General features: G+C 39.6%; 2 protein-coding genes across 2 annotated transcripts in view; both read right to left on the bottom strand.

The window, feature by feature from the left end:
* Positions 1-28,270, bottom strand: part of MS4A13 (membrane spanning 4-domains A13) — a gene marked incomplete at both ends in the record, with an annotated part of 30,439 nt that extends 2,169 nt beyond the window's left edge. The window contains 4 exons of the mRNA XM_080691821.1: positions 778-873; positions 23,120-23,176; positions 25,532-25,672; positions 28,220-28,270. Of these exons, the coding sequence (XP_080547947.1) occupies positions 778-873; positions 23,120-23,176; positions 25,532-25,672; positions 28,220-28,270 (345 nt within the window). The remainder of the gene's footprint in view (positions 1-777; positions 874-23,119; positions 23,177-25,531; positions 25,673-28,219) is intronic.
* A 9,446-nt stretch (positions 28,271-37,716) lies between these two features.
* On the bottom strand, positions 37,717-63,517 carry LOC308260465 (membrane-spanning 4-domains subfamily A member 12-like; the record flags this gene model as incomplete). The annotated part of the gene is made up of 6 exons (XM_080691809.1): positions 37,717-37,869; positions 45,623-45,733; positions 57,269-57,385; positions 59,553-59,609; positions 60,193-60,330; positions 63,254-63,517. The coding sequence occupies 6 exons, from the start codon at positions 63,515-63,517 to the stop codon at positions 37,717-37,719; spliced, it is 840 nt and encodes a 279-aa protein (XP_080547935.1).
* Between the last annotated feature and the right edge of the window lie 8,572 nt (positions 63,518-72,089).

Raw genomic sequence — 72,089 nt, 5'->3', positions numbered from 1 at the left:
TTTTTAAACTTTTATTGGTGCATTGTAGTCATACATCTTAATGGGATAAAAGATGATGGAGACATACATGCACACATCACCCAGTTAGACCTTACCCAATTCCTACCCTATTCCCTCCCCCTCCCTCCTTCCCAGGCTTGGCTTAGTGTTTGACTTTGATTTGTTTAAGTACATCATGTGTTTTAGAGAGATTCCCTCTCCCCCTCCCATCCCCTCAGTTAGGTCGCCTTATTTGCTCCTCTATAGGATCTCCTTCATCTCGAGTTCCTCCCGTTATCCATTTTCCCCCTAGCTTTCACGTGTTAGGGAAAGCATCAGATTTCTTGAAACAAAGCTAAATATGCAGTCTTTGGGAAATGCTAAATATTAAGAAAAATAAATTAATAAAAGGCCTTGTTTAGATATAGTGTTTTGTAATGGAAAGATATTTATGATAATTGCCTAACCCACATGTGACAAAGTGTGAATTTGGTTATGCAATTAATTACTAAAAAGAGAAAACTGTGTCTGTTTTTTGTGTGGGTTGGAATCTGTAGGTATGATGAGGACTGCATTGAGAGGATAATCACTTTTTAACCTATGCATTTTAATTTTCTTTTAGTTTCATGTATTACTTTTGTAATTTTATGTTTTCTATTTATAAAGTAAAGGAAAAATAAAGTGATTATTATCACATACTCCATTTTTGTCAAAGCATATTAGTAGTGCAGTTCATTTCCTCACAGAGTGTGCTTAATAGAAATTAGCATCTTTTAATTTGACACATAAAATACTTACCAAGTGTGCACAGCTGCAGATTGAGTATGTAAGGCTAACAGAAAATTCCACGGAGTAGGAGGCCAGCAAAATACGTGAAACTTCTCTCCCTAATTTCTGTAACCAGGAAATGGGGAGAAAGTTTACATTATTATGTTTAGTAAGTGCAGACAGTCTCATGGAAGGATTCTTAGTATAGGAGCCAAGGGAAAGAAGGAAAATAAGAAGAGAGGAGCTTATTTTCTATTTAATTTCTATAGGCATTTTGATTTCCTTTGCTTTTGGCTTCACTTTCAATGCTTTAATTCCACCCAATTCATTGTCTGTGGCTTCCATCCTTGATCTTTATCACTCAGTATTCTTGTCACATTCCTTACAATTTTTGTTCTCATTAATGTCTTCATTAGACTGCCTGCACAGCTCACTATCTAAAATCTTCACTTATGTGTGAACTTTCCATTTCTAATGATAATATGGCCACCAAGAAGTTTTATACACGATATGCTTGTCTTTAAAACAGCTATTATTAATATAAAGTTATTTAAATTTACATTTTTTACAATAAAATTTTTACATACAAATTGCTATAATATCACATGGAATGACGAGTAAATTAAAAAGTTCAAAGAACATTTCATTTGGAAATATCACGTGATTGTGATTGCTGGGATAAAGCAAATCCCTCCAATTGCTATTAGAAAAATAGTTTTGCCAGGAGTGGTGGCGCACACTTGTAATCCCCACGCTTGGGAGGCGGAGACAGGAGGATCACGCAGGTTCGAAGCCAGCCGCAGTGGCTTAAGAGACCCTGTTTCCAAATAAAAATATAAAATAGGTCTGGGAGTGTAGCCCGGAGGTAGAAGGGTTTCCAGGAACCCCAGTACCACACACACAAAAAAAAATAGTTTCAACTCCAGGTATAATGGGTGAGTTATATGTATTATATTGCAGCTTATCCTAAAAATATAGTGTTTGTGGCTACCATGTAAAGACATTAAATGATATTCAGACCTATAAGGAATAATGTCATAATTCCCTTTCCTTCAATCCATTCTCCTCCTTTACTTCTTCTTTTTTGTTGGTTCTATTAATATCTTTTATATGCATGAAACTATTTTAGGTGGTAGGAATTAGATAATAGAAATGCAATGATATATAAATACATCCTATTTTCTCAGAGTTTATAATAGTAAAGATGGAAAGGTAACATAAAGTCACATATGATAAGGTTAGTACGTCAAAGTGAATAAAAGCTTGCGCATAATTAGGGAACAGAAAGTTCACTAAAATACATTAATATCTAGGGAGGCTTCAAAAAGAAGTAGGAGCTTTGAAATAGGGGTAGGAATGAGAAAATATGAAGAAAGAAACAGTATTCTAGGCATCTTTAAGGTAATATTGACTCATTTTATTGTAACCTATCTTATTTCAGAAAGAATTAAACAGTATATGTTAAAGTATGACAAAATAAGAAATGGAGACATAAAATGAAACCAATATTAAAGATAATCACAAGTCAGGCGTGGTGGCGCATGCTTGTAATCCCTGCGCTTGGGAGGCAGAGACAGGAGGATCACGCAGGTTCGAAGCCAGCCACGTGCGCTGGCTTAGGAGACCCTGTTTCCAAATAAAAAAAATGTAAAAATAGGTCTGGGAGTGTAGCCCAGAGGTAGAAGGGCTTCCAGGAACCCCAGTACCACCAAAAAAAAAAAAAAAAGATAATCACAACAACTACAGTTTGTAAATGTAAAGAAACAAACGAACACAAGAAACAACATGTTTTGAGAAGAATGACAAAACAAGTTTTAACTGAAGCATAGTGCTTGTTATATATGATATAAACAGGAAGATAAGGAAAATCCTAGTGCACCTAAAATTTCCAGGTAAAAATTCTAATTTAAGTTTGTTGGCTGCAACACATAATTATATCATTTTAGCTAGAAACTACTTATAGCAGCCTTCCAGGAAGATGGTAACCTTTGGAAGCAGTATATATCTGTCCTGCTTACACTTGCTCTCTATCACGGTGGAAACAGGGTTCTGACCAAAGAAAGAAACCTGCATAAATTTGAACAGAGCACTGACAATTGAAAGGCAGCAGAAAAAAAAAAACTAGAAAGAAGTTTAGAGAGTAAAAAAGTACCCTGCCCACCTACCGCAGTGGCACCGTCTTGCCTCATTGTGCCAGGACTACCAGAGACACCAGGCAAAAAAGCCAGCCAATGACTTGAAATGAGTAAACAGCTGCAGCTCACTGGAATTGTAAGCAGCTGGATCCTCCTGTGCAGACCTAGGCTATGACTTGCAGCACTGACAGTAGAGCTCACTGTGCCCTCCAGAGCTCCAGAGGGGTGCTCAACAATACTATAAGTGAACCAATTATCCCTGCAGGAGACTGCCCAGATTGGCAGCAGGGACTCACACAGCCAGCATTAGATTCACAGGGCCTGAGACTTTTTGGTACACCCCCTTGAGACAAGATCAGAGAAAAGGCTCACCACATCACATAAAAGTTAAGCTGACCAAACTAGAAGTCAAAGAGAGCATCTTTAAGACAATAAAAGCAAAATACCAAGTGACATTTAGAGGCAAACCAATTAGAATCATCCCCGACTTTTCAAACCAAGTCATAAAAGCCAGGAGGGTCTGGAGTAACACATTTCAAACTATGAAATAAAACAACTTGCAGCCCCAAATGTCCTATTCAGTAAAGCTATCTCTAAAATTCGACAGGGAAATTAAAATCTTCTACGACAAACAGAAACTAAAAGAATTTATGTTTTCCAAACCAGCACTAAAGAAAATACTCAAAGAGATTAACTGCAGATAAGAAATAAGAAATACACGCCATAACCAGAAAAACAAGAATTTTCAGTAAGCAAACAACTAAACAAAGAAGAACAAACACTACCTCAAACAGAAGTTAAAACTCCAAATATTAGAAATTAAAAATCATCTCTCGCCGGGCATGGTGGTGCATGCTTGTAATCCCTGTACTTGAGAGGTGAAGACAGGAGGATCGCATAGGTTCGAAGCCAGCCTTGCTGGCTTGAGAGACCCTGTTTCCAAATAAAAAATATAAAATAGGTCTGGGAGTTTAGTCCGGAGGTAGAACGGTTTCCAGGGACCCCAGTACCACCAAAAAGAAAAAAATCATCTCTCAATAAGTATACTGAATATAAATGGCCTCAACTCCCAAATAAAAAGATATAAGGTGACAAAATGGATTAAAAGCCAAAATCCATCTATCTGCTGCCTACAAGAAACACATCTGATAAGTAAAGACAGTCACAAATTAAAGGTGATGGGCTGGAGCAAGGTAATCCATGCCAATGGAACTCGAAAACAAGCAGGATTACAACTATGATATCAGAAAAGTTAGACTACAAGGCCAAGCTTATCAGAAGAGACAAAACAGGTAATTTTTTTTACTGGTAAAGGAACAACCCAGCAGCATAAAATAACAGTAGTCAACATTTATTCCCCAAACATAGGTGCAGCTACTTTCATAAAACAAACTCTTTGTGACATTAAGTTGCACACAAATCCCAATACACTAATACTGAAAGACTTCAATACTCCTCTCACATTACTATACTGATCTTCTAGACAAAAGATCAGTAAAGATGCCTCAGACCTAAAGGACACAAAAACACCAAATGGACCTATTTGACACATATAGAGTACTCCACCCAAAAGTTTACATTTTTCTAGGCAGCTCACAGATCTTCTCCAAAATAGATCACAATCTGAGCCACATATTGAGCACTAGAAAATTTAAAAAATGACATACTACTCTGTGTCTTTTCCAACCACAAAGGAATGAAACTAGAAATCAATTATAAGAAGACCCAGAGTATCCACATAAACATGTGTAGACTATACCCCACACTGCTGAATGAGAAATGGGTCATAGAAGAAGGAAGAAGTTAAATATTCCTAGAAATAAACAAAAATAGAAAAACAACATATTGAAACCTCTGGGACACCTTAAAGGCACTATTAAGAGGAAAATTCATAGCAGTGAATACCTACATGAGAAGAACAGAAAATCACCAAATAAATAACCCAATGATACACCTCAAAGCCCTTGAGAAATATAGTCTAACCCCAAAGTCAGTAAAATATGAAAAATTATTAAAATCAGAGCAGAAAGAGAATAAAAGAACAAGAAAGTCATCAAAACCAAAAGCTGGTTTCTGAAAAAATAAACCAGATAGATAAACTACTAGCCAGCCTAACTGAAAGAATTAATCCAAATTACAAAAATAAAAGGTGATGAAGGAGATATCACCACCAACATTTTAGAAATCCAGAAGATTATCAGAACTATTGTTTGAAAAACTAGACTCCAACAAAATGGAATATCTGGAAGAAATTGACAAATTTCTATTAAATACAACCTTTCTAAACTGAGTCAAGAAGATATAGAAAATTTAAACCAACTGATAGCAATAAAAGAGACTGAAGCAACAATAAGAGCCTACCATCAAACAAAACCTCAAGACCAGATGGTTTCCCAAATGAATTTTATAAAATTTTTATAGAAGAGCTAATCTCAATACTCAGTTTATTTCATGAAACAGAAACAAATGGCACTCTCCCAAAAAGATTCGATGAAGTCAACATCACGTTAATATCAAAATCAAATAAAGATAGCTCAAGAAATGAAAACTAGAGGTCTATATCATTGATAAAATTAGACACAAAAAGCTAAACAAAATACTAGCACCATGCAATCAAAAACACATCAAGAAGACTTCTGGGAAGATGGCGACTGAGAAAAGCAGTGTTTACGAGTCCTGCTAACACTCAATCTCTATTGCCACAAAATCAGCACTTTTCATAGCCAGAAAACACTATCAGGAGAGAAATAAAAAATGTAAACACAAGGGACAGAGAAAAAGAAGTCTGAGACTTTATAATACAACCCAGTAAAGGAGTAGTGGCAGCTGAGATTTCCACAAACTTTAGATTCAGAGCACCCTAAGTGAAGTCGTGGTGACCCGGGGAAGAACCCAGAGAAGGCACAAACTTCTGAAATCATGGGAAAGAGGAACAACAATAGAGCAATGAATGTCCACAACCCCATAATATCGGAACCTGATAACACAGAAATTCAGAGATCTCCAGAAGATCAAATCAGGAATATAACTGTAGAAACAATACAGGACCTTCAAAAAGAATTTAGAGAGAGTCTAAAAGAAATAAAGGATGCAATCATTGAAGTAAAGGCATCAATTCAAACTATAAATCGCTTAGACCACATGGAGCGCTCCTAGAAGATCACTCCAAAAATGAATGCATAATTTCTAACTTAGAAAAAAAATCAGACAGCAGGAATCTGACATTGAAGAAATATGGGCCCATTTTAAGAGAGCTAACCTAAGAATAATTGGAATAGAAGAGGGAAAAGAAGGTGAAACCAAAGGGATCAATAATCTCTTCAAAGAAATAACAGAAAAATTTCCAAACATAGAGCAAGAGGTCAATACACAGGTCCAGAAACTTATAGAACTCCCTTTAGACAGGATCAGAGAAAAGGTTCCTCATGCCACATAACTGTCAAAATGACCAATGTGGAAGCCAAGCAGAGAATCTTAAAGGCAACAAAAACAAAAGGCCAAGTGACATTCAGAGGCAAACCAATTAGAATCACTCCAGACTTCCCAAACCAAGTCATGAGAGCCAGAAGGGCTTGGAGTAACATATTCCAAACTCTGAAAGAAAACAACTTCCAGACAAAAATTTCCTATCCAGCAAAACTATGGGGATAAGAAGCTTCCATGACAAACAGAAACTGAAGGAATTTATGTCTTCAAAACCAGCACTAGAGAAAATACTCAAAGAGATTAACTATGAAGAAGAAATAGGTAATACACACCAGAACCAGAGAAACAAGATTTCCTATCTAGCAGACAACTAAGCAAAGAAGAATAAACAGTATTTCAAACAGAAATAAAATCTTAATGTTAGGAATTAAAAGTTATCTCTCAATAATCACACTGAATGTAAATGGCCTCAATTCCCCAATAAGAAGACATAAAGTGGCAAAATGGATTAAAAACCAGAATACATCCATTTGCTGCTTACAAGAAACACACATTACCAGTAAAGATAGTAACAAATTCAAGGTAAAGGGCTGGAGCAAGGTAATTCATGTTAAGTAGCCATCCTAACAAATGTGAAGTAATATTTCACTAAAGATTTTATTTGTATTTCCTTAGTGGTTAGTTATATTTTTGATAATGATGAGTGATATTCATGTGTTTATTGGATATATAAAAATCTTTGGAGATTCATTACCTATTTTAGTCATTTACCTATTTCTAAATTGTATTGTTTGCTTTTATGGTTGCTAATATTTAGGATTTCTATTTAGAATATTAATATACCTTAAGATATAGCATTTGGAAATATTTTGTCCCATTCTATCAGTAACTTTTAATTCTGTTTGCATTGTCTTTGGATGTACAATATTTTTTATTTTTTATGAAGTTTGTTTGTTTATTCTTTTGTTGCCTGTGCCTTTGGAATCATATCTAAGAAATCACTGCTAATTTCAATGTTGTGAAGTTTTATGACCCAGGTTTTCTTCTAAAAGTTTATAGTTAAGATTTACATTTAGGTCTTTTATTTATTTTGAGTTAATATTTGTATCTGGTATTAGGTAAGGGTCCAATTTTATGCCTTTTCATGTGATTGTTATTTTTCAACAATATTTAGAGAAAAGATAATTATTTCCTTTACCTAATGTTCTTGGAAACCTTGTCAAAAATAACTTGACCATATATGGAAGAATTTATTTCTCGGCTTTTTATTTTACTCCACTGGTTTATATATCTGCCTTTAAAGCAGTACTATACTGTTTCGATTATTGTTGCTTTATAAGGTTTGAAATCAGAAATTGTACATCTTCTAGATGTGTTCTTTTTTGAAATTGTTTTGGGTGGTTAGAGTTTCAATAGGATAGATTTTTTTCTGAAAATAAATAAGTAAATGTATAAAAAATAAAATAAAATAAAGTAAAAAAAAGAAAGTTGGAATTGAATACCAAAAAAAAAAATTAATGCAATCACTTTGGAAAACAGTATGGAAGATCCTCAGAAGAAGGAAAACAAACTTACCATATGACCCAGCAATACCACCTATGGGTATCTACCAAAAAGAATGAAAACCAAAATACCAAACTAATGCATGAGCAACCATGTTCATAGATGCACAATTCATCATTGCCAAACTGTGGAACCAGCCAAGATGAGTGGATTACAAATGAGTGGATATGTACACAATGAAATTTGCCCAGCCATAAAGGAGAACAAAATTATGGCATTTGCAGTGAAATGTCACAAAAAATAATAAATCAGATGCTTTCCCTAATGTGCAAAAACTAGGGAGAAATGGGTAACAGGAGGAAATCTAGATGAAGAAGAGATCCTATAGAGGAGCGATTAAAGTGACCTATCTGAGGGGATGGGAGGGGGGAAGAGGGAAATTCTTTAAAGCAAATGATGCACTTAAACAAACATATCAAAGTAAATCAGGAAACCAAGTATGGGAAGGAGGGAGGGAGAGGGTAGGGGTTAGGGATTGGGTAAGGGTTGATTGGGTGATGTGTGCATGTCTCAAGTTTTTATATTCTATTAAGAAGTATGACTACAATGCACCAATAAAAATTTATTAAAAAATTTGTACTCCAATAAACTGGGAAACAGAAGAAAATGACCGATTTTTAGACACATACCACCTATCTAAATTGAACTAAGAGGCTACAGAAAAACCTAACCGAAAAATAGCAAGCAAAAAGACAGAAATAGCAATAAAAAAGCCTTCCATCAAAGAAAGTCCAGAAGCTGGGCGTGGTGGTATGCACTGTAATCCCAGTACTTGAAGAGCTGAGACAGAAGGATTGCGATTCATAGTCAGCCTCAGCAACTTAGTGAAACCCCATTTCAAAAAATTAAAAAAAGTAAAATAAGGCTAGAGAAATGACTTGGAGGTAGAATGTCCCTGAGTTCAATCTCAGTAACACACACACACACACACACACACACACAGTAAAGAAGGAAAGAAAAAAGAAAGAAAGAAAGAAAAAAGAGCAGGTCCAGACAGATTCCTAGCTGAATTTTACAAAACCTTTATAGAAAATCTAAACACGATATTCTACAAATTATTCCGCAAAATAGAAAGAGATGAAGTTGTTCCAAACCCCTTCTATAAGGCCAGTATAACCTTAATACCAAACTGAATTAAGATACCTCAAGAAAAGAGAATTACTGGCCAATACCCTTGATGAACACAGGACGCAAAATTCCTAAATTCCTAAAATACTAGTGACACACTTTCAAAGCTATCTCAAGAAAACTGTACACCTTGACCAAGTTGGTTTCATTCCAGGGATGCCGCATATGCAAATCAGTACACATAATTCAACTCATAAGTAGAACAAAGGACAAAAGCCATGTGGCCATCTTGATAGATGTCGAAGAAACGTGACAAATCCAACACTCATTCATGTTAAAAACACTATAGAAAATCAGAATAGAAGATATCTAATTTAACATCATAAAGGCAATATACAATAAATCCAAAGCCAACATCATATTAAATGGGGAAGAACTATGAGAATTCCCTTTAAAGTCAGGAACAAGCTGGGCATGGTGGTGAATGCTTGTAATCCCGGCATTTGGGAGACTGAGACAGGAGGACCGTGGTTCATAGACAGCTTCAGCTACTTAGTGAGGCCCTTTGCAACTCAGTGAGACCCTGTTTTAAAATAAAGAATAAAAACTTAGGTTGGGGGTGTAGCTCAGAGGTAGAATATCTCTGGGTTCCATCCCCAGGACCACACATACATACAAAAAGGTCAGAAACAAGACAAGGATGCCCACTATCACCACTACTTTTCAATATAGTAATCAAGACTGTAGCCAGGGAAATAAGGCAAGAGAAGGAAATCAAAGAAACACAAATAGGAAAAGAAAATCAAATTATCTCTCTTTGCAGATGCTATGATTGTATACTAAGAAGACCCAAGGAAACTCAACCAAAAGTAACGTGTAGCTTATAAGCATATCCAGAAAAATATCAGAATACAAAATCAAACTAAAAAATTCAGTAGTTTTCTTATATGCTAATCATGAATTCACTGGAAAAGAAATCCAGAATGTAATTTCATTTGAAAGAACCTCATAAACAATACAATACCTAGAAAAATTTAACCAACTAAGTAAAAGACCTCTACAATGAAAATTATAAACCATTTAAGGAAGAAATTTGACCAGGCATGGTGGCATATGACTGTAATCTCAGTACTTTGGAGGCTGAGACAGTTAGATGGCAAGTTTGAGGACAGCTTCAGGAACCTAGTGAGACCCTGTTTTAAAACAAAAAATAAAATAGGGCTGGGAGGCCGGGCGTGGTGGCGCACGCTTGTAACCCCGCGCTTGGGAGGCAGAGACAGGAGGATCGCGCAGGTTCAAAACCAGCCGTGTGCGCTGGCTTAGGAGACCCTGTTTCCAAATATAAATGTAAAAATAGGTCTGGGAGTGTAGACCGGAGGTAGAAGGGCTTCCAGGAACCCCAGTACCACCAAAAAAAAAAAAAAATGGGCTGGGGATGCATATCGGAGGTAGAATGTCCTTGAGTTCAACTGCTAGTACAAAACAATGGTGATTTTATTGAGTGGGGAGAGAACGTGGGGAAAGCTTGCCAAGTGCTGTGTGCACGTATGTCACTATCGTTATGAACTATATTATGTTGTGAGACTATAATGTACCAATAAAAACAACTTGTGCAAAAAAAAGAAAAAGAAATTTAAGAAGACCTTAGAAAAGAGAAATATTTCTTGAGCTCTTGAATAGCCAGAATTAATATTATCAAAATGGCCATTCTACTACAAGTGATTTATAAATTCAGTGCAATCCATATCGGGATACTGATGTCATTCTTTAAGAACTAGAGATACTGATGTCATTCTTTAAGAACTAGAAAAAACAGTCCTAAATTTCATATGGAAAAACAAAAGACCCAGAATAACCAACACAATTTTCAAAGCCACTATAGAGCCATAGTAATAAACACAACATGCTACTGTCACACAAAAAAGACACCTAGAACAACAGAACAGAAGAGAAGACACAAATACTAATCCACACACTTAGAGCCAACTGATTTTCAACAAAGGTGCCAAAAACATATGCTGGAGAAAAGATAATCTTTTTCAAACTAATGGTGTTGAGAAAACTGACTATCCATTTGTAGAAAAATGGCACTAAATCCCAACCTCTCACCCTGCATAGGAGTCAATTCAAGATGGATTAACTACCTGGAAGTTAGACTAGAGATAAAATTACTACAGGAGAGCAGAGGTCCAACACTCCCAACACAGAGGAACAGGTAGAAACCTCCTCAATAAAACCCCTAGAGCTCAGGAGATTGAAGAAATAACTAATAAATGGGATGACATTAAACTAAAAAGTTTCTCTTCAGCAAAGGAAATCAAGAGTCTAAAAAGACAGCTTACAGAATGGGATAAAAACTTTGCCAGCTACTTCTCTGATAGAGGACTAATATCTAAATTATACAAAGTACTTTAGAGACTTAACACTGAAAAAACAACCCAATCAAGAAACAGGCTAACTAGATACTTCACAAAAGAACAAATACAAATGGCCAATAAATACACGAAAAAAAATGTTCAAAATCGTTAGCAACCAGGGAGATGAAAATCAAAACTACAATGAATTTCCATCTAACCTTAGTTAGAAAGGAAGTAATCAAGAAGTCAAACAATAACTGCTGGTGAGGGTGTGGTGAAGTAGGAACTCTTCTATACTTGGTGCTGTTGCTATGGAGATCAGTGTGGAGATTACTCAGAAAACTGGGAATGGATACACCATATGATCCATTTATACCACTGTTGGGTATCTTCCCAAAGGGATTGCAATCAGGATATTATTGCAATACATGCATATCCATGTTTATAGTAGCACAGCTTGCAAAAGCCAAATTATGGAACACAACTAGCTGTCCATCAACAGATGAATGAATTACAAAATTATGGAATATGTACACAATGAAGTTATACTCAGCAATAAAGAACAACAAAATTATGTCATTTGCAGAAAAATGGATGGACCTTTGAATAGTATGTTACGTAAAATTTAAGTAAAATTAGCCAGTCACAGAAAGTGGAAGGTCAGTCATATTTTCTGTCATATGGGGAAGCTAAGGATACAAGAGTGATTTCAGACAGTGGAGAATAAATTCCAGTGGAGCCAAGAAGGTGTGGTCCACTGACATTCTGTACATATGTGAGAATACTAACACCAATCTCAATATTCTTTATGGGTTGGGGGGGAACAGAGAGGGAGCCGGAGAAAGTCCACCAAGTACTGTGTGTATGAATGTCACCATTACTATGAACTACATTATGATATGAGACTGTAACGCACCAATAAAAGTATTTAAAATGTATAGGAAAAAAGAGAAATTTAGTATGTATCTAATGAATTGATCACTTACCGCTTGTCCATAATTCCTGTATGACACAGTCTTAAAAGAGGACAACTCCACTATTGTTAGAACCAGTGCAACAATCGTAGCAATGACAGACAGTATGTTGAAGGCCAAAGCAATTAAAACCTGAAGAGACATAAGGTCAATTTATTATATTCAAAATAAATACTTTGGTGTAATAGTTTATTTTGTCAAATAAGTAATCTAGTTAAAATGCTGATTTAGTTCATAAGCATTTAGAACTGTTCATATGCTAGCCATTCATGCAAAACATTTTTTTTTCTGGGTTTCGTGAAACGTAGTTAATCTTGAAGAAATATTAAAATCTCATCAGACTAGCAAGATAAATCTTTTAATTCCACTAAAGATCAAACCTATTGTATTGTACAACTCGTGAGCCAGTTGTAAGAATGTTTATAAGATATGATTAAAAAAAAGGGGTTGTATTGAAAATACAAACTAAAAGAATAAAGCCAATGGAAAATGATGACTACTTGTAGAAATAGAACCAAACAGGAGTTATTAAGTTTTAATCCTGCGTTTTATTATCTGGGAAAATTTATCAATAAGGTAGAAATCTGTTTTTTAAATCTGTAAAATTATAAGATCAGACCAATTCCTAAGATATCTTTCAGCTCTAAGATTCTAAAAGTGTTCTATCTACGCCACAGACAAATATATTTTTTGGACAAATGCCTTCCTCTCTTGCCTTTTTTAAAATAAATTGCTTTCTCTTTATTTACATTTCATTTGCTTTATTTTATTTTATTGTTGTTTAGTTACTTGTTTATTTAGTTATTTAGTTATTGTGGTACTGGGATTGGGACCCAGGGGCATTCTACCTCTGAATTATGCCCTCAGCCCTATTTTCAATTCTTTATTATTTTTTTTTCTTTTAACAATTTTTTATTGAACATAAATAGTATACATTTAAACTATATTTGATGCCCTCTCCCCCCGCCCCCATTTTCCCTCCCCCCCTCCCACCAATGGTTGTCCAGGTTAACCATGTCATATTCTTAATTTTACACATATTCAGATGTAGACCCTCATTAATCAAGATAAGCCTTCCTCCTCTCCTATCTTTCCATTCAAACTTTGCTGATATTTCCCCTCCATTATCTGGAGTCCCACTGGTATCCTCTGTGTTTCCTAGTTTTATTTTAAACTTGAAGTTTTTCATAAGCTTTTAAAATTTTTTGGTGCATAACAGTCTCCCATCATAATGTAGTAGATAGTGCTGATGAAATACATGCACACAGCTCTTGTAGGGTTCTCTTTGTTTTTTTTTTAATTTTTTATTGGTGCACTGTATTCATACATCATAGTGGGATACAAAAAACTTTTGTAGACATACATGCACACATCGCCCAGTCAGCCCCCACAAGATCCTCACCCCATTCCCTCCCCATCCCTCCTTCCCATGCTTGGCTTAGTGGTTGACATCTAGTATTATAGCAATTTATCCAAAATTAAAAATGATAATCTCACATAACAGTTTCATTTGTCTGATACCAAGCTTTTGATAACTTAAAGATAACATTTCAATATTTTTTTTTTGCTTTCTTTCTTACCAGAGAATATTTCTTTTCTTTTCTTTTTTTTAGGTGAAGCTATCATATATTTATATATTTATTTTTCAGGAAAAAATCTATCCTAATATGTAATATGGACTCTAGATACCCAAAACGATCTCAAAAAAGAACAAAGCTAGAAGATATATATTTTCTAATTTCAAACCATATAAAGCTACAATAACTGAAACAGTGTAGTACTGTTCTAAAGGCAGATATATAAATCATTGGAGTTAAATAAAATCCTAGAGATACATTCTTCCATATATTGTCAAGTTATTTTTGACAAGGTTTCCACGAACATTTGGTGGAGGAAATAATAATCTTTTAACTAAATATTGTTGAAAAATAATAATTACATGAAAAAGAATAAAATTGGACCCTTACCTAATCCCATATACAAATATTAACTCAAAATAGATAAAAGACCTAAATATAAATCTTAATACTATAAACTTTTAGAAGAAAATCTGGGTCATAGAACCTCACAACATTGAAATTGGCAGTGATTTCTTGGATATGATTTCAATGGCACAGGCAACAAAAGGGTATACAAACTCCCTAACAAATAAAATATTGTATATCCAAAGACAATGTAAACAGAGTTAAAAGTTACTGATAGAATGGGATAAAATATTTCCAAGTGCTATATCTGAAGGTATATTAATATTCTAACTAGAAATCCTAAAAATTAACAATAAAAGCAAACAATACAATTTAGAGATAGGTATAAGACTAACATAAATAATGAATCTCCACAGATAACTAATCTTATTTGTCTGTTGGATGGAAAATCTTGTTTCTCTGGTTCTGGTGTGTGTTACCTATTTCTTCTTTGTAGTTAATCTCTTTGAGTATTTTCTCTAGTGCTGGTTTTGAAGACATAAATTCCTTCAGTTTCTGTTTGTCATGGAAGCTTCTTATTTCTCCACCTAATTTGACAGAAAGTTTTGCTGGGTAGGAAATTTTTGGCTGGAAGTTGTTTTCTTTCAGAGTTTGGAATATGTTACTCCAAGCCCTTCTGGCTCTCATGACTTGGTTTGGGAAGTCTGGAGTGATTCTAATTGGTTTGCCTCTGAATGTCACTTGGCCCTTTGTTTTTGTTGCCTTTAAAATTCTCTGCTTGGCTTCCACATTGGTCATTTTGACAATTATGTGGTGTGGGGATCCTCTTCTCCGATCCTGTCTAAAGGGAGTTCTATAAGTTTCCTGGACCTGTGTATCGACTTCTTGCTCTATGTTTGGAAAATTTTCTGCTATTACTTCCTTGAAGAGATTGTTGATCCCTTTGGTTTCACCTTCTTTTCCCTCCTCTATTCCAATTATTCTTAGGTTAGCTCTCTTGAAATGGGCCCATATTTCTTCAATGTCAGATTCCTGCTGTCGGGTTTTTTTTTCTAAATTAGAAACTATGCGTTCATTTTTGGATTGCTCATCTTCTAGGAGCGAGATTCTATTCTCCATGTGGTCTAATCAGTTGTTTGTATTTTGAATTGAGGCCTTTACTTAATTAATTGCATCCTTTATCTCTTTTTGGCTCTCTCTGAATTCTTTTCGAAACACCTCTATTATTTCTACAGTTATTTTCCTGATTTGATCTTCTAGAAATCTCTGAATTTCTGTTTTATTGGGTTCTGATGTTGTGGGATTGTGGGCATTCATTGCTCCATTGTTATTCCTCTTTCCCATGATTTCGGGAGTTTGTACCTTCTCTGGGTTCCACCTGGGTCACTACGACTTCACTTAAGGTGCTGTGGATCTCGAGTCTGTGGTATCTCAGTCACCACTACTCCTTTACTGGGTTGTATCGCAAAGTCTCAGACCCAGGGAGTCAATAGAGGCTGCTTTAGACTGTGGGGGGTGCCAGGTTGCACATTCTCCTATGGTGTGATATCTCTGCCACCGCCACTCCCCCACTGGGTCAAGTCCCTGGGAGTCAGTTCTGGGATTTCTCCTCTGGGGCCCGCAATTTGACTCACTGTTGTTGAATACACAGATGGAGCTGTAGTGGACTCGGTGAATTCGCTGCTGCTGCCGCTGCCGCTGGTGGCAATATGGTGCCGCTGCCACACCCTCGGCCGTGAGGCTGGCGTATTTCTTCTCTGTTTTTGAACTCCGCTCTGAGTCCCTGCAGCGTGTGCTGATCCCAGCCACTGGGAGCTTTAGATGCTCCCTGCGCCGAAAAGTCTGCCGAATCCTGCCGGGCTCTTCTGCAGCGGCTCACCTCGGCTCGCTGTCCGGGCTCTTCTGCAGCGGCTCACCTCGGCTCACTGTCCACCGCTCCTCTCTGGAGTCTGGTGGGCTGTTGAGTATGTTGGTCTGGAGCCGTAGCCGTCCGGTGAGCTCGCCGGTGCCGCTGGCAGTAAGGCGCCGCTGCCGCGTCCTTAGCCCTGAGGCTGGCATATCTCCTCTGTGGCTCTGGGCTCTGTTATGAGACCCCCTCTTCTCTGGGGCTGGTGATTTTTTTGTTTCTCTGGTGATGGTGTTTTCTGGCTATGAAAGGCGCTGATTTTGTGGTAATAGAGATTGGTTGTTAGCGGGGCTCTTAAGCCCCGCTTTTCTCGGTCGCCATCTTTCCGGAAGTAAGTTTTAGCTCATTGCTCCATTGTTATTCCTCTTTCCCATGATTTCGGAAGTTTGTGCCTTCTCTGGGTTCCTCCCTGGGTCACTACGACTTCACTTAAGGTGCTCTGGATCTCGAGTCTGTGGTATCTCAGTTAGCACTACTCCTTTACTGGGTTGTATCGCAAAGTCTCAGACCCAGGGAGTCAATAGAGGCTGCTTTAGACTATGGGGGGTGCCAGGTTGCGCGTTCTCTTATGGTGTGATATCTCTGCCACCGCCACTCCCCCACTGGTCAAGTCCCTGGGAGTCAGTTCTGGGATTTCTCCTCTGGGGCCTGCAATTTGACTCACTGTTGAATACGCAGATGGAGCTGTAGTGGACTCGGTGAATTTGCTGCTGCTGCCGCTGCTGCTGGTGGCAATATGGCGCTGCTGCCATGCCCTCGGCCATGAGGCTGGCGTATTTCTTCTCTGTTTTTGAACTCCGCTCTGAGTCCCTGCAGCGTGTGCTGATCCCAGCCACTAGGAGCTTTAGATGCTCCCTGCGCCGAAAAGTCTGCCGAATCCCGCCGGGCTCTTCCGCAGCGGCTCACCTCGGCTCGCTGTCCAGGCTCTTCGGCAGCGGCTCACCTCGGCTCGCTGTCCGCCGCTCCTCTCTGGAGCCTGGTGGGCTGTTGAGTGCGTTGGTCTGTAGCCGTAGCTGTCCAGTGAGCTCGCTGCTGCCGCTGGCAGTAAGGCACTGCTGCCGTGTTGTGTCCTCAGCCGTGAGGCTGGCGTATCTCCTCTGTGGCTCTGAGCTCTGTTATGAGACCCCCCTCCTCTCTGGGGCTGGTGATTATTTTTGTTTCTCTGGTGATGGTGTTTTCTGGCTATGAAAGGCGCTGATTTTGTGGTAATAGAGATTGGTTGTTAGCGGGGCTCTTAAGCCCTGCTTTTCTCGGTCGCCATCTTCCCAGCATAGGGTTCTCTTTGGCTCTCTCCTCACTCCATCCTTCCCCACACATGATATTGAGATTGGCACTGATATTCTCACATATGCACATGATGTCAATGGAAATGTTCCCTTTTTAATCCCCTCCCCCACACTCCTCTTGACCACTTCCCTCACTCCACTGGGGTTTCTCCCCCATTATCTAAAGTCCTTCTTGTATCCGGATTACTCCCTAGCTTTCACATATGAGAGAAAACATATTGACCCACGTTTTTTGCACCTTTGTTGAAAATGAGTTGGCTGTAAGTGTGTGGATTAGTTTCTGTATCTTCTATTCTGTTCCATTGTTGTATGTGTCTATTTTTATGACAGATACCCTTCTTTGTTACAAGATACAATCTTGTCCCCAAAACGAATAGTCCAAAAATAAAGTTTTACAACATTATAATGTCTGTATATAAAATTAAGCTTTATAGTACTATTATATATGTATACATAAAATATAAAGGGAAGTTTTATAGTACTATAGTGTTATTTATAAAGGGGTTAGGTCCTATTAAAATTTTTCTGATATAGTTGATGGGGATTAAGCCTGTATTGATTGCTAATAGGAAGAAGCTTTCATATTTAGGCAGAACAATGAAATCCTTTTCTGTCTCTAAAGCGTCAGCCAAGAACTGCAGCCAATGTTGACCTCAGTCAGCTATAAGTTGGCTTGTTAGCCCAGCTGAAAACTGAATGTTAAAACACAGACATCTACACTTAGAAAAAGAATTGTATAGACTCTCACAACAATTTAGACTAAAGTTAAAAGACAAAAAGCAAGCTATATTAATCCATTATTAATTACTAATAACACAAAAGTTATAGTTCCCAAAACTTCCATTCCTTAAAATACTATATTTCTGTGTCTTTTCTTTATTTTTTTTATTTTTTTATTTTTTTTTAAAAATTAATTTATTTTTTAAATTGGTGCATTGTAGTCATATATCAATCACATTGGAGTACAAGACTTGAGAGGATATACAAGCACACATCATCCAATTAGCCCTCCTCCAGCCCCCATCCCATTCCCTCCCCCTCCCTCCATCCCACACTTCTTTGGTGATTTACTTTGATACATTTGTTTATGTACCTCCTGCATTTTAAAGAGGCTCCGTCCTCCAGTATTACATACCCTCTGATTGGTCACATTAGTTGCTCACTATAGGGCCCTTTCTATAGCTCAACCTCTTCCTGTTGCCCTTTTCCTCCTAGTTATTGCTGATTAAGAGAAGCGTATGATTTATATTTTCTGCGATATTTCTCTGTGCATGCTGCGTTGCAAGTACCAATCCCACTCTTGATGGTCCCAGTAGTGGCCTGGCTACTCAGTGGACTGATCCAGACCTTGCTGGCTCAAGCAGTGGCCTTGCCTCATGGGAGGCCCAGTTCTGGTCTTGCTGGCCCTTGAACCGGTCTAACCCCTAAGCTGGCTTTGGTCCCGGCCTTGGAGGCCGCAGGAGTGAACTTGCCTCACGCCAGGCTCCGATGCTGGCCATTGGCCCCTGCACCGGTCTAACCCCTTGGCAGGATTCCAATCCCGGCCTCAGAGGCCCCAGCACCCCCTAGCCTCATGGCAGGCTCCAATGCCAGCCTCGTTGGCCCCAGCACCAGCCTAACCCCTCGGCAGGCTCCGATCCCGGCCTCGGAGGCCCCAGCATTGGTCATGCCTCAAGGCAGGCTCCGATGCCGGCCTCGCTGGCCCCAGCACCAGCCTAACCCCTCGGCAGGCTCTTATCCTGGCCTCGGAGGCCCCAGTACCGGCCTTGCCTCACGGCAGGCTCCAATGCCGGCCTCGCTGGCCCCAGCACCGGCCTAACCCCTCCGCAGGCTCTTATCCCGGCCTTGGAGGCCCTAGTACTGGCCTTGCCTCAAGGCAGGCTCCGATGCCGGCCTCACTGGCCCCAGCACCGGCCTAACCCCTCGGCAGGCTCTGATCCCGGCCTCGGAGGCCCCAGCACTGGTCATGCCTCAAGGCAGGCTCCGATGCCGGCCTCACCGGCCCCAGCACCGGCCTAACCCCTTGCAGGCTCTTATCCTGGCCTCGGAGGCCCCAGTACCGGCCTTGCCTCATGGCAGGCTCTGATGCCAGCCTCGCTGGCCCCAGCACCGGCCTAACCCCTCGGCAGGCTCCGATCCCAGCCTCGGAGGCCCCAGCACTGATCATGCCTCACGGCAGGCTCCGATGCCGGCCTCACTGGCCCCAGCACCGGCCTAACCCCTCGGCAGGCTCCGATCCCGGTCTCGGAGACCCCAGCACTGGTCATGCCTCATGGCAGGCTCCAATGCCGGCCTCGCTGGCCCCAGCACCGGCCTAACCCCTTGGCAGGCTCCGATCCCGGATTTGGAGGCCCCAGCACTGGTCATGCATCAAGGCAGGCTCCGATGCCGGCCTCGCTGGCCCCAGCACCTGCCTAACCCCTCGGCAGGCTCTTATCCTGGCCTCGGAGGCCCCAGTACCGGCCTTGCCTCCCGGCAGGCTCTGATGCCGGCCTCGCTGGCCCCAGCACCAGCCTAACCCCTCGGAGGCTCTTATCCTGGCCTCGGAGGCCCCAGTACCGGCCTTGCCTCAAGGCAGGCTCCGATGCCGGCCTCACTGGCCCCAGCACCGGCCTAACCCCTCGGCAGGCTCTGATCCCGGCCTCGGAGGCCCCAGCACTGGTCATGCCTCACGGCAGGCTCCGATGCCAGCCTCACTGGCCCCAGCACTGGCCTAACCCCTTGGCAGGCTCTGATCCTGGCCTCAGAGGCCCCAGCACTGGTCATGCCTCACGGCAGGCTCCTATGCCGGCCTCACTGGCCCCAGCAGCGGCCTAACCCCTCGGCAGGCTCCGATCCCGGCCTCGGAGGCCCCAGCACTGGTCATGCCTCACGGCAGGCTCCGATGCCGGCCTCGCTGGCCCCAGCACCAGCCTAACCCCTCGGCAGTCTCTTATCCTGGCCTCAGAGGTCCCAGTACCGGCCTTGCCTCAAGGCAGGCTCCGATGCCGGCCTTGCTGGCCCAGCACCGGCCTAACCCCTTGGCAGGCTCCGATCCCGGATTTGGAGGCCCCAGCACTGGTCATGCATCAAGGCAGGCTCCGATGCCGGCCTCGCTGGCCCCAGCACCTGCCTAACCCCTCGGCAGGCTCTTATCCTGGCCTCGGAGGCCCCAGTACCGGCCTTGCCTCACGGCAGGCTCCAATGCCGGCCTCGCTGGCCCCAGCACCGGCCTAACCCCTCGGCAGGCTCTGATCCCGGCCTCGGAGGCCCCAGTACCGGCCTTGCCTCAAGGCAGGCTCCGATGCCGGCCTCACTGGCCCCAGCACCGGCCTAACCCCTCGGCAGGCTCTGATCCCGGCCTCGGAGGCCCCAGCACTGGTCATGCCTCACGGCAGGCTCCGATGCCAGCCTCGCTGGCCCCAGCACCGGCCTAACCCCTCGGCAGGCTCTGATCCTGGCCTCGGAGGCCCCAGCACTGGTCATGCCTCACGGCAGGCTCCTATGCCGGCCTCACTGGCCCCAGCACTGGCTTAACCCCTCGGCAGGCTCCGATCCCGGCCTCGGGAGACCCCAGCACTGGTCATGCCTCATGGCAGGCTCCGATGCCGGCCTCGCTGGCCCCAGCACCGGCCTAACCCCTCAGCAGGCTCCGGTCCCGTCCTCGGGGGCCCCAACACTGGCCTTGCCTCACGGCAGGCTCCGATGCCGGCCTCGCTGACCCCAGCACCGGCCTAACCCCTCAGCAAGTTCCGGACCCAACCTCGGAGGCCCTAGCACAAGCCTTGCCTCATGGCAGGCTCCAGTGCCGGCCTCGCTGGCCCCAGCATCGGTCTAACCCCTCTGCAGGTTCCAATCCCGGCCACGGAGGCCTCAGTAGTGGCCTTGCCTCACAGCAAGCTCCGATGTCGGCCACTGGCCCCGGCGCCCGCCTAACCCCTCAGCAGGTTCCGATCACTGTCTCTGTGGTTATTATTTCAAAGGTTCCAGTTGTAATGTATCAGATCTCTGCCTCCCCCGAATATTGGCCACTGGCATTGCCACTGCTTCCACCGTTTCAAATCCTTCCCAGGCTCTTTTTCCACTCTGAACGTTGTCCAGTGTTCCTAAGCATGCGTGATGGTAGCATTCGACATTTGGTGTAATTTCTCCAAAAAAAATAAAGTTGGTAAGATCCGGTTTCTGCTTCTCCTGAATACAAGTCTCCACCACCATCGCGGAGAACTCTTTCAACACCGCATTTCTCCTTGGTCTCCGCTAAACTCTCTCCTTATATGTGATGTCTGAGATTCTTAACAATATAGAGAAATAGCAGTCCTCTTTCACGGCGAATTTTTCCATAAGTTCCAGTGCATTTAGATAAGTTTTGTCTGCATCCCCAGTGTCCTGGCATCCATAACGGCTTTCTTACCTCCTCTCCGATATTTTTCTTTATCTTTTTCTGTTCTGGGCCTGGTTTCTCCAGGGGTCTGGCGTGCTATGCGCAGTTCGGCCGGGACCCAGAGTCCCGCGACCCGGGCCCCATCTGGCGTGCCCTGCGCTCGACCCCCGCCCAGAACCCAGCGTCTTACTGGGCCTGGTTTCTCCAGGGGTCTGGCGTGCTACTCGCAGTTCGGCCTGGGGCCCAGAGTCCCGTGACCCGGGCCCCATCTGGCGTGCCCCGCCCGCGACCCCCGCCCAGAACCCAGCGTCTTACTGGGCCCGGTTTCTCCAGGGGTCTGGCGTGCTACGCGCAGTTCGGCCCGGGGCCCAGGGTCCCGTGAACTGGGCCCCAGCTTTTGTGCGCCGCGCCCGACCCCCGCCCAGAACCCAGCGTCTTACTGGGCCTGGTTTCTCCAGGGGCCTGGCGTGCTACGCGCAGTTTGGCCCGGGGCCCAGGGTCCCGCGACCAGGGCCCCAGCTGGCGTGCCCTGAGCTCGACCCCCGCCCAGAACCCAGCGTCTTACTGGGCCTGGTTTCTCCAGGGGTCTGGCGTGCTACTCGCAGTTCGGCCTGGGGCCCAGCTCTTTTCTTTATTATAAACAAGTTTTTCAGCATACTATGTAACTTCTAGCAGATAAAGATATAAGAAGCTGAGAACTCACCAAGGACACGGGTGGATAATACATGTTTAAAGGAAAAAAAATAAAACAAAAACAAACCAGGCTTCTACCATGCGGCCCCTGACCTTGCCTACCAAGTAAAACATTTTGACCAGTGAAGTCAGATCTGTCTGTCCCTGTGGGGATGAACAAAGGGTCACAGAAAAGGCTTACATAGCAGAGATAACTGGTGGGCCTGCACCTGCTTTTGGTGGGGAAAGGGAACTATTGGCTAAGCAGGATGAGAGAAAGGAGATAATAAATTCTTATAAAAATTTTTATAAACATTCTGACACAGTGCTTTAATTGTTCTGTACCTCCTTTCTACCTTGTAATAATAAAACTTTGCTTAAGCTTGTAGCAGTGCAGTTCTGGCTGTTTTTTCAAACTAGCTAAGAAAACAACCCAGAGACATCTTAAACTGTTACAACACTATTCATAAAAGGTTAAAAGACAGAACATCAAACAAAACAGAAACTATTTAAATTTGGAAGCTTTTGCATAGAATAATCATGGTTTCACTACAGCAGTTTATTCACATTAACTTATATGATTCTAAGTTTTCACTTATTTATTTTACAGGTAATTAGATACTATCCTTTTATTAAAAACCTACTTTTTAAAAATAATTGTGAAGTGATTTTTAGAGATACTCCAAACATTTCAACTTACCAGGAATCGAGTTGGATACTTTGTTGATCTTATTGTGAAGGCTCCTGACAGAACAAACTGAATATAAAAACAGATATTTATAAGTACTAATTGATAATGCAGGTCAATTTAAAATGTATTTTTCAAAACTCTCTCTTCTAATTCAACTATTTTTAGAACACTAAAAGTCACAAAATGTAAAGAAGTTTTGGTATAAGGAATCAGAAGTTTCCATCATGAAGTGATATTATCAAAAGGTAATGTTATTACTATTACTGAAAGTAACAGTAGAGACAATAGTAATAAAAATATATAAGTGACAGTGGGAAAATGCAGGTTGTGATATATGTCAAAGATTGCCTAAACATCCCTGAATTAGGAAACAAGTTTGCTTATATGTATATCATGTATAATTCATTTGGTTATTACTTGAAATGCTTCTACTCCTAAAGAGATGATGCCATCAATTATAATAATCGTGTATATATTCAGATGTGGAAATAGTGGCCCATGAGTCTACTCCCCATTGTGATTGAATATAGAAAGGTGTACTGTCCGTATCTATATTCTGAGACACTTATTTCCCTTTTAAAACCTCTCTCTGACCAGCCTATATTCCATGGTTGATCATTACAAATGCTCCCTTGTATCCATTCTCAACTCCTTTGCATCTTGCATGTTTATCACACATACACAGTTAACCCAACGTGTTGATTACATGTAGTTTCCCTTTGCCTTCAGGCCTGTTCTCATGCAGCTGAACAAGGCCTGAGAAACACACACACACACACACACACACACACACACACACACACACACACCACATCTTACTACACAATCATGCTCCCAAGCCCAATGTGAATCCTTAATGCTATGTGAAAATCAAACGACGACTCTACTACAGGCACTGCCTCGCAGATGACTACTTCATAGTCTCTCTTTCCCCTAAAACAGCCAGTCCGTTTGCCTATCCTTGCTCAGGCTCAAGACCTGGCTTCACAGGGGTATGTGAGGCTACTGGAAGAAAACTTCCATAAACCCTCAAATTTTCATCAAAATATGTCTTTTCTTTTTTTCCTTCCTGCCACCCTACCTTGAAACTATTTTAGGTGTAAAATTTTTGTTGTGAGAGGCTGCCTTACCTTGAAACTATTTTAGGTGTATAATTTTTGTTGTGAGAGGCTGTCCTATGCATTACAGGATGCTTGGTAGCATTCTTGGCCTCTGCCCACTAGATGTTCACTGTAAAAAAAAAACCCCCAAAAACCCAGAGCCCAGTGTGGCAGCACACGCTTGTAATCCCTGCGCTTGGGAAGCTGAGACAGGAGGATCGCACAGGTTCAAAGCCAGCCTCAGCTACTTAGTGAGGCTCTCAGCAACTTAGTGAGACCCTGTTTCCAATAAAACATAAAGTAGGGCTGGGAGTATAGCCTGGAGGTAGAAAACCCCTGGGTTCCACCCCTAGTACCACACACACACACACACACACACACACACACACACACACACACTCCCAATGCCCATCCCCAATAATCTCATATCAATTTTCTTTTTTCTGGCTCAATGCCCTCAACAAGAGACATGATAGTATCTCAACTCACAGAAACAAAAATTAAACCCTTCAGTTGGCCTGATTTCCCCAGTTGTCACTCCATTTCTCTAGGCCGCATTACAGTAAAGTCCTTTAAAGGAGTTGTCTGTATTTACCACCTCCAATTCCTCACTTTCCACATTCCTCAAGCTAACTCCAATCAGGCTTTTGCCTCCCAATTCCACTAAACCTACTTGTAATTTTATTGATGGTTAACCACATTGCTAAACACAGTCACCAATGCTAGTCCTCATCTCATTTGACAAATCCTGAATATTATACAGTTATCTTCTTCTATTTCTTCAGCTACTTTCTCCACTTGGCTTAGAAGATACCACACTCTCCAGGTTTTCCTCCTAACCTCATGGCTGTTTAAAAACCACACTAGAATGCAGGTAATGACAGATGTAGAAAATGAGTACTGACTTGTGCAAGGAGGCTAAGGTGAAGATTATAAATAAGAAAGTTAACCATGGTAATGGATATTATGTTTAGGATTCTTTGAATTTGATAAATCTAGAGAAAATCCGCTCTAAGGCTGTCATTGTGTCTTCACTCCTGTATCCACATCTTTTGGAATAGCACTTGAAAATTAGAAGTAGTCAATACGGATTTGTTGAAAGAAGGAATTGAGTAAATTACCAACATGACATTTAGTTACATAATTCTCCTGCAAACAGAAGTTAGGGACCTCTACTAAGCACTCAGGTAGGAGCCTTACATAATATCTAAATTCGGAGGAAAGGCTTCTTCTTTTCTTTTCCATAGAAATCTTCTCTACCTCTTACTATGGCCATATTACTTAATGAATGATTAAGCCAATATAAATATGTTCTACTCACAAAAACTCCCCATAAAGTACTTCCTGCTTGGTAAGTTAAAGGATCATATGTCCCAAACACTCCTTTAATTTGTCCCATATACAAAACCAATAGGAAATACCACATGAAAACATGAAAGATGCCAATCATAATCTGGATAGCCTGTGAGAAGAGAATATTATTAGTTCTGAATCTATGTAATTTAAATCACAATTCCAATGAGTGTTAACTATACAAAACACTTAATACCTTTACAAAAGATGAAAGTAAAATAACAATATACTTAATCATGTATTCCTGAACTGGTTAGCCCAGAAAGAAGGAAGGGCTGAAGTTTCTTCAATAGGAATCAAGCCTACTTGGAGCAATGAATTAATTATTAGTAGCTCTGGTTGATTCTCCCTTAAGAAAGTTAAGAAGTTGATTATACTACTGCCTATACTCCCTACATCTCAAGTTGTGGTGTGAAGGGAGAGTACTGAAGATACTTGAGAGAAATGTGGTTTCTAATCTACTCAGATGCAGGAAGCCTTATGTGTAACACTTTCTTGAATGTTGGTAACTTTGAATTATATGGGTTTATTTTTTCCTTCAAGGAATATTTAGTATGATTTTTTCACAAGCATGGTAGAGTGAGGCACAGTCTAATACAACAAGATAAAGGATATCCAAAGTAGGTCAGAGTAGAGGATAATTATTATTCAAAGTTAATTTGTAAGAAAGTTATTATTCCAGTAACTAGGCCTCAATAAATTTATTTTGGAATTTATATGTGAACCAATAATTCATGTATGCATCATATTTTAATTATTCTTTAAAAATGACAGGAGGTATGTTATTTCATTTTCATATAAACTTTAAGAGGAAGCTATTTAATGTTTTAAGAGTTCTAGCTCTTTATGAAGCAAGTAGTCTATGAAATACGTTAGTGCAATTGACTAGTTTTAAGGAAACATTTTAGAGAAGTTTTTTATTTTTTTTTAAAAGAAATGCCTCTTTTATAAATAATCTTATGTACTTGGAATTTAAAGTTTTCCAGCCACGTTAAATTTGTGAGGGTGGTATTATTTCCAGAGTTTCTTTAGATTTGATTGTGAGAAACATTCCCCACTAGATTTAAAAATTCTTGATGGTCTGGACTTCAGTTTTATCAATATTATATCACTTTCCTCCAATATGGTGCCTGGCATGAAACAGGCACACAGTGAAAACCTCCTTTATAGGCATATTGGGGCCAAGAATATGATAAATTCCACATCTCTTTTTATATAATTGGATATTTACATAGATAGGAAGTATCTATGTAGTAAAAGTCTACAAAGAACTTTAACAGTGTCTGATAAATAAGACAAATCTTTTGAAAATACTTTAATTGGTGCACCATAGTCTCTCATAATGCAGTGGGCAGTGGCACACATGCACACAGCTCTTGGTGAGCTCCCCCGCTCCTCCCCACGCCCTCCACTTCCACATACATGACGCTAAGACTGGCACCGGCATTCTCACGTATGAACATAATGTCAATGCAAGTGTTTCCTTCATTAATTATCCATAACCTCCCTTCCTTAGACCACCTCCCTTGCTCCTTGGGCGTTTCTTTTCCATACCTAAAGTCCATCTTGTACAAGGTAAGTTTTTAAATTTGAAAATGGATCTTAGGTCTGGGGCTATAGCTCAGTGGTAGGTCTTGGATTTGATCCCCAGGAATGAAACAAAAAAAGGTCTTAATTCGGAGCAGATGAATTGGCTGTAGAAGGTTCAAATTTCCTTCTTATCACCCCAAAAAGTATAAAAAATTTATATACATATTATAATTCTTGGGGAAAAGTCTCAAGACTTTTCTTTCATTCTATGCTCAAAGTGGTCTGTGATGAAAAAGGCAAAAGGCTTCTGCTATCAGGTAGGAAACTTAGACCACTGGTCTACACAGTATCCAAACTCAGAGGGAAAGTTAGTCAGTGGGAAAGCTTTCTCCTTTTTTGATGTAAAAGTGCATGATCCTTATATATATATATATATATATATATATATATATATATATATATATATATATATGAGTTTATAAAGGAAACTAGATAAATTGCCTATAACCTCACAGATTTATAACTTAGTAGAACAGACAAATTTATATTTATCCTACTGCAGAGACATTAGTATAATAATTAAAAGAGACCAATAAGTCTCTTTCAAAGTTATATAAAACTCTCTCTTTTCAAAATTTCATTCCTTATTTTGATTTCTCCATTACCCTGTGTGTGTTGGTTTAGTTAGTAGTACACTTACATCTAAGCACATATTTGCTTATGAAGGGACATGGAATGAGTCAAAATTTGTAAAGGACAATCAACATTTAAAAAACTAAGCTTCTGCCTGGCGTGGTGGCGCACGCTTGTAATCCCCGCACTTGGGAGGTGGAGACAGGAGAATCATGCAGGTTCGAAGCCAGCCGCGCCTATTTAAGAGACCCTGTTTCCAAATAAAATAGTATAAAAATAGGTCTAGGAGTGTAGCCCGGAGGTAGAAGGGTTTCCAGGAACCCCAGTACCACAAAAACAAAACAAAAACAAAAACAAAAAAACAAAAAAAACCCCAAAAACAAAACTAAGCTTCTACCCTTTGATTTAACTAAGCCAGTCTCTTTCCAAATACCCTTCTTAAAACTGAAATAGTTTATGACCTTGAATTTAATCAAAGTGAGATGTTACTTACCCCTAAAACAAGACTGTCTGCTCTAGAGATTTTTGCATTACAGCATGCCATACTACCAGCATTTCCTTTAACTGATTTTGTTTCTAACCTTTGGTGATATCTTTATTAGCAAACTCCTACAAAACAATACAAAACACATACACATGATTTCTTAGATGAAAACACATAAATTTGATTTTTTTATAGTTCAGCAGTCTTCTCTCCAAGCTGAGAAGTGCTATCTTTGTTCTTTCTCTGCTTTAATTCTTAGAGTATCAATTCATAGCCACCTGTTCTGAATAACATCATAACTGAAAAGCTTCTCTCTATGACTAAAATATATTGGTGTTCTCTCTTGGTAAACTGAGTCTCTGGATGATGAAATATAAGGGACATCTAGGAAATAGTGTTAGATTAGTTTCAGTAATGCTTTCGACAATTCATTTGCCATTCAGAATCAACAAAATTCATAACTCCAAGTTTGCATTTCCCAAACCAAGTCTGTGTACTTGAATTGGCCAACTGTGATTTTTTTTCTTGACATGTATCTGCTACCTGCTTCTTCTCTCTGTATGAAAAGAACCTTTTCTTCTACCAGAGAACTTACTAAAGTTGCTTCTGAAATCCTAAAGGTGGATCTTGTTCTTTTTCCCCCTCATTATTTCTGCATTTCTTCCTGGTGTTCAAATTATCTTCATAGTTACATTATGATAAATGGCTAGAATTCTATTCGCTAGTGGGTTTGTATCCCTTTGCAGAGCTGAAGTTCTACACCTACTAGTATATCACAAGTCAATACGAGGAATCATGTCTCCTCATATGGTGATGATTTAAAAGCTGTAGCCCCGATCTTTTCAGAAAGGAAGGAATTTTGACTAAATGACCTCACACCCTTGAAGTCTAATGACTCGATTATTTTCATAGGCCTTGGTTTCTGAAATTCATTTTATCAATGCGTTTTAATGTTATAAGAGCTAGTGACATCAAAAGAAAGAAAGCAATGTTAGAAACTGAAGAAAGCTTTATACATTCAGACATGGTATTCGGAAAGTAACAAAAGAAAGGCTTAGACCTCTGCCATGATTAAATAAAACCCACAATTATGGAATTAATGTAGAGTAATAATTAAGTCTTATCTATATTGATATTATTTATCACATTTTAGAAAGCAGGAATATAAAAATAAAGTCTTTTTGTTATAGATATATTCTTTTCACATTTGTAGCTTAACAGTATAAGTACCATGAATTGACTTGGGGAGTAAAATATTTAGCATCACTATAATCAGGCCCTCACTAAAGCCGCCTCAAGTGAAGTATTTATAGAAATACTAATAAAAAAAAGTGTGTGTGTGTGTGTGTGTGTGTGTGTGTGTGTGTGTGTGTTACTATTTATGGAACAATTGGATGGAATGCCCTCAAATAACATTCTAAATTTGGTTATTTTACAACCCAGTTATACATTCTATTTTTGTACAACTAACTAATTAAATAAATGAATAAATAAGGAAATATTTTCTGGTGATTCCACGACTAACCCCCAAATGGCCTAAGAACGAGTAGCTTAGTCCTATTTGCAGTCCTTTTTCACCTCCGAACTTTCTTTACGTAGAAATTCTAGAACAGTTATAAAGAGCTCATGTTTAAAGTCCACTTGTCCACCTTTAGCATCTTCAGTAGACATGCAACCCCTCACTGTCTTTAGATAAAATTAAAATAAGTAAAAATAATAAAAATAAGTTGAAAACAAAATGTTCAGAGGACACATAAAACTCGTCATGAGCTGCTCTCCACCCATCTTTCTAGCCTCATGCTGGCCAGCTGGCCATTACAGGGCCCAACAGCTCCAGCACTAAGCTTTAGAAAACCTGCTCCAACTAAAAAATCTGTTAGATACGCTTCTTGTTTCTCTACTACAATGTGTTCTAGCTTTTGATTTTCAGGACTGGATCCCAAGTCAGTGCATGCTTTCAAAAGGCAAGGAATTCAGGCCGGGCGTGGTGGTGCACGCTTGTAATCCCTGCTCTTGGGAGGATCACGCAGGTTCGAAGCCAGCCGCGCGCGCTGGCTTAGGAGACCCTGTTTCCAAATAAAAATGTAAAAATAGGTCTGGGAGTGTAGCCCGGAGGTAGAAGGGCTTCCAGGAACCTCAGTACCACCAAAAAAAAAAAAAAAAGCCAAGGAATTCATTCTGTGGTGGGAGAGAGGAAGGCATTAAGCGATGGGGAAGGTTTGTAGGGTGTGGTGGTGTCATACATCTGTAATCTCAGTACTTGGGAGATTGAGAGAGGAGGATCCCAGGTTTGAGGGCAGCCTCAGTAACATAGGAAGAATCTCAGCAACCTAGGGAGACCATATTTCCAAACAAAAAGTAAATTAGGGTGGGAGTGTTACTTGGAGGTAGAATGCCCCTTGGGTTCAATTCCCAGAACAACAATAAATAGGAGATGAGGAATGTAGAGGAGGGCACAGTATTCAGTCTCCTGTATGGCTTGTGGACTTAAGACACAAAGAGCTGCTCCGTTGTGTCCAGCCGGGCTGCAAGGGCCAAACACTGTTCCAGTTCCCCACATAGTTTACCGCCCATGCTGACGCCAGTCCCCAGGTGGGGCAGGGCTGCTCCTCCAGTACGGCTTCTTTTGAGCTCTTCAGAAATCTGGATGATGGCTGGCCACAAGTAAGGACTCATTAATTGATCAAACAAATATATCCCTGAGGGTTAGTTTACCTGAATCATGAGATGGACATTATGAAACCCTCTGTTAATTTGGTTTGACTTTTCATGACATGGCTAGTCTAGGTTTATGTGTGTCTCTCCCCCACCCCTCTCTATGTATATTCATATATATATATATATATGTGAAACTGTTTTGCATTAAGTAAAATTTAATGTTTTTGGTTTATATCCTCTTACAGTGGTTACATGTTGAACACTGTGGACAGTGAAGAACTTTTCTTAATGTTTTCATAAAGATGTGAATTTTTTCTTCAGTTCCGCATATGCTGATCTGTGCTTATGTGCGCATTGTCACCAGCGTCACCTTTTTTGCATTCAGTTTTTTTTATGATTGATTTATATTTCTTTAGCATTAAGACAAAACGAAAGACAAAATTAAGTCTGGAAATTAGTAGAATTTCATGATATTTTCACAAGAGGTAAAATCTGAAAGCATGGTCACACTTTTTTTTTTTTTTTTTTTTTGCTTTCAATAATCAAAGAATTGCCTTCCGACCTCTTTGAACAGAAATCCAGTAAAAATGTAGTGTCCAAATAATGTGTTTATCAGAATAAACTAGTCTCTATTTGGACAATAAGCATGCATAACAGAGAAAAGTTCAAGAGACAGCATTACCTTTCATTTTACTTGTTCAAAGTCCCTTAGATTGAGTTTCACCTGTGGTCCAGGTTCGGGCTCAGGGCTCTCTGGTGCTGGATGGTCCTCACGCCAGCACCCAGGTCCGCTGAAGCGGCAGATCTCGGCCGATGGCCCCTCAGCGCCAGGTCCCCAGATGCCACTGCCTGACCATCAAGAGGAGCCCGAGTCCAGCGCCCAGCCCGCCTCAGCTCTGCAGGGGCGAAGGTCTCCAACGGCAACGGCGCATCCTAGTGCGCATGCGCGAGCGGGCGGAGCCGAGGGCGTAGGTGGGCGGGACCAAGCAGCATCAATGAGTGGGATAGACGGAGCGTCAGTGGGCGGGGCATAGGGAGAGTCAGTGGGCCTAGGCCAGGAGCATCAGTGGGCGGGTGGAGGGAGAGCCAATGGGCGGGCACAAGGGAGAGCCAGTGGGCGGGGCTGAGGGAGCATGAGTTGTCCAACAACTGCCACCTTTGCTTCCAAGCCTTGGTCCCTACCTGCTTCAGAGTGATCAGGAACCTGGGCAAAAGTCAGTACTTCACCTCTTCTGTTCCCGATGAAAAATCCTGAACACGAATGAGCATTAGAATGTGTAAAAGTTGCCAAGGGCAAGTAGTTGAATTCAGGGATCGCCTCTCTGTGAGTATCAGTAACAGGACAGAAATGAATGAAGAGAATATTTAGCAAGAGGTCAGAATAACGTTTCGACCCACCTGCTTAGTGTGGAGCGTTACTGTTGCAGAAAGCTTTGGTGTGTGGAGAACAAGAAACAGAGGCCGGGTTAGGATAGAGGAGGTTTTTATTCTTCGGTGAGACTCACAGAGCAAAGCCCCAGGTCTGAGCCCCCGAGCTCAGAACATGCACGTTCTTTTATACAGTTGCTGACTTAATTTTCAGAAGGGAGGAGTGAGAGAATTGTTTTGCTTGGCTTAAGCATTGTTCCTCTTTTCTCTAGCAATTTCATGCCTTATCTTGAGGTCTTAGTTGCCCGAAGAGGCCCTGCTTTGTTCACCGATGGGGCCTGTGAAGAAGCCTTTATTTTTCTCTTTTGTCTCTTGATTTCTGCCAGAAGTTTTCTTTAAGAACATAGCTGGGCTCATGCCTCATTACCTTTCAGTTTTTTTTTTTTTAACACAAGGTGCCAATTTTCTATTTGATGAAGAAAGTAGTTAAGACAGTGCTTGTGAAGAGAGGCGTAAAGAAGTAGAGTATATATCTTGTTACTCAAGTACCAAGATATAAAAGGATCAGATCTGGGAAGGTGGATGGGAAAGGCCGTTGGGTGGGGGAGCACTCAAACAAAAGATAATATCTGACCAGTATGGATTATCTTGTTAAGCAATTATGATGACTCACCAAGGAATAAAAATACCCGGAGGGCAAACATTCCCTCATCTACGGAAGCTTACGGGATTTTATTTATTGCTGGAATTTTTAAAATGGTGCATGGGAAACTTAAAATTCTGGCTTTTTTTTCTTTTAAAATTTTTTATTGGTGCATTATATTCAAACATCATATTGGGGTAAAAAACTTGTGTGTACAAACATGTACTCATCGCTGATTTAACCTCTACCCAATTCCCACCCCATTCTCTCCCCGTCCCTTCCTCTCTTGCTTGGTTTGGTGATTGACTTCGATATGTTTAAGTACATTGTGTGTTTTAGAGATTTTCTTCTTCCCCCCTCGTTTCTCCTCCTTTAGGTTGTCTTGTTTGCTCCTCTATAGGATTTCCTCTTTCAAGAGTTCCTCCTATGACCCATTTCTCCCTAGCTCTCACATATTAGGGAAAGCATCTGATTTCTAATTTTTTGTGACTGACTAATCTCACTTAGCATAATGTCCTCCAGTTCCATCCATTTCCCTGAAAATGATGTAATTGAGTTTTTTTGATGGCTGAGTAAAATTCCATTGTGTACATATCCCACAGTTTTGTAATCCATTCATCTGTTGATGGACATCTTGGCTGGTCCCATAGTTTGGCTATGGTGAATTGTGCAGCTATGAACATAGATACACATGCATTAGTTTGGTAGTTTGGTTTCATTTCTTTTGGGTAGATACCCAGAAGTGGTATTGCTGGATCAAATGGTAGATTTGTTCCCATTCTTCTGAGGATTCTCCATACTGTTTTCCAAAGTGGTTGCACTAATTTGCAATCCCACCAACAATGTCTTAGAGTTCCCACTTCTCCACATCCTCCCCAGCACCTGTTGTTGTTTGTGTTTTAAATGATTGCCATTCTAGATGGAGTTACGTGAAATCTCAGGGTAGTTTTGATTTGCATCTCTCTGACTGCCAAGGATGTTGAAAATTTTTCATGCATTTATTGGCCATTTAAATTTCTTCCTTCGTGAAGGAAGATTGGTTTTGTATCCAGATACTTTGCTGAATTTGTTGATCAGTTCTATGAGCCTTTTGGTTGAGTTTGTTGGGTTTTCTAAATATAGTATCATGTTATCTGCAAACAGTAAAAGCTTGAGTTCTTCTTTTACTATTTGTACTCCTTTGATTTCCTTTTCTTGCCTTATTGCTCTGCCTAGAGTCTCTAGTACTATATTGAAGAGAAGTGGTGATAGTGGACATCCTTGTCTCGTTCCAGTTTTTAGGGGGAATTCTTGAAGTTTTTCCCCATTTAATATAATGTTGGCAGTGGGCTTATTGTAGATTGCCTTAATAATGTTGAGATATGTTCCTTTTATTCCAATTCTCTGCAGTGTTTTTATCATAAATGGATGTTGAATTTTATCAAATGCTTTTCCAGCATCTATTGAGATGATCATGTGATTTTTGTCTTTGCTTCTGTTTATATGATGAATTACGTGGATTGATTTTTGTATGTTGAACCAGCCTTGCATCCCTGGGATGAACCCTACCTGGTCATGGGGAATGATTTTCTTGATGTGGTTTTGAATGCATGTTGCTAGTATTTTGTTTAATAGTTTTGCATCCAAGTTCATCAGAGATAAAGGCCTATAGTTTTCCTTCTTTGAACTGTCTTTATTTGGTTTGGGTATTAGTGTGATGTTGGCTTCATAGATGTATTTGGGAGAGTCCCGTTTTTTTCTATTTCCCGGAATTGTTTGAATAGTATTGGGGTTAGCTCTTATATAATGGTTTTATAGAATTCATTTGGGAAACCATCTGGTCCTGGACTTTTCTTTGATGGTAAGCTCTTTATTGCTGTTTCAATCTCTTTGATTGTTATTGCTTGGTTTAAGTGTTCTATATCTTCTTGACTCAGTTTAGGAAGGTTGTATTTATCTAGGAAGTTGTCGATTTCCTCCAGATTTTCCATTTTGTTGGAGTATAGTTTTTCAAAGTAGTTTCTGATAATCCTCTGGATTTCTACGCGGTCAGTAGTTATGTCTCCTTTTTCATCCCTTATCTTCATAATTTGGGTTGATTCTCTCTTTTTTTTAAGTTAGGTTGGCTAGTGGTTTATCAATCTTGTTAATTTTTTCAAGAAACCAGCTTTTGGTTTTGTTGATTTTCTGTATTTTTTTTATTCTCTATTTCGTTAATTTCTGCTCTAATTTTAATAATTTCCTGTCTTCCGCTGGCTTTGGGGTTCAATTGTTTCTGCTTTTCAAGGGCTTTGAGGTGTGTTATTAGGCTATTTATCTGAAGATTTTCAGATAAAATCTGAAAATTTATAGCACTGAGCACTCAGTGCTATAAAGTTTCCTCTTAATACTGCCTTCAAAGTGTCCAAGAGGTTTTGATATGTTGTATCTTTATTTTCATTTGTTTCTAGAAATTTCTTGATTTCACCTCTTACATCTTCTATGACCCATTCTTCATTCAGAAGTGTGGTGTTCAGTCTTCACATGTTTATGTTGTTTCTCTGGGTCTTCTTATAGTTGATTTCTAGTTTCATGCCATTATGGTCTGAAATGACACAGGGAAGTATGTAACATTTTTTAAATTTGCTAGTGCTCATTTTGTGTCCCAGGATGTGATCTATTTTGGAGAAGGTTCTGAGAGCAGCTGAGAAAAATGTAAACTCCGCTGTAGTTGGGTGAAATATTCTATATGTGTCCAACAGGTCCATTTGGTTAATGGTGTTCTTTAGTTCTGAGACATCTTTACTGACCCTTTGTCTGGAAGATCGGTCTAGTATTGTGAGAGGTGTGTTGAAGTCTCCCAGTATTATTGTGTTGGGATTTATGTGTGACTTCATGTCACACAGAGTTTGATTTATGAAAGTAGCTGCCCCTATGTTTTGGGCATAGATGTTGATTATTGTTATTTCCTCTTGCTGGACTATTCCTTTTAACAGTAAACGGCGACCTTCTTTGTCTCTTCTAATAAGTTTGGGTTTGAAGTCTAACTTGTCTGATATCATAGTTGCTACTCCTGCTTGTCTTCGAGTACCATTAGCATGGATTACCTTGCTACAGCCCTTTACCTTGAGTTTGTTCCTCTCTTTACTTGTAAGGTGTGTTTCTTGTAAGCAGCAGATGGATGGATTCTGGCTTTTAATCCATTTTTTTACTTTATGTCTTTTTATTGGGGAGTTGAGGCCATTTACATTCAGTGTGATTATAGAGAGATAATAATTAATTCCCAACATATTAAGATCTTATTTCTGTTTGAGATACGGTTTATTCTTCTTTGCCTAGTGGTCTGCTGGATAGGAATTCTTGTTTCTTTGGTTCTTATGTGTATTACCCATTTCCTCTTTGCAGTTAATCTCCTTGAGTATTTTCTCTAGTGCTGGTTTTGCAGACATAAATTCCTTCAGTTCCTGTTTGTCATGGAAGCTTATTTCCCCATCTAATTTGATGGATAGTTTTGCTGGGTAGGAAATTTTTGTCTGGAAGTTGTTTTCTTTCAGAGTTTGGAATATGTTACTCCATGCCATTCTGGCTTTCATGACTTGGTTTGGGAAGTCTGGAGTGATTCTAATTGGTTTTCCTTTGAATGTCACTTGGCCTTTTGTTTTTGTTGCCTTTAAGATTCTCTCCTTGGCTTCCACATTAGTCATTTTGACAATTATGTGGCATGGGGATCCTCTTCTCTGATCCTGTCTAAAGGGAGTTCTATAAGTTTCCTGGACCTGTGTGTTGACCTCTTGCTCTATGTTTGGAAAATTTTCTGCTATTACTTCCTTGAAGAGATTATTGATCCCTTTGGTTTCACCTTCTTTTCCCTCCTATATTCCAATTATTCTTAAAATGGGCCCATATTTCTTCAATGTCAGATTCCTGCTGTCAGATATTTTTTTTTCTAAATTAGAAACTATGCGTTCATTTTTCGAATGATCATCTTTAAAAAGCGAGATTCTATTCTCCATTTGGTCTAATTTGTTGTTTATACTTTGAATTGAGGCCTTTATTTCAATGATTGCATCCTTTATCTCTTTTTGACTCTCTCTGAATTCTTTTCAAAAGTCCTCTATTATTTCTACAGTTATTTTCCTGATTTGATCTTCTAGAGATCTCTGGATTACTGTGTTATCAGATTCTGATGTTGTGGGGTTGTGGGCATTCACTGCTCCATTGTTATTCCTCTTTCCCATGATTTTGGAAGTTTGTGCCTTCTCTGGGTTCTTCCATGGGTCCCTACGAGTTCACTTAAGGTGCTCTGGATCTTGAGTCTGTGGTATCTCAGTCACCACTACTCCTTTACTGGGTTGTATCGCAGAGTCTCAGACCCAGGGAGTCAATCGAGGCTTCTTAGACCATGGGGGGTGCCAAGTTGGGCGTTCTCCAGCGGGGAGTTGTGACTATGGTGTGATATCTCTGCCACCGCCACTCCCCCGTGGGTTGCACTGCTAAAATCTCCAACCCAGGGAGACTATCTGCGCAAGTCCTTCGGAGTGCAGTACTGGGATTTCTCCCCTACGGGGCGCAATTTGACTCACGGTTATTGAGTGCGCTGATGGAGTTGTAGTGGACTCGGTGGATTCGCAGCTACGGCTGCTGGCAGTATGGCACCATTACCATGCCCTTGGCTGTGAGGCTTGCGTATTTCTTCTCTGGTTTTGAGCTCCGCTCTGAGTCCCTGCCAGGTGTGCTGTGCCTGGCCTTTGGGAGCTTTAGATGTTCCCTGCTCCAAAAAAACTGCTGACTGCTGCCTGGCTGTTCAGCAACTGCTCACCTTGGCTCACTGTCCACCCCTCCTCTCTGGAGCCTGGTGGCTGGTTGAGTGCATTGGTCTTCAGCCGTCCAGTGAATTTGCCACTGCAGCCGGCAGTAAGGCATTGTTGTCACGTCCTCGGTCATGAGGTAGGCGTAGTTCTTCTCTGGTTTTGAGCTCTGCTGAGTCCCTGTGGGGTATGATGATCCCGGTTCTTGAGAGCTTTAGACGCTCCTTGCACCGAAAAAACTGCTGACTGGTGCCTGGCTGTTCAGCAGCTGCTCATCTCGGCTTGCTGTCCACCCCTCCTCTCTGGCGCCTGGTGGCTGGTTGAGTGTGTTGGTCTAGAGCCGTCTGATGAACTTGCTGCTGCCGCCGACAGTAAGGCTCTGCTGCTGCGTTCTAGGCCGTGAGGCCGGCGTACCTCCTCTCTGGATTTGAGCTCCATTCTGAGTCTCCCTCCTCTCTGGAGCCTGGTGCTGCTAGGGTAGATGTAGCCCGCGCTGCTCGGTGCCACGGCTCCGGCCGCTCCGGCCACTCTGGCTCAAAATTCTGGCTTCTATATAAATATTTAGTATATAAAACATCCAGAAACAAAAGTTTTAGAAAGAAATTTCCTACGTGTCTACAACAGCCTTTATAGTGAAAGCTACCAAAACAAAAAACAAAACAAAAAAATCACATGAGTAGGCTATAAAGTTACCAAGCTATTTTTATGAGCATTTTATAGCCTGAAAAGTCAGTGTAACCATGAACTTCTGTACATTGGGATCAAAGTCCTTTAAAAGGAAAGGAAAAAAACTGCCCAGGCTCTTTATTTTTTTGTGGCACTGGAGATTAAACCTGTGGGTATTCTACCTCTGAGTTATATTTCCAGCTGTATTTTTTTTTTAAAGCAAGATCTCACTAAGTTGCTGAGGCTAGCCTCAAACCAGTGATCCTCTTGTCTCAGTATTGAGAATTGGGGCATGTACCACCATGCCTGGCTTTGCCAGGATCTTTAAAGTCTTTACATTTTGTATTGGCATATTACTATATCATTGAGGATATCAGTTTCCTTCTTAACTAATATAGCACTTTCTTTTAAACACGAATATTATCCTTTGTGACTTGCCTATGAGCATAGAAGGCTTTGACAATATAAAGCATTCTGTAGACTGCTTCTTCATCCTCAAGACAGGGATTTGGTAGACTTCATTAGTAGAAAGAGCCAGCTGAAAATCTCTGGAAACTAACTTGTATTTAATGCTTTTCTTTGATAAGAGTCTAAAATATGTGTTCAATATGAACATAGGCAACAATAAATGATTGAGTCAAACTGCACCAAGCACAGTTCCTTGGTGTTTTCTTTTTCTAATTGGTGCATTGTAGTCATACATCTTAATGGGATACAAAATGGTAGAGGCTTACATGCACACATCACTCATTTAACCCTTCCCTACTTCCCATCCCTTTCTTTTCCCCCTCCCTCCTCATGTCCTTGGTACTTCTATTAAGAAGTATTAGGTACTAAGGAATTAACCTTTGATAGTGTCACAAATTAGTAAGCTAACATTGATTTTTCTCTATAACATGGATTAGAAAATTTAGAATTTGTTTATTTTTTATTTTTATCCTTTGGTTCTTAAATGCCCTGTGCTGTTCCATAATGAGAACGTAGCCAGTCATGGTTTGACATTCAGTATGACTTAATTTTTAACATTTGTGGGTAAATTAAGTTATAGTTCTTGGTTAAGTTTTTGTATTCAAATCTAGTATTAGTTAATTGTGCATGCAAAAGATATGTGTGCATTGGTATTTAGATCAAGCCCACTCCATTCTATTTTATATTACTCCAAATTAAAAAAATATTTAAACCCTAAATTTTATGTAAATTTTGGTCACAAAATAGCAATACAGTACATTTTTAGAGCAAGTTAATAAGTATGTGAACACCTTTTAAAAATGTGCCAGAATAAAGATAATCATAGGCATATGACCTCTATGTTGAGATACGATATTTCTATTCTAGTCACCTTTTCTGGTGTTAGATCATAGGTACATTTTTTAGAATTTTTAAATTTTAAAAATCAAACTTATTTGATTACGCTTTTTATAGGAAATTTAACACTTACATAACAAGCTTTCAAGGTGCATGAATCAACTATGTAAGAACTGTTTTGCATGAATCAATTATATAAGAACTTTATGCTTACAGCATTGTTTAAATAGATGAAAAGGTATTTTTTTATAAAAATGTATTCTAAACAACCTCAAATAAAAATTATAGGTGGTTGAGCCAGGAGTGGTGTCACACACTTGTGACAGGAGGGTCGTGGTTTGAGAACAGCCTCTGCTACTTAGTGAGGCCCTTTGTAATTCAGTGAGACCCTGTTTCAAAATAAAGAATGAGCCAGGCGTGGTGGCACAGGCTTGTAATCCCTGCGCTTGGGAGGTGGAGACAGGAGGATCACGCAGGTTCAAAGCCAACCTCACTGGTTTAAGAGACCCTGTTTCCAAATAAAATATAAAAAATAGGTCTGGGAGTGTAGCCCAGAGGTAGAAGTGTTCCATCCCCAGTAACACCAACAAACAAACAAACAAACAAAAACAAAAACAAAAACCCTAAAATAAAACAAAAACAAAAACAAAAAAAAGGAATGAAAAATAGGGCTGGGGTGTAGCTTGGAGGTAGAATGCCCCTGGGTTTCATCCCTAGTACCACAAAATAAATAAATAAAATTTTAGGTGGTTGAAATCCAACTATTTCATCGTCTTTTGACTATCTAATAAAGTTGAGGGAGTGGCAGAGAGCATTTGACATTGTAGGTGTGTAGTGAGGGGATTCCTAGGAGTGACTTAAACATAAGGTAACTTTGAGGAAGGGAGTGTTGCAAGTAGTAGTATTATATTACTAACCCTCTTTTCATGGGTAAAGTAGTTCCTTCTAAATTTACTATATGTTCCCTTTGGAGAAATATATATGTTTTGTTTCTTTCTGATTATATTGTTAGTCAACTATTATCTCTTACCTGGATTATTCCCACTGGTTCCTAAATATGCCAACATTTCTCCCATTAAAACAAAACAAAAAAACCCCAAACACAAATGAAACTAAAAAGTGCTCAATATATCATCATTTTTCCAGCTATTCTTGTAAATTAAATTTAGTTTACTTATAATAGTACTCATAATATCTAAATAGATTAAAAAGTGGCTTTTTAAAAATGAGGAAGTGGGGATTGAGCCCAGTTGCTTTCAACCTCTGGTACACCCTCAGTTCTATTTTTTTTTTTTTAATTTTGAAATGGCATCTCACTTGGTTGATGAGAGTCTCACTACTTGCTGAGGCCATCCTAAAAATGACTAGCATTTAATTTTACTTCATATGTTTTTATTTGTGTTGCTCTTATAGTTTAATTTATTAACATCTCAAAATATCACCATTTTATTTTTATTTTGAAACAGGGTCTCACTTGGTTGATGAGAGTCTCACTACTTGCTGAGGCTGTCTGAAAGTGACTAGCTTTTATTTTATTAAAATTTTTTTTGGTGCATTGTATTCATAGCATCATAATGGGATATAAAACTTGTGTAGACATGCATGCACACATCACCCAGTTAGCCTCTACCCAATCCTCACCCCATTCTCTCCCCCTCCCTCCTTCCCATGCTTGGCTTAGTAGTTGACTTCGATATATTTGTTTAAGAACATTGTGTGCTTCATAGAGTTTACTTCTTCCCCCTCCCATCCCCTCAGTTAGGTTGCCTTTTTGATCTTCTATAGGACCTCTTTTTTCATCTAGAGTTCCTCCTATGACCCATTTCTCTTTAGCTTTTGCATATTAGGGAAAGCATCTGATTTCTTTTTTATTGTGACTGACTAATCTCACTAAGCATAATGTCCTCCAGTTCCATCCATTTCCCCGTAAATGATGTAATTGTGTTTTTTTAATGGCTGAGTTAGATTCCACTGTGTACATATCCCACACTTTTGTAATCCATTCATCCATTGACGGACATCTTGGCTGGTTCCATAGTTTGGCTATGGTGAATTGTGCAGCTGTGAACATAGATATGCATGCATTAGTTTAGTAGTTTGGTTTCCTTTCTTTTGGGTAGATACCCAGAAGTGGTATTGCTGGATCAAATGGTAAATTTGTTCCCATTCTTCTGAGGATCCTCTATACTGTTTTACAAAGTGATTGCACTAATTTGCAATTCCACCAACAAGGTAGTAGAATTTCTACTTCTCCACATCATCTCCAGCATTTGTTGTTGTTTGTGTTTTGAATGATTGCCGTTCTAATTGGACTTAGGTAAAATCTCAGGGTAGTTTTGATTTGCATCTCTCTGATTGCCAATGATGTTGAGCAGTTTTTCATGCATTTATTGACCTAAAAAACACCATTAATCAAATGGACTACTTAGACATATATAGAATATTTCACCCAACTACAGCAGAGTTCACATTTTTCTCAGCTGCTCAGGGAACCTTCTCCAAAATAGATCATATCCTGGGCCACAAAGTGAGCACTAGCAAATTCATAAAATGTGACATACTTCCCTGTGTCTTTTCAGACCATAAGGGAATGAAATTAGAAATCAACTATAAGAAGACTTAGAGAAACCACATAAACATGTGGAAACTGAATACCACACTTCTAATGAAGAAAAAAAGTAGAGAATAAAAAAAAAGTACAGAAAATCAACAAAACTGAAAGCTGGTTCCTCAAAATAAATTAACAAGATAGATAAGCCACTAGCCAATTTAACTAAAAAAAAGAGAATCAACTCAAATTATGAAGATAAGAGATGAAAAAGGAGATATCACTACTGACAGTACAGAAATCCAGAGGATTATTAGAAACTACTTTGAAAAACTATACTCCAACAAAATGTAAAATCTGGAGGAAATTAACAACTTTCTGGATAAATACAACCTTCCTAAACTGAGTCAAGAAGACATAGAACACTTAAACCAAGCAATAACAATCAAAGAGATTGAAACAGCAATAAAGAGCTTACCATCAAAGAAAAGCCCAGGACCAGATGGCTTCTCAAGTGAATTTTATAAAACTGTTATAGAAGAGCTAATCCTGATACTCCTCAATCTATTTCACAAAATAGAAATGGGACCCTCCCCTATATATTCTATGAAGCCAACATCACATTAATACCAAAACCAAATAAAGACAGTTCAAGGAAGGAAGACTACAGGCCTATATCTTTGATGAACTTGGATGCAAACTGCTAATACCACCAACATGCATTCAAAACCACATCAAGAAAATCATATATCATGACCAGATAGGGTTCATTCCAGGGATGCAAGGCTGGTTCAACATATGAGAATCAGTCAATATAATTCATCATATAAACATAAACAAAGACAAAAATCACATGATCGTTTCAATAGATGCTGAAAAAGCATTTGATAAAATCCAACATCCATTTATGCTAAAAGCACTGCAGAGAATCGGAATAGAAGAAACATACCTCAACATCATAAAGACAATCTACAATAAGCCCACTGCCAACATCATATTAAATGGGGAAAAACTTCAAGAATTCCCCCTAAAAACAGGAACAAGACAAGGATGTCCATTATCACCACTTCTCTTCAGTATAGTACTAGAGACTCTAGCCAGAGCAATAAGGCAAGAAAAGGAAATCAAAGGAATACAATTAGGAAAAGAAGGACTAAAACTTTCACTATTTGCAGATGACTTGATACTATATGTAGAAGATCCAACAAACTCAAACAAAAGACTTATAGAACTGATCAACAAATTCAGCAAAGTGTCTGGATAAAAAAACAATCTTAAAGGCAGGCATAGTGGCGCATGCTTGTAATCCTAGCATTTGGGAGGCTGAGACTGGAGGACCATGGTTTATGGATAGCCTCAGCTACTTAGTGAGGCCCTATGCAATGAAAAATAGGGCAGGGGGTGTACCTTGGAGGTCAAATGCCCTTGGGTTCCATCCCTAGACCCACACAAAAAATCAATCTTAAAAAATCAGAAGCTTTTCTGTAGACCAACCATAAATCCGTTGAAAAAGAAATTCAGAAAACACTTCCACAGAGGATTTCTCACAAAAAATAAAATACTTAGGAATAACCTTAACCAAGAAGGTAAAAAGATCTCTACAAAGAAAATTATAAAACATTGAAAAAAATTGAAGATCTTAGAAGATGGAAGGATCTTCCATGTTCATGGATAGGCAGAATAAATATTATCAAAATGGCCATACTTCCAAAAGTGATCTACAGATTCAATGTGGTACCCATTAAATTACCAAGATTATTCTTCACAGACTTAGAAAAATTAGTCAAATTCATTTGGAACGACAATAACAACAACAACAACAACAACAAACCAGAATAGCCAAAGTACTTTTCAGCAACAAAAACTATGCAGGAGGAATCACAATACCAGACTTTAAACTATACTCAAAGCCATAGTTATAAAAACAGCATGGTACTGGCAAAAAAACAGACCAATGGAGCACAATAGAAGACTCAGAAACAAAGCCATGCACTGATAGCCAATTAATTTTTGCCAAAGTGGCCCAAAATTTACACTGGGAAAAAGATAGTCTGTTCAACAAATGGTGTTGGCAAAACTGGTTAACCATATGCAGAAAAGTGGAAATAAATCCCACTTTCTCACTCTGCATAAGAGTCAATTCAAGATGGATCAAAGACTTGGCAATTAGACCAGACACCTTGAGGCTCCTTGAAGAGGGCATAGGTCCAACACTGCAACACATAGACAAAGAAAAAAAACTTTCTCAACAAAACCCCAAAGGCACAAGAAACTAATAGGCAAATAAATACATGGATTGCATGAAACTGAGGAGCTTATGTGCAGCAAAGTAAACTGTCAAGAACTTCAATCAAGAGCCAACAGAATGGGAGAAGATTTTTGCCACCTCCTCTTCCAATAGAGGACTAATATCTAGAATATAGAGAGAACTCAAGAAACTCAACATTAAAAAAATAAACCCAATAAAAATGGGCAAGTGGACTAAATAGACACTTCATTAAAAAAGAAATTAAAATGACAAATAATTTTAATGTACATGAAAATATTCTATAGAGAGCAAAGCTTTGTAAATATCCAAGAGGCAAAATATTCAATGATCCTAATGTACAGAATCATGTGCCCCCCAAAGGGCCAGTGAGCATTGATTTCTGAACAGAAAGGGTAAGGAGATGAGTAAAGTTGGTCTAGTGGCCTGGACCCCTGCAGATCATCATCAAGAAATGATCAGTCTCCTTTGCAGTGTTATTTTTGTTTGTTTGTTTTAATCTACTGCTCTATAACCAGTATGGAAACCAAATCAAATTTATGAACTACTACCAAGGAAGAAAAGCTTCTGTTTACAATAACATTTTATTGAGGGAAGGGTAACATGAACAGGAAAATGTCTATATTTTGGAGAGCTGCAGCATCACTTTCAGTCCTCTGGTGATCCACCTTTGCCAGTGTGTAGCAGTGGTAAGGAGAAGAGACAGTGACTGGGAGACACAGTCATCACTAACAGCAAACTTCAGAACAAACCTCAGATGCAGTCGTTAAAGATTAGCAATCACTGTGGCCAGCAAAAGCCAGTTTCTTGAGCAGTTTCTGCAGAGTATGCAGTGCGAGTATGATGATATTGGACTGATACCCCATGATATTGGACTGATGCTTCCTTTTTCTTTCACTATGTAGGGGTATAAGGTGGTGGGGCATCATTTCTGGGAGGAGTTTGGGAAGACTCTTGAGTCATGGGATTGGTTGCATACGTGTTTGGAAAAACCAGGAAAGGCTAGAAAGAATAAAAACAAGCAGTATTGTTAATGCATTCTTTTTCAGTCCCCTCCAGTCCCATCAGGATCAAGGACAAAGAGTGCCCGAGTAAACCCACAGTAAAACCACAGTACAACTTAGCAAATACACAAATCGGTATTTCTCCAGCAATTATATAGGTAATATTACATCAAAGAGGCCCAACTCACCCTGTTGGTGCTAATGATTCTGTGTTTGGTAAAATAGACTGTGATTCCAGTTACACCACATTCTAAGAGGGAGAATATTATCAGCATGGCTGAAATTCCATTCCCAGAAAGCTGAAATAAAAATAAATAAATATTAGTCAGAGGGTCTCACTCCATCATTATTTCTTCATGATCATCTAGTTTCTATTTCAGGGGAATATGGATGTACTTGAAAAAAATTTAAAAATATCAGAAGACTTTTCTTTTAACAAACAGACTATTTTATTTAGAAATACCAGAAAATAGGTAGTGGGAACTCTAGCACATTGTTGGTGTGATTGAAAATTAGTTCAACCACCTTGGAAAACAGTATGGAGAATCCTCAGAAGAATGGGAATGAATTTACCATATGATCCAGCAATACCACTTCTGGGTATCTACCCAAGAGAAAGGAAACCAAATTACCAGACAGATGCATGTGTACCTATGTTCATAGCTGCACAATTCACCACAGCCAAACTATGGAACCAGCCAAGATGTCCATCAACAGATGAATGGATTACAAAACTGTGGGGTATGTACACAATGGAATTTTACTCAGCAATAAAGAAAAGCACAGTAATGTCATTGACAGGGAAATGGATGGAACTGGAGGACATTATGCTAAATGAGATCAGTCAGTCACAAAAAAGAAGAAATTGGATGCTCTCCCTAATATACAAAAGCTAAAAAGAAAATGGGTCATAGAAGAAACTCCAGAAGAAGAAGGAGATTTTATAGAGGAGCAAATAAGGCGACATGAGGGGATGGGAGGGGGGAAGAGGGAAATTCTCAAATGCACATTATGTACTTCAACAAACATATCAACGTATAAGCCAAACATGAGGGAGGGGGAAGGAATGGGGTGGGAACTGGGTAAGGGCTAAATGGGTCATGTGTGCATGTATGTTTTCACCATCATGCTTCTCATTAAGATGTATGAACACAGTGCAGCAACAAAAAATTAAAAAAAATTTATTCTTTGCAATGGTCTTATTTTTTTAAATAAAGAATGTCACCTAGTACTTAAGATGAAAGCAGGGGATGTATAAACCAACTGTTATAATTACATATAAAATGTCCCCTAAAGAGCCCATGTATTAATATTTGGAGCTGATGTAATTGAGTCATGAGGACTATATTCCCAGAAGTGGATAAATCCACTGTAATGGGGTTACCTGGGTGGTACCTGGTAGGCCAGTAGGGTGTGGCTGGAGGAGGTGGTCCCTGGGGTGCGACCTTGGGGGTAATATAAATGGCAACTCTTTCCCTGCTGCTCTCTTGCTTCTGCCCTCCATGATGTGAACACAGACCATGTTCTCTCCCTCCACCTGCTGCTGCTCTGCCCTGAGATCCATGGTCCCAGCTTCACATGGACTGAGCCAGAGACTAAACGAAAATAATTTTTCTTTCATCTAAGTTACATGGTAAATCTTTAGATTATAGCTGCAAGAATGCTAACTGGAGTTCCACCCAATTATCTCAGATGTTGTTGCCTATGAATGACCCAAGCTGACACTGATGACTATTATTCTGGATCCCCATTATTAGGGCAAGGCGAGAAGGAGAATGGATGTATGAAAAGAGCAAGAAAGGGAAGCAGAACTGGAGGGGAGACGAGAGTAAGAGAAAGATTCTTCAAGATAAGATCATACTATTTTGAGCCCAAGTGTTGTTTACTTGATTTTAAAGGGGGTCTTTTTTTTTGGTCTTTTTGGACTGGGGATCAAACCCAGAGCAGTGTACTTGCCAGGTAAGTGCTTTGCCACTGAGCTACATCCCAGCCCTGTTTACTTGATTTTAAAGGAAGAAAAAGAACTAAAGTCAGAATAGTATAGTGAAACATGCTTGCCTATGTTTATAGCAGCACAGTTCACAATAGATGAATTATAAAATTAACCCACGTGTCTATCAGCAGATGAATGGATAAAGAAAATGTACATGCATCCAATAGAATTATGCTCAGTCATAAAGAAGAATACAGTTATGTCATTTTGTCATTTGCAGGAAATAGATGGAACTGGACAATATTGTGCTGAGATTAGTCAGTCTCAGAAAGTCAAGTTTTGTCTCATATGTGGAAGCTGGAGAGAAAATAGGAAACATAAGAGACTTGAATATTGGAGAGAGAGAGAGAGAGAGAGAGAGAGAGAGAGAGAGAGAGAGAGAGAGAGAGAGAGAGAGAGAAGTTGGAGGAGGTAGGGGAGAGAGTTATGGAGGGAAAGAGGGCTGAAGAAGAAACGATCAATACTTTGGCAATATGTGAGGGTATTATATCAATCTCACTAACTTGTGTGGGTGGGAGAAAGGGGATCAGGGTGGAATGAGAAAGGAAGTACAAAAAGCTGGGTACATGCATGTTTGTAACACCTAGCACCTTGCTATTATGTGTAATTGTGAGTCATACATTTTTAAAAATAAAGGAAGAAAAAGAAGTCAAATTAAGTCTTCTAAATTAAAAATTTCTGAAATCCATGAAGTTGTAATTTTTTTTTTTTTTTGGTGGTACTGGGGATGGAACCCAGAGGCTTTCTACCTCCGGGCTATACTCCCAGATCTATTCTTATATTTTATTTGGAAACAGGGTCTCACTAAGTTGCTGAGAGCCTCACTAAGTAGCTGAGGCTGGCTTCGAACCTGTGTGGTTCTCCTGTCTCAGCCCCCCAAGTTCTGGGATTACAAGCACAAGTCACCATGCCCGGCATGAAGTTGTAATCATTTTAAGGCTGCAAGTTTCCATTTTAGATAGTATTCAATGGTTGTTTATTATGAAAAATAAAGAGATTAGCACTCATATCTCTATCCTATCTCTTTTCACCTCCCAGTTTTGGTGATTATATAATTTTTTAAACTTTTTTTGTGGTGAGAATATGAGGCATTTATATTTAATTCTACAGTTGTCATTTCCCCAGTTGTTCAGTCTTAGTTGACTGCTTAAGTGGAGAAGTGCTGCCCACTAATCTTTTTTTTAAACTTTTTTATTGGTGCATTGTATTCATACATTGTAATGGGATGCAAGATGATGGAGACATGCGTGCACACATTACCCAATTAGCCCTTACCCAGTTCCTACCCCATTCCCTCTCCCTCCCTCCTTCTCATGTTTGGCTTAGTTGATTGATATTGATATGTTTGTTAAAGTACATCACGTCCATTAGAGACTTTCCCTCTTCTCCCCTCCCATCCCCTCAGTTATGTTGCCTTATTTGCTCTTCTATAGAATCTCCTTCTTCATCTGGAATTCTTCCTATGACTCATTTTTTCAGCTAGCTTTCCCATATTAGGGAGAGCATCCAATTTCTTCTTTTTTGTTACTGACTAATCTTATTTAGTATAATGTCCTCCAGTTCCATCCATTTCCCTGTCAATGACATTACTGTGTTTTTCTTTATGGCTGAGTAAAATTCCATTGTGTACATATCCCACAGTTTTGTAATCCATTCATCTGTTGATGAACATCTTGGCTGGTTCCATAGTTTGGCTGTGGTGAATTGTGCAGCTATAAACATAGATATGCATGTATTAGTTTGGTAGTTTGATTTCCTTTCTTTTGGGTAGATACCCAGAAGTGGTATTGCTAAATCATATGGTAAGTTCATTTCCATTCTTTTGAGGATCCTCCATAAATTTTCCAAAGTGGTTGCACTAATTTGCAATCCCACCAACAAGGTAGTAGTAGAGTTTCCACTTCTCCACATCATCTCCAGCATTTGTTGTTGTGTTTTGAGTGATTGCCATTCTTGTTGGAGTTAGGAGAAATCTCAGGGTAGTTTTGATTCGCATCTCTCTAATTGCTAATAATGTTGAGCATTTTTTCATGCATTTATTGGCCATTTGAATTTCTCTCTTCGTGAGGTTTCTATTTAGTTTATTTGCCCATTTTTTGATTGGGTTATTTGTTTTCTTAGTGCTGAGTTTCTTGAGTTCTCTGTATATTCTAGATATTAGTCCTCTATCAGAGGAGGAGGTGGCAAAAATCTTCCATTCTGTTGGCTCTCGGTTGAATTTCTTGATAGTTTACTGTACAGGAGCTCTTCAGTTTAATGCACCCCCATATATTTATTTGCTTTCTAGTTTCTTGAGCCTTTGGGGTCTTGTTGAGAAAGTGTTTATCTGTGCCTATCTGTTCCAGTGTTGGACCTATGCCTCTTCAAGGAGCCTTAAGGTGTCTGGTCTAATTTCCAAGTCTTTGGTCCATCTTGAATTGACTCTTGTGCAGGGTGAGAAAGTGGGATTTATTTCCACTTTTCTGCATATGGTTAGCCAGTTTTGCCAACACCATTTGTTGAACAGACTATCTTTTTTTCAGTATATATATTTTTGGCCACTTTGGCAAAAATTAATTGGCTATAAGTGTGTGGCTTTGTTTCTGAGTCTTCTATTCTGCTCCATTGGTCTATGCATCTGTTTTTGTGCCAGTACCATGCTGTTTTCATAACAATGGCATTGTAGTATAGTTTAAAGTCAGGTATTATGATTCCTCCTTCATAGTCATTGTTGCTGAAAATTACTTTGGCTATTCTCTCTCTCTTTTTTTTTTGTTCCAAATGAATTTAAGGATGATTCTTCTATGTCTGTGAGGAATAATCTTGGTAATTTAATGGCTATCACATTGAATCTGTAGACCACTTTTGGAAGTATGGTCGTTTTGATGATACTTATTCTGATTATCCATGAACATGGAAGATCTTTCCATCTTCTAAGATCTTCAATTTCTGTTTTCAATGTTTTATAATTTTCTTTGTAGAGGTGTTTTATCTCCGTGGTTAAGTTTATTCCTAAGTATTTTATTTTTTTGTGAGAAATCCTGAGTGGAAGTGTTTTCTGAATTTCTTTTTCAGCGGATTTATGGTTGGTCTACAGAAAAGCTTCTGACTTTTTAAGATTGATTTTGTATCCAGAAACTTGCTGAATTTGTTGATAAGTTCTGTAAGTCTTTTGGTTGAGTTTGTTGGGTCTTCTACATATAGTATCATGTCATCTGCAAATAGTGAAAGTTTGAATTTTTCTTTTCCTATTTGTACTCCTTTGATTTCCTTTTCTTGCCTTATTGCTCTGACTAGGGTCTCAAGTACTATATTGAAGAGGAGTGGTGATAATGAACATTTTTATCTTACTCCTGTTTTTAGGGAGAATTCTTAAAGTTTTTAATATGATGTTGGCTGTGGGACTATTGTACATGACAAGGTAGGGTCATCCCAGGAATGCAAGGCTGGTTCAACATATGAAAATCAACCCATGTTATTCATTGTATAAACAGAACCAAAGACAAAAATCACACAATCATTTCAATAGACTCTGAAAAAGCATTTGACAAAATCCAAAATCCATTTATGCTAAAAGCACTGCAGAGAATCGACATAGAAGGAACATATCTCAATATCATAAAGACAATCTACAACAGGCCCACTAATCTTAACATAGCTTGTACCTACATTTCTGAATTCTTAATTTAATAAGTGAATATCACATTATTTTCTGTAGCACCAATGCACCTACGTTGTTCTTGCTTGTCTGAGAATACCTTCCTCTTTCCTTTATGCCTGCATGTGACTTTGTTTGGATCTGGTATTCTTGAGTTGGTTTTGTCTAAATTTTGTAAACATTATTCCATTATCATTCCTCATAGACTGTTACTGTGATGGAGAATGAGTCTATTTGATTTTTTTCCAGCTTATAGATAATTTAATTTATTCTACATAAATAGTAAATAATTATTTCTTTATGCCCTATATCTTTTAAAAAATTTTTTTTATTGGTGCATTGTAGTCATACATCTTAATGGGATCAAAGACTTATGTAGACATATATGCACACATCACCCAATTTTCCCTTACCCAATCCCCACCTCATTCCCTCCTCATCCCTTCTTCCCATGCTTGGCTTAGTGATTGATACTGATATGTTTGTTTAAGTACATCATGTACTTTAGAGAGTTTCCCTTTTACCCCCTTCCATCCCCTCAGTTAGGTCGCCTTATTTGCTCCTCTATAGGATCTCCTTCTTCATCTATAATTCCTCCTGTTACCCATTTTTCTCTACCTTTTTCAAATTAGGGCAAGCATTTGATTCCTTATTTTTTGTGATTGACTAATCTCACTTAGTATAATGTCCTCCAGTTCCATCCATTTCCCTGTAAATGATGTAATTGTCTTTTTCTTTATGACTGAGTAAAATTTCATTGTGTACATATCCCATAGTTTTTGCAATCCATTCATTTGTTGATGGACATCTTGGCTGGTTCCATAGTTTGACAATTGTGAACTGTGTAGCTATGAACATAGATATGCATGCATTGGCTTGGTAGTTTGGTTTTCTTTCTTTTGGATAGATACCCAGAAATGATATTACTGGGTCATATGGTAAGTTTATTTCCATTCTTTTGAGGATCCTCCATACTATTTTCTAAGGTGGTTGCACAAATTTGCAATCCCACCAATAATGTTTTAGAGCTCCCACTTCTCCACATGCTCTCCATTTGTTGTTGTTTGTGTTTGGAATGATTACCATTTTAGTTGGGGTTAGGTGAAATCTCAGGGTAGTTTTGATTTGCATTTCTCTTATTGCTAATGATGTTGAGCATTTTTTCATGCATTTATTGGCCATTGAATTTCTTCTTTCATGAAGTGTCTATTTAATTCACTTGCCTATTTTTTATTGTGGGTTTTTGTTTTGTTTTGTTTTGTTTTGCAGGTCTCTGGATGGAACCCAGGGGCCTTCAACCTCTGAGCTACACCTCTTGCCCTATTTTTTTTATTCTTTATTTTGAAACAAGGTCTCACTGAGTTTCAAAGAACCTCACTAAGTAGCTGAGGCTGTCTGTGAACCATGATCCTCTGGTCTTAGCCTTCTGAATTCTGGGATTACAAGCATGCGCCACTGTGCCTGGCTGTTATTTGTTTTCTTAATGCTGAGTTTCTTGAGTTCTCTGTATATTCTAGATATTAGTCCTCTATTGGAGGTGTAGTTGGCAAAAATCTTCTCCCATTCTGTTGGCTCTTGAATAAGGTTCTTAACAGTTTCCTTTGCTGTACATAAGCTCTTCAGATTCATGCAATCCTGTCTACTGATTTGTCTTTTAGTTTCTTGTGCCTTTGGGGTCTTGTTGAGAAAGATTTTACCTGTGCCTATGTGTTGCACTCTTGGACCTGTGCCTTCTTCAAGGAGCCTAAGGTGTCTGGTCTAATTTCCAAGTCTTTGGTCCATCTTGAATTGACTCTTGTGCAGGGTGAGAAAGTGGGATTTACTTCCACTTTTCTGCATATGGTTAACCAGTTTTGCCAACACCATTTGTTGAAAAGACTATCTTTTTTCCCAGTGTATGTTTTTGGCCCATTTGTAAAAAATTAATTGGAGCGCCGGGCGTGGTGGCGCACGCTTGTAATCCCCGCGCTTGGGAGGCGGAGACAGGAGGATCGCGCAGGTTCGAAGCCAGTTTCACTGGCTTAGGAGACCCTGTTTCCAAAAAATAAAAAATAGGTCTGGGAGTGTAGCCCTGAGGTAGAAGGGCTTCCAGGAACCCCAGCACCACCAAAAAAAAATTAATTGGGTATAAGTGTGTGGATTTGTTTCCGAGTCCTCTATTCTGCTCCATTGGTCTATATATGTTTTTATGCCAGTACCATGTTGTTTTTATTACTATGGCTTTGTAGAATAGTTTAAGTCAGGTATTGTGATTCCTCCTGCATGTCTTTTGTAGCTGGGAACTACTTTGGCTATTCTGTTTTTTTTTTTTTGTTATTAGCAATCAAAGAAATTGAAACAGCAATAAGAGCTCATCATCAAAGAAGAGCCCAGGAGCAGATGGTTTCCCAAATGAATTTTATAGGACCTTTATAGAAGAGCTAATTCTGATATCCCTAAATCTATTTCATGAAATAGAAAAAACAGGACTCTCCTAAATACATTCTATGAAGCCAACATCACATTAATACCAGAACCAAATAAAGAAAATTCAAGGAAAGAAAACTACAGGCCTATATCTCTAATGAACTTGAATGCAAAACTGCTAAACAAATTACTAGCAACATGCATTCAAAACCACATCAAGAAAATCATACATCATGACCAGGTACAGTTTGTCCCAGGGATGCAAGGCTGGTTCAACATATGAAAGTCAGTCCATGTAATTCATCATATAAACAGAACCAAAGACAAAAATTACTCGATCATTTCAATAGATGCTGAAACACACACACACACACACACACACACACACACACACACACACACATATATATATATAGTACTAGGGGTGGAACCCAGAGGCTTTCTACCTCTGGGATGTACTCCCAGACCTGTTTTATATTTTATTTGGAAACAGGGTCTCACTAAGTTTCTGAGAGCCTCATTAACTAAGCAGCCGAGGCTGGCTTCGAACCTGTGTGATCCTCCTGTCTCCGCCTCCTAAGCATGGGGATTACAAGTGTGTGCCACCACACCTGGCCATTTATTTTCTTATTAAGATTTTCAATAGCACAATATACTCATGGGGAAATCTTCTATTGATAATTGGGTGATATTTCTGTTCCATTTTGGAAGTAACAGCGCTGGCCTGGTGTACTGGGGCAATGATCTGCTAGTCTGACATTTCTCTTTATTGTTTATAAGTTTCTTTGCTAATAACACCAATGCCTGAAAACTAGTATGATAGGTCTGAGTCATATAGTTATTACTGAGTAATTGCATTGTTTCTTGAGTAGAAATTTGGACTAGAACTTGAAGACATGGCTTCCAAGGGCTTAAACTACGAGAATGAGGAAACTCAGTGTTTTTCTGGTCTGTGGGCTGCACATCCTGATCAACCAGGGGTGTGTGGTGAGGAAGAAGAAAGTCATATACATTCACATCTATTTTATCATCTGATGTACTCTGTGTTCTAATTGGTTCGATTATGCCCGCTCCCAACCCATAATATGCATTTGTGTGTTTCTCCTGTTTCGCTAACAGGCTAGAATTTTAGGTCTCTTTTCTTCCTTCATTCCTTTTTTCTTTTTTCTTTTTGTCCCCTCTCAATCCCGCTAATGTAGTTGGTTAGTTAGTTTCCCTGCCATCTGTTTTCAACCTCTCATTCTTAAAGCAAATGGGTCTTTACAGTCCTTCTATTTGTTTGGGCATCCAGTAGGTGAGTTTTCCTTAATTCACATTTCTCTATCAGGGTACTATTTGCCTCTCTTGTTTCCAGACTTGAAGGCTAGCATTGTTTTATATCCATTTTCTGAATGCTTAGTCATGCAGCTGTTGCAGGTAAAGAAACAGCTTAGCTCTTTCTTTACCTTTACAGTTCTTGGTTGTGAACATGGACACTGTTTTTTTTTTATTTTTTTATTTTGCGGGTCTGGGGATGGAACCTGGGGGCATTTGACCTCCGAGCTATACCCCCTGCCCTAGTTTTTATTCTTTAATTTGAAACAGGGTCTCACTAAGTTGCAGAGGGCCTCACTAAGTAGCTGAGGCTGGCCGTGAACCGTGATCCTCCGGTCTCAGCCTCCCAAATGCTGAGATTACAAGCGTGTGCCACCATGCCCCGCTCAACACTTTGCTTTCTTTTGTGAACATGCTAAATGTCTGGTACCAAGGCTTGCTCCAGGGCCAAAGGTATATGATATTCTTGTGGGATTTCTGCTCATCCCTCTGTTTTAGCATACTGCACCATAAAGTGTTACCTCTGATAACCTTCCTACTTCTCTTGAAGCCCCAGAGTGCTGTCTGAGGGCTTCTGGCATAGAACATTTCCTTTCATCTTTCAGAAGTGTCTGCTCTCCACCGCAGTATTCTCAGCTCCAAAAGGGAGAGCATGAGTAAGACTTCTCAGTATATTTTGAATTTCCTTCTTTCCTGGTGGTAACAGCCAGCAATGGGAGCTGTGCTTTCTACCACCACCTTGAGTCATATAAGAATCGTTTCTCTACAGGGGTGCTAGTTTAGAAGCTGAGTTTTGAATAATTTTCACTCTTTTTATTTGACATTGTAGAAGAATAATTACAAGTTATGTTTAACCCTATTTTAATCTATCAAGAAGTCCCCTGCCATGGTTTGGATATGACTTGTCCCCTAAAGGTTCATATGCTAAAAACTTGGTGCTAGTCCATGGTAGGTTTAAGTACCTGCAGGTGGTGGGGCTTTGGCGAGTGAGGTTTAGTGGGAGGTCATGACTGTATTTGTGAAGGTATTAATGTTGGTTTCTTGGTTGGTGTGAAAGGCTCCATTTTAAAAGAAAAATTATAAGCCCCTAGCAGCCAGCTAATAGTTAAAAGAAAAATATTTTGCTGCAGTTTAAAAAATATAGGCTGAAGAATGAATAATATGCAATAAGTACATCCCTGTTCCAGGAATCCATCTAGCATCTTATCTATACTGACCGTGTCAGCGCGTCCTGTGCTGGGAGCTTGCTGACTACACCTAGTATCTTATCTAACATGTGACTACAGAATGTACTTTTCAAATGATTCTGTAATATTTTGTAAATGTATGTAATCTGGCCCCAACCCCCCCCTTAACTAGTGGTCTTTTCCCTATAAATACCCTCAGTTTCAGTCACTCGGGGCCGAACTCCTATACGAGTCGGCCCCAGTGCACTGGCTCCTTAATAAACCTTTTGCTGTTTGCATCAAGGACATAAGTCTCTCGTGTGTACTTGGCGTCGCTTATCCCAAGGCTTGATTGAGGGTCTCCCCTCTGCGGGGGTCTTTCAGGTGTAGGCCTTAAAGGAGCAGTTTAATTTGATAGGAGCAGTTATTATAGAAGAACTGCCCTGGCCCTCTGTCTGCCTCTCTCAGGCATTCCCGACACGGGTTTTTATCTTCTACAAAACCTCCAACAGAAACCAGTGCTGACTCCATGCTCGCTCTTGGGCCTTCAGAACTGAGAGCTAAACAAACCTCTTTTTTAAATTTAGTACCCAGCCTCATTTATTTAGTTACAGCAACAGAATACAGACTAAACATCCACTAATAGATTTTTGCCTTGTACTATGCTTTTCTCTCTGCTGCAAAACAAGTAATCCTTTCAAAAAACAAGTTTTCTGATTCCTGTGCTTTAGCCAGGAAGGATCATCTCAGAAGTTGCCAGGAGAAAAGGAGGGTGAAGTTACTCTGGGGACAGGTTTGTGATGACCATTCCTAGACAACGTTCAGGTCCAGAGCCATTTAGTTAGGGGACTGAGGGCCTCACAAAACTGTTGTTCCAATATCTATGGGAACAGAATTACTTTCCCAGTACTGAATGAACTGATAGGGGAATATTATTGTTTGGTTTTAAAAATTTAAAATAGCATTGATATATTAATTTTGTATTTTTTGATATATAAGAGGGACATTTTTCTCTCTCTTAAGATATATGTAAGCTGGGTGCAGTGGCACATGCCTGAAATCCCAGTACTTGAGAGGCTGAAGGAATAGTGCAGGTGGTGGGGCTTTGGCGAGTGAGGCTTAGTGGGAGGTCATGACTGTATTTGTGAAGGTATTTATGCTAGTTTCTTGGTTGGTGTAGGCCTTAAAGGAGTAGGAATAGTGCTAGAAATAAAAAGAGTTTTTTCATTGGACTTCCTGGACAGTAAGAGGAAATTAACACAGACCAATTGTATGGGACTGAACAGAGTAGGCATGTGGTAGGTTACAGGATACTCACCACTGCCCAGTAGTCTTGAAGACTTCCGCGATTGATGTTTATATCGATAATTAACAGAATCACTCCAATAATGGCAAAGGAAGCACTGACAATATTCATTCCTACACTACTTTTTATCTGAGGGAGACAAAGAAAATATACATTACATCAAAAATAAATTTTAAAAAATCAACAAAAGTTAATGGCTTTTAATCTTTGACATCTTGAAACCATTTTTCAAATTGAAATAGTTTCTTTTCACTGTATTTATGGGTAGTTATGATGAAAATTACTCTGTTTACAGCTTAGATGTCAGACAGTCCTTCTAAAAAGCTGCAGAAAAAAATGTAAAAATTGGCCGGGTGTGGTGGCTCATGCTTAGTAATCCCCATGCTTGGGAGGCGGACACAGGAGGATCTCGCAGGTTTGAAGCCAGCCACGTTGGTTTAAGAGACCCTGTTTCCAAATAAAAAAATATAAAATAGGTTTGGGAGTGTAGCCCTGGGGTAGAAGGGTTTCCAGGTACCCCAGTACCACAAAAAAAAAAATCGTAAAAATGTAAAGCAGAAGCTCATCTATTATATTTATATAAAAACCTCATGTACAATAACAACTATATTTCCTTTTTAAAAACAATAAAAGAACAAGTAAGATTTGAATAGGTATTATTCTTTGTGATAAATTTTTAAAATACACCATCAAACACACACACACAAAATAAAATCCATTGTCATATTTAAGTCTTATAGTATTGTATGTGGTGGTACTATTGTATCTGATTTTGTGGATAGGAAAGTATATACAGGCAAAATTTTTGCTGATAAGAGTTAATGAGAGCTCCAAAGTCTCTCTAGGAACTAGATGAAGAACTTCAAGTTTAGAAGGAGAACCTCTTTAGGCTCTTGTGGGTAGCAGTGTTTGGGCACAGTGCAAATATTTCTCCAGTTTTTAAAGCAACATTATGACACAAAGGCAGGATCATTGTGAAGCCACGTCTTCAGCTGACTTGCTAAGAGTAGCATGAGTAAAACTCTTAGAATGTGCTACTCCTTCCGCTTGATAAGGAGTTTCCTGAAGACCTCTAAGAGGCTCCCAGGCAGCTCACCTTAGGTAAGTTTCTGTGACTGTCATCTCCAAAAGGAGAGAGTCTGCTCTTGGGCTATCTCAGAGGAAAGAACCATCAAAGGATGCAGGCAAAGGATGCTGCATTTAGTTTTTGGATTAAAAAGAGGGTAGTTCATCAGAATTGGGCTGACTTAATTTGATTTGCTTACTTTATTTTTCTTTGGTCTGGAAGAGCATGAGCAGCATTATTCTGTGTTCCCCACTTCTCCATCCTTTCCTATTTGGCTTAATGACATAAAACCCTGAAACCAGGAGAATCAACGAAGGAATCACTTCCATTGACAGTGTGTACGTATGTGAAGATACCAATGTCAATCTCAGCATTCTGTCTGGGGGAGGGAGAAAGCTCACTAAGTGTTGTGTGCGTATACGTAATGATTACTCTGAACTACCAATAAAAGCAATAAAAGTGTAAAAAGACCATCCTGACACTGCCTCTGCTCTGGTTTTTGACTAGTTGTTTTTCCTTCTCTTGGTTTATAATTAAAGCAGGAAGTGAAAGGTCTCTCTCAGTGATCATTTCATAAGTCCTTCTTATGTTTTGTTCTATATGCTCCTATAATGGCGATCTAAAGTAGTGCACAACAAAACCCAAATCTGAATAAAAATAAGAAATATGAACCACAACAACAGCAAACAGAAATACAAGGCAAAGCTGAGAAATGGCAAACAAACATCAGAGACTCTGTGGTTGAAGTGGCATGTAGGTATTTCCTGGTTCCTGGATTTCCTTTGGATTTCCCCTAATTAATCATGACACAGGTGAATCAGGAGCCTTCAGCTCAAGCTTAAGCAGCTCGTATCTTCAACATTCCTCGCCCTTGTGAGTTTTAAGAGTAAGGACGTGGGATGAACTCAGCCATTTCTAAATAGCAAATTGTTTCAGCCTCAGCTACTTAGTGAGGCCATCTGCAACTCAGTGAGACTGTTTCAAAATAAAGAATAAAAAATAGGACTAGGTTGTGTAGCTTGAAGGTAGAATGCCCCTGGTTTCCGTCCTCAGTACTGTAATAAATTAATCCATCAATTTGTGTGGAACATTCTACTACCTCAGCAGCTAACAGATGTTTTGAGAAAAGAGTTCCCTTCCACATTTTCCATATCAAATATCTCAATTTACCTCCTCAATAAATCAAAGCATTCTTTAAGGGGTTTAAAAAGTAGAAACATTCTAACTCACCAGACAAGAAGAATTTTGCTTGGATGCTGATATGGAGAGAGAGCCGGAGATAATGAACTGTAGAAACAGACAAATTTATTTGTGAAATGACAGGATCCCTAATTGTGCTTGGTACGTTCCCCTTATATGGAAAGTTAGTTTGTCTTATATTCATTTAGTTTCTCTCTCAAAATATCCCGCCATATTTCTTAAGTTTCTAAAATAACTCTAAGTGATATGCCTTTGATTTCCTTTCTTCCATAGTTTCTTGCACAGAAAGAACTCATTTTACTATAGACTTTCCTGATCCTAATGATGCCTAATCTTACTCCTCAAAATAGTTTCTTGAAATATTGTATATTTTTTATCATGTTTCCAGTTACTTCCTTTTGCCTATCTCCACCCAACACACACATTTCAATATAAAATTTGGCAGGGAACTAGAACTGTGGTTTATTTACTTGAGCAGAGTCAACGTCAAGGATGGACTCAAGCTGCAAGTTAAAAATGGGAAGTAAAACTCTTCCTGTTACACCAAATCAGAGCTGTTAGGTCTCAAACTTCTCCAGCCCTCTGAGGCAGGGCTTATTAAGAATGGAGTTCTGTGTAAGATGGAGATATCTACACTCTATAGGGAGAGATTTCCTAGCCATCTACTCACACAGAGTCCACCCCAGAATGGATATCCACCAATAAAAGCCATGGAGGTAAAACCCCAAGTGCATTCATCACCAGAACCCAGGAGTCCCAGAATAACTCCAAAACCAATGTGTGTCAATCCAATCATGATCTGGATTGGCTGAAAAGAGAAGGGAAGAAAAAAGGCATTTTAAAATTACATGTGTATTTCAGCAGGGGAAACATTACCATCATTGCTGTTTCTGTTCACTTATCACCCATCTTGCTAGAATCCAGAGGCATCATTTAGGCATGTATGTAGAGCAGGAAGTGGACTGTGAAGGTTTTGATGACTGGGGAGCAGAGGCCTCAAGATAAAGCCCGGTTTGAGGTATTTGGGCAGACTTGCCAAGTGGCCCAAGGAGAATTCTTCAGAAAGTGCAACTCCTTATGCATCCAGTAGTAGACTTTTGTGAGAGCCTTTAAAGGACACTTAGAATACTATAACTGTGACCTCAGTGACTATTTTAAATAGAAAAATTCTCTGCTTAAGTAATGTCACTTATGAGTAAAGGGATCAGTGAAGATAAAATAATTTTCTGGGCATTTATTTTATGCTTGGTAATGTTCTAAACAAATTACACATATTGTTTCATGTAATATGGAACCAACATAGGTGTCCATTAATGGATGAATGGATTAAAAATTATGGGAAAGAAATGCACAAAATGGAATTCTACTCAGCAATCAAGAAGAGTGAAATAATGTCATTTTTAGGAAAATGAATGGACCTGGAGAACATTTACTAACTCGATGGAGACAGACATGCGATAGGTGCCCAAGGTCATGCAATTACTAAGGAGCAGATCTGGGGGGGGGGTTGAGGGAAGAATACAGCTGGGTTAAATCCCTTGTACCCCTCCAAAGTGATACATTTTTATATGCACATATCACTTGATTTGCAATCATTTTTTTTATCAGCCAAGAGGTATAATTTCAAAGATAAGAAATCCTTTTTTCCTTCTTTGTACCTCTTGTACCTTCCTTCATTCTGGGTAATAAAAAATTGCTAGATTGGTGGGAAAGTCAATCAAAGATTTATAATTCACTTTTCCCAATTTATATCTTATCTATCCAGGAAGACTGCAAACACAGTGACTGAATGAATTTCTTTACTCAATAAATATTTACAGCATGCTGTTCAATTGAATTAAAATGAAAAAAAATGGCCTCACAAATAATGCTGAGATTAATACTTTTGCATGTGGCTTCAGGGAGTCTCTTCTAGAGACTAATGCATCTCAGTTGAAAAACTCCTGCATCAGACTTTACCTTTGTTTTTCACAAGTTCTGCTGCAACAGAGAGCTTGTGGAATCACCTGGTTCAGTCATCTTGGTGAGGGGCAATTAGAACTTAGATCCCTGTTGGCCTACATATCTCATGTAGCCCTGGTTGTATCATTTTAGTGATTAAAATGGTCTGTAGACTTGACCATTTGTACGTTCAATTTGTTCTGTAGTTGTGGCCACAGAACCATTAAGGGTTCTGAGTTGATTGGCCCAGAGAGTCTACATTCCACCACGTGTGGCCCTCGTGTTCCTGTGGTGGCCGGGGCTGCTAATGGTATAGATATACAATATTCATGGAGAGGACTTAGCTTCTGATAATTGCAGATTTAAAAAAACAAAGCTTCTCTTATCCTTTTGAAGCACTCTCTCTTAGTGTGTATCTCTTTGGCATCCGGCAAAATGTCCCCTCCAGTGGTTCTTCATTCTACTTAGTAAAAACCAATGCTGAACATTCTCCGGGTCTCACCAGGTCTGGCCCCTTCCACCCCTCTGCCTTCTTTCCAACAATCCCTCCCATTATTGACTTCATCTCTGTTCATCAAATATATCATACACATTTTCTTCTAAGGACCTTTACACTGGTTGTTCCTCTTTGCCCTGACATCTGTAAGACTCACCCCTAACTTCATGTCTTTGCTCAAATGTTGTGTTCTAAGGCAAGTCCACTTGGCCAGTTTGAAATTGCTCTTACTCACTGTTTGGTACTTCTCATCCATTGACACTCTGTTCTCAATGTATCATTCACCATCTGCCAACATACTATTTGCTTTACTTATTATATCCATAGCCTGACTCTTGTCACTAGGTGGTAAGCTTTTCACGAGGGCAGAGACTGTGCCTCCTTCATCCTGTACAATAATATCCATACCTTGCACGTGTTCATATGTGTGAGGTGCAAGTTTTTCTACTCTGTTCAAGAGAAACAGGGAATTCGTTCAATATGACAGGAGGAGGATCGGAGGGATCACTTTCCTTGGTCAGACTGGCTGCTGGAGGGAAACTGATGCCCATTATTACACTCCTAAAATGTTAGGACTTAAAATAGGTAAGATGGCTAGAAGACTTCTGGCACAACAGACACTCAATATAATTTACTGACTACTCAAGCAGAGAAAGTGGAGCTGTACAAAAGGAGAAACGTGATATAATTTGGTGGAACAGTGTTAATGGTATGGAAGGCATACCTAGGAAGCTTAGCAGAAGAACAAGCAAATCTGTTCTAAACAGGGAGAATCCTCCCATACAAGTAGGGCACACTTTCAAATGTTTACAGGAACCAGATAGTGGGTGTTCACTCCAACAGAGCACTGGAGAATTTCTAAAGGGACTGATGAGGGAGACGTAAAAGATGAAATGCTCCCTAATTCTCTCACCCTCAGCCTTCCCTAGACTTCCCTTTTAAGACGGATATTAATGTTCATAACCTGTACACACCAGGCTTCTACTTATCTCAGAGGCAGGACTGAAGTTGTCTCAAAAATCTTTGGCAGAAGTGAGACCAAGTTAGAAGTAGTAGTGCTCCCACCAGATCAGTGTTAACAAATCCTCCTGCTAGGGAGAGTCCTCTCTTACCCATTAGATCCTTGATTGAGTCTAAAGCAAAATGAACTCAGGGTAACTTTTATATGCAGACTATTTTTACCTAAAATTGACACAATTTCCTGAATAATGGATGGTATACTCTGTTTGTCACTTATACATACAAGAAAACCTTGTAAATGCAAAATTTAAAATCAGGTAGTAAATAGACTCACCCCTAGTACTTTTGCTCCTTCTTGAGAGGCTGTTGGTGTTGCTTCTATAGCTGGATTTCTCTCTTGTACATTTCCTTGGGCCAGCTGATCACTGGAAAAGGATCCTGGAGATGTGGTGAAGGGAAGTTGACCATCCTGAGCTGGGTTTCTTAGGTTTATGAACCCCAGAGGTTGTTGAGACCCAGGATCCAAGGAGCTGCTTCTTGGGTAGGGAGGGGGAACTGGTTCATTTACTCCAGGGTAGGTCCTTAACAAGGATGACATTCTGTCCTAAGTATTACAAAATATACATAAGTGATACATTTATTCAGAGAAATAAATTAAAGAACATTTTGTCAAATGTCCATTGTTTATGCAAATGGAAGGGAGCAGGTGAACAGATAACAGGCAATGGTGACCAATACAAACCCAACTCTCATTTGAATTGGGACTCCTGTATATCCTATGGTTTAAAGAAAGTGGAGAAGATGAGAATATGGTTTTCAATTCTTCCTGTTAAGTTTTGTAAGTGTATGTGTGTGTGTGTGTGTGTGTGTGTGTGTGCGCGTGCACACGCATGTGTGCGTATAGATCTTCCCTGATTTAATTGTTTCTGAATGAGAATAGGAGAGAAGAGACTGTAGTAGGTAGAATATTCCCACCACAGATGTCTACATCTTAATCTAGGAACCTGAGAATATGTTAGGCTTCTTGGCAGAAGAAATTTAGGCTTCAGATGAAATAAAGGTTGATAAGCTTACTTTTGGCATGAAAACAGCAAGATTGTCCTAGTTTATTGGGTGGTCCCAATGTAGTCACAAGGGCCCTTAACAGTGGAAGAGAGAGGCAGAAGGGAATCAGAGCCAAAGAAGTGGTGATATAAATAGGATCAGAAAGATGTTATGCTTCTGACTTTGAAGATAGAGGTTCATGAGGAATTTGTGTATCCTCTAGATGCTGGATTTAACAAGGAAAAATATAATTCTCTGGAGTCTCTGGAAAGAATCAGAGCTGTGATAACTCATTGACGTTAACCCATTGACTTCCACATGTGCCAGGTAAAAACTAATATTGTTGTAAGCCACTAAGTATGTGGCAATGTGTTAGAACAACAAATAGAATACTATACAGGGGCCAATTGTACAATTGGATGTCAAGGAAGGCGGTCAAGGAGTAAAATTATTTATCAGTAACTGGAAAGTAGATAATTCACATATAGACACCTATGTTGATTCTCCGTTTCTTGAATAAAACTACTGTCGAGATTTCTTATTCACTTCGGTCCTTCAGAAAGCTTAGAGTATCTCAGGTCCAAGAAAAATGTTGTTGGATATAAGTTAACACATTGAATATGGACAGAAATCACTCTTCATCCTTGAAAATAATCATGATATACACAAAAACTTGTCTTCAGTGTCCTTAGTTTCTTTTTAATGCTTTTTTTCTGCAAACAATTTTCTTATACTTTATATCAAGAAAGTAAGGGATGCCTTTTGCCCTTGGTATGAGTATAATTTATATGAGTAACCCCTCAATGCACAGCACCACCGGCATTTTAACAAGTAGCCCTTATTCAGATGGTGGACTTACAGAATCTTGTCATTTCAGGATAGGAAAGAACTTTCCCAGTCATTCTGTCTCATTGCCCTTGATGTACAGAGGAGAAAAATGAAGCAGAGACAGGTTAAATGACTTGATCATGGTCACACAGAAAATGTGCGGCAGCCTTAGGACTTGACAGTAGAGCTCTTGGTGTTTGGGCTCAGAACCTCCCCTCCCAGGAGATGCTTGCAGAGCTGGTCTTCCAGGCCAAATGTGCTGACAAGGTTTTTGCTCCTACAACTAATCAGCACAAGATTCCTGTCTTCTGATACAGATTAACTTAGTGATTCTGCAATTAAGTGAGTATGGCCTCTCCTCACACACCGCAGGTAAGCTGCCAAGAAAGCTAACATTTATTAAACACCTACTGCAGACACAACAGGGGCTGTTTAATATGTAATGTGTTTATTTAGGTACATGCACTCAGAGTTAGAATCCTGATCTTAACAACAGCTCCATGTCTTTGGCAAATTCACTAATCTTTCTTTGCCTTTTATTTTTGTCTGCAAAATGTGGCTATTAAGAGTGCTTACCTTAAGAGATCACTTTGCATATTAAAAAGTTATTCTATGTAAAGTTCTTAGAATGGTACTTGTTACAATGACATGGACTGGCATGCCATTAACTGATTGCTATGTTACATGTGTGCAACATATTATTCCTCTTTTTCTTTTCAAAATCCCACAAGGTAGGTACTAATACTAGTCCTATTTCACAGTGACAGAACAAAATGGACTTAACTCCATTCTTTAGGTACCTTGTGTGCTTTCATTTTCTCTGTCCTAAGCTCTGTTCCAGTCTCAGATGTTTACCAGAATTTTGTAAATACCTTTAACTTCCTTGCATAATACTTTTTATTAGCTGTTTAGACTATAGATACAATCACAAAATGTTTAAAACTTAGTAGAAAGGGAGAGAATGAATTTCTGAAATATCTGATTAGGAAGGGATGGATTCCTTTTTCAAGATGGAAATAAATTTCAATTCACAAAAGGTTATATTAAAAAGGTAAATCAAACTGAGAAAGTATTCTAAGTCTAAACATATTTGCTTAAGGTAGCTTTTTACTTTCATTGGCAGAAGACTACCTTTCTTGAGGAATTGTAACAGAGTTTGGTAGACCGGACTGTAAAGGCCTCTTGGGCTGAGTAACAGCGTCAGCTCATAAATCATGTAAGAGTCTCCATTTGCCAGATTTCTTAGGGAGATTAACGAGGGCCAGTAGATGTTTCTATACACCCAGCATCCAATTGTTCCTTTATTAATTGCTTTAAATGTGTAAACCTCTTCCCTCCACTAGGCCACTGATCAAAACAAATAGGCTCCTTAGTGAGCCATAGGAAGGCAAGGAGTGAGGCTATAGTGGTCCCTATAAACTTTTTTTTTTGTGTGTACTGATGGTAAGTTTCATTGAGAGAGATCTCTCCTCCAGTAAAATAATGGGAATATAAACAATGACATGCTGGATAAAAGCCCTTTGAAGTTCTGCATCTTCACAGCAAAGAAGCTGGGCGCTCTATAGGACAGAGGTTTGTCTACTATGCTGAGGACTGGCATGGAAGTTGGTTGTAATGGCCAAGAAGAGGGCCAGTTTTTTTTGGTAAAACCAGTAACATCTGCTCCTGTGCTGGTAATGGTTTTAATTTCCTTAATACTACTTCTAGATGGCCCCCAAAGTATTCTTAGCATCCCTTTTGGTAAAGGTCCCTATACTCTGGTAGGTGTAACATAAACTTTGTCTTGTTCTTTGAGAACTAGTTCTAATTTAGTGCTGAGTCCAGGCTGGCACTTCCTGTGGCTGCAGCACAGAGGTTGGAAATGTGTCACTTATCTGGCAGAGAAAAGCTTGGGAGTTGTCTCTTGGATTGCTTTTGAGGGTTCTTGAAGGGGTGCCCCCTCTCTATTTCCAGAGGGGGGATTGCCATCAACATCAAATCTGAAGCAATACTTATTAACCCAATGAAAACCCATATGGCAATGAGGGCAGATTTTAGAAGGAATTTTTTTTTTTTTTTTTAGTAAATTTGGAGTTCTTGTTAACATTTTGAGGACGAGAGCCCTGACAATGTCCTCCTTGACCTCACTGATAACATTTGTAATTTCACTTTTAGGTTTAAGGACTACAGAAAGAACTAGTTTCAAGCCTAACATTTTGACAGGCTTTAATGAATTCTATTCTTTTGGCTTCATGCTTTAGGGGAAGAAGTATTTTTTGGCAGTCCCAATTGGTATTTTCAATAGCCGATTGTAATAGAAGAGGCTGAGCTGCTTCAGCATCTTCAACCTGTCATGAAACAGCTGTCTGAAGGCAACTGATAAAACTGAAATATAGTTCAAGACCTTAGAAAAAGAATCAGGCTTTGAGCCAGCTTCAGGGACCTTTGACCAGGCTCAAAGGGCTATTTGTGAACACTGTGAAAATAAACTGTGGCCTTGGCAGCTTGGTTCAGTGGCCCTAAATATTGGCCTAGGCATTATAATTGTTCATGGCCAATAGGTATAGCATGATTAAATTTTCCAGAACCCGAGATATACATCCCTCCTTGTATTCCAAAAGCCATACACTCTATTGATTGGGCCGAGCAAGGAATGAGTAAGGGCTTTCCAACCAAAAGGCGTTTGTTTATAGCTGGGTGATCTAGCTTCAAGGATCCCTTTAGTAAATGTATTTTGCAAGCCACTTTCTGTTATATTTTGTTTCAACTCTTTAAAAAAAATTGTATTGGTGCATTGTATTCATACATCATAATGGGGTAAAAAAAAAAAAAACCCTGAGTAGATATACACGCACACATCACCCAGTTAGCCCCACCCAACCCTCACCCCAATCCCTCCCCATCCCTCCTTTCCACACTTGGCTTAGTCAGTCACAAAAAAACAAGAAATCGGATGCTTTCCCTAATATGTGAAAGCTAAGGATAAATGGGTCATAGGAGGAACTCTAGATGAAAATGGAGATCCTGTAGAGGGGCAAATAAGGCAACCTAACTGAGGGGATGGGAGGGGAGAAGAAGGAAACTCTCTAAAGCACACATGTACTTAAACAAACATACCGATATTTCAGCTCTTTAAAGACCTAGAAGGGCAATGATTCATGTCTTGGCCTTTGTCCCTGAACAGTGATAGCAGCCTCTCATAAGCAGGTGGCTTCTACAGGCTCTGATCTTTCAGAAGTCTTAGAGGAGAAGAGAGTAGAGGGCAAAACTGGCGGAGGTGGCAAGGGAAACTTCTGTGGGCAAACAGGATCCGAGCTCCAGAGCAGGAGGAGCAGGAGGAGGCAAGTCACCCTCACGCAGAGCTGAGGGGGTCAGGCTCCCGTGAGGAAGGATATGAAAAAGGCACCGAACATTCTGACTAGCGCTCATGCGATCAGAGCAGACAGGGCTACATTTCCCCCGAGTTCATGGCAGTGCTTTAAAGTTTTTCCAATCTGCTCCCATACTTCCAAATCTGAGGTCCCTCTACTTGGGAACCACGGGCAATACTGGGTTATTATCTATAAGAGCTGAATAAGTCATCTTGATTTTACAGGACATTAGGCAGCCTTTAACAAGTGCTTCAGGATCTTAAGAAAAACCCGCTATTGCTTACTCAAACTGGTACCCAAAATAGGAAACCTCTCACTGAAAGTTCCACTCATTTTGGCAGCTATCCCAAGTGGATGCCGCTGGAATGCAGTAATGGAATGATTGTTCTCTCCTCTCTCCTCTCCTCTCCTCTCCTCTCCTCTCCTCTCCTCTCTCCTCTCCTCTCTCCTCTCTCTCCTCTCCTCCTCTTCCTCCTCCTCCTCTCCTCTCCTCTCCTTCCTTCCTCCTCCTCCTCCTCCTCCTCCTCCTCCTCCTCCTCCTCCTCCTCCTCCTCCTCCTCCTCCTCCTCCTCCTCCTCCTCCTCCTCTTCTTCTTCTTCTTCTTCTTCTTCTTCTTCTTCTTCTTCTTCTTCTTCATCTTCTCTCTCTCTCTCTCTCTCTCTCTCTCTCTCTCTCTCTCTCTCTCTCTCTCTCTCTCCCTCCCCCCCTCTCCCTCTCTCCCCCTCTCCTCCTCTCCCCCCCCCTCTCGTTTCTCCTTCCCTCTCTCCCTCCCTCAACAAGTGGCTGGAGACCCTGAATTCTCTGGCGCCTGGTGCATTCTCCTCACACAGTGCACCCTGTGCTGTGCTCTCTACCAGCTGTCATGGGATGGTGCGATGGAAGAGTGCTCTTGAGATTTTATCCCTGGTCTTGAAGAAGTTTAAGGCTGGGTCATTAAATCATTGAGCTTTCAATAAGTTTACAATTAAATGGTCATCCCATGTTTCTGCATGGTCTTTTTAATCTTCTCCTTACAGAGTATTTCATTTTTATTGTCTTTAAGAAATTTGATGAGAAAATCTCAAGACTCTTTATTTACCAATGGTTTTTCATTTTTTTTACCTGCTTAGTTTCTGGACTAAGATCTATACATTTTGTGCCTAACTCAGATTAACTATAACTACATTATATAGAACCCAGATTAACTATATTACCTAACTATGAAGATTGTGGCTACTCTCAGAATATATTTTTGCCAAGTCAAGTTTTGGTTTTAGTAAAAAAGTTTATAGAGCAGTTGTGATTCTTTTAATTTATACTAAAATAACTTAATATATAAACGGCTAAAATGCTTGGGAGATTAACTGATTATCAATTGAAATGAGGGTAATTCTGTAAATGATCCCACCAAAGGCAAACCAATGAAGAGACATTTCACAGATTCTATTTATTGATTTAGTATGAGTTTTCTTTTGGTAACTTAAGACATTTTCCAGAAATTATCTCTCTTCTAGAAATTATAACAAATGCAATTATTTATTTATTTATTGTCCTACTGAGGATGGAACCCAGGGGCATTCTACCTCTGAGTTACACCCCCAGCCCCATTTTTTATTCTTTATTTGAAGCAGGGAGGGTCTCACTAAGTTGTAGAGGTCCTCACTAAGCTGAGGCTGGCCAGGAACAAGCGATCTTTCTATCTCAGCCTCCCAAGTACTGGAATTACAAGTGTGACCCACTACATCCGGCTCAACTGCAATTATTTTTAAGCATAGGGAACACATAAAAATAGAAAATCTGATGAGATCAACAGTGCAGAAACATAACAAGAAGAGAAAAATTGGCAATTTGTTATTTGATTTGATGATCTCAAAGAAAAATAGGTAAAGTTTATTTTTCCAGTTTCTGTTTATTTTCCTTCCATATTAACTTAATTTTAATGAATAATGTTGACTACTGTCTTTTAGAGTATATTATAACTGTTTTGAAATATAATTCTGAGTCATTTCTACAGAATCACCCAGTATATCCCAAGGTGGACAGGTATATAATCTTCCACAAATAAAGTGCTGACCTAGTACAAAAGAGTGATTTTCTTCATCTACTTTTTTTTTTACCCAAAAGATGCACCATAATTAAAATATATTAAAAGCCGAGAACTCCAGTATTTCCACTGTGCTGTGTAGTCCTACTATAGCACATTATCATCAAGCAATCCTCCTGTTGTTAATATTCATGGAATTGCATACACTTAGACATACTACATCTTAGCATTAGCTTTTGATATTTTTTCTTAAAGTACCCTTTGATTTGTAGTGACTGACTTAAATTTTTCATTCCTCTCTCACTTCATTTCCTTCTTTCTTCATTTCTAGTACTTTCTTTCCCCCTCATTATATCTAGTGGTCTCCACATAGAGTTAGGAATTGGCTTCACCTCTCCAGCCTGAAGAACAGAATGCATCTGAGCAGCCCCGCTAGGCCAGCCTCACGTTCTACCCCTTGGCCTGGGGGTTTCAGTGGACTTACCTTTTTCTTGGCAGCTCTGTGTTTTCTCGTTCTCTGTTCCAGTCTCAGATATCCACCTGGATTTTATAAGTGCCTTTTACTTCCTTGTGCAGTCTACCTCCCATATTTGAATAATTCCAAAGTCCTTTTATTGTGCAGTATTTTACTCCAGGCGAATGCACAGGCCCATTTGTACATTTTGGAGTATGCTATATGGCCACACTTTCCTATAGTTTCCACCGGAAATCCTGTTCTGACACCCCCAACACTTTAGAATTCATTTCTCTAGCCTCTTTGTGCTTTTAATGCAATATCATATTAAAGTTTAGTGTCCTTTGAACTAGATGAACAAAATTGGAAAATGCAGATAATTCAAAAAAGAAAGAAGAGGGGAAAAGGCACCCATAATTTCAATATTAAGCATAATTAGTAACAATATTTTATTTAGATTTGTAAATCTATGAAATATGTATTTTACATAGAGACCTATATGATTTTTCCAAAATTAGAAGACATTGCATGTGTATATATAATATATTGAAACCTAATATCGTATAATATTTTATCATAACCTGATATTTTAGCCTACTGTATAAACTTCTCTTCATGTCAATATTTATTATAATTCTTAATAGTGACATGCTATTATATTTTGGAAGTATCTTATTGTATTCCAATTATTAATTTTGTCCTATTTCACAAGTACAAGTGAGTACTCTAAGGCCAGAGATGCTTGTGTCAGGGAGGGTGACATCTACCCTCCCTGTTCCGTCCCATGAATAGCCCAGTGTCTCATTAAATAAGAAGGTGCATGAGTGCAGATTGTTAATCCATGTTTTTTATTCAGTGTATTATTGAAGGTTTTCTTTTTTATGAATTTCTCTTTCATGTATTTTTCTAAAATGGGAAAAAGGATGCTGAAGATTTACTCTTACAAGCTTAAGAAAGCAAGAGCTTAATATTGCGAAGGAGGAAGAACATGGCGACTGTGGGACGCAGTACATCTCAGTAGCTGTAACAACAACAACAACAACAACAACAACAACAACAACAACAACACCACCAAGAAGGCAGCTCCTTTACAAGAAAAACAAAGCAGAGAAGATACTTATGAACAAAAACACAAAATAGGAAATGATGGAAGAAGAATATCTAAAACTTAGACTGTGAGATCCATAGCAAAGGGCCCGAGCATGCAGCTGACCTGGTGTGGCAGAATGCCCTATTTCAGGTCGCTGCCGGAGCCCGACTGCCAGCTTCGCAGTCCTAAGAAATTCTGGCAAGTAAACCAAGAACTTGGAATGGAGGGGAAAAATCCAAAAGCCCATGCGCTTACCAGAAGCCGGCACCTGCAGCAGTGCGCTGTGCCCTTCAGAGACCCGGACTGCAGGAGGATAAGGTAGTTGTGTTCCTCAGCGGACTACCACCCAGAGCAGCCTCGCGGACCCTGGTGGGCTAAGAT

Source organism: Muscardinus avellanarius (genome assembly GCF_963383645.1).
Source record: "Muscardinus avellanarius genome assembly, chromosome: 1".
In the NCBI taxonomy this organism is placed as follows: domain Eukaryota; kingdom Metazoa; phylum Chordata; class Mammalia; order Rodentia; family Gliridae; genus Muscardinus; species Muscardinus avellanarius.
This window is presented reverse-complemented; position numbering and strand designations above follow the sequence as displayed.